At 37.6% G+C, this 72,089-nt stretch overlaps 4 protein-coding genes, 1 long non-coding RNA gene and 4 other non-coding genes across 12 annotated transcripts; 2 read left to right on the top strand and 7 right to left on the bottom strand.

Moving 5' to 3' along the window:
- Positions 1-921: 921 nt before the first annotated feature.
- On the bottom strand, positions 922-7,870 carry LOC130565411 (uncharacterized). 2 transcript variants are annotated; one of them, XR_008964374.1, is made up of 4 exons: positions 6,602-7,870; positions 6,312-6,413; positions 5,708-5,763; positions 922-5,114 (listed from the first exon to the last, which is right to left on the bottom strand). It is a non-coding gene; the product is annotated as an uncharacterized LOC130565411 (long non-coding RNA). The 2 variants fall into 2 exon arrangements; XR_008964373.1 differs by having other exon boundaries at positions 922-5,763.
- LOC130566458 (U5 spliceosomal RNA) lies at positions 6,676-6,787 on the bottom strand. Its single transcript, XR_008964470.1, has one exon. It is a non-coding gene; the product is annotated as a U5 spliceosomal RNA (small nuclear RNA).
- LOC130566455 (U5 spliceosomal RNA) lies at positions 7,236-7,351 on the bottom strand. Its single transcript, XR_008964467.1, has one exon. It is a non-coding gene; the product is annotated as a U5 spliceosomal RNA (small nuclear RNA).
- Positions 7,871-8,090: 220 nt separating the features above from the next.
- LOC130566457 (U5 spliceosomal RNA) lies at positions 8,091-8,206 on the bottom strand. Its single transcript, XR_008964469.1, has one exon. It is a non-coding gene; the product is annotated as a U5 spliceosomal RNA (small nuclear RNA).
- Positions 8,207-8,878: 672 nt separating this feature from the next.
- On the bottom strand, positions 8,879-8,994 carry LOC130566470 (U5 spliceosomal RNA). Its single transcript, XR_008964480.1, has one exon. It is a non-coding gene; the product is annotated as a U5 spliceosomal RNA (small nuclear RNA).
- A 20,510-nt stretch (positions 8,995-29,504) lies between these two features.
- Positions 29,505-32,667, bottom strand: pax1b (paired box 1b). Of its 2 annotated transcripts, none has more exons than XM_057353303.1 (5): positions 32,457-32,667; positions 31,328-31,936; positions 30,741-30,874; positions 30,268-30,469; positions 29,505-29,952 (listed from the first exon to the last, which is right to left on the bottom strand). In XM_057353303.1, exons 1-5 carry the CDS (start codon positions 32,464-32,466, stop codon positions 29,879-29,881), a joined length of 1,029 nt encoding a protein of 342 aa, XP_057209286.1. In that variant the 5' UTR covers positions 32,467-32,667; the 3' UTR covers positions 29,505-29,878. The 2 variants fall into 2 exon arrangements, with proteins under 2 accessions (XP_057209286.1, XP_057209287.1); XM_057353304.1 differs by having other exon boundaries at positions 31,328-31,927.
- Positions 32,668-36,337: 3,670 nt separating this feature from the next.
- nkx2.2b (NK2 homeobox 2b) lies at positions 36,338-37,699 on the top strand. The gene is made up of 2 exons (XM_057353753.1): positions 36,338-36,670; positions 37,130-37,699. Exons 1-2 carry the CDS (start codon positions 36,478-36,480, stop codon positions 37,654-37,656), a joined length of 720 nt encoding a protein of 239 aa, XP_057209736.1. The 5' UTR covers positions 36,338-36,477; the 3' UTR covers positions 37,657-37,699.
- Positions 37,700-45,350: 7,651 nt separating this feature from the next.
- On the top strand, positions 45,351-47,090 carry nkx2.4b (NK2 homeobox 4b). Its single transcript, XM_057352853.1, has 2 exons — positions 45,351-45,789; positions 46,274-47,090. The coding sequence occupies exons 1-2, from the start codon at positions 45,453-45,455 to the stop codon at positions 46,837-46,839; spliced, it is 903 nt and encodes a 300-aa protein (XP_057208836.1). The 5' UTR covers positions 45,351-45,452; the 3' UTR covers positions 46,840-47,090.
- Positions 47,091-47,202: 112 nt separating this feature from the next.
- Positions 47,203-66,620, bottom strand: xrn2 (5'-3' exoribonuclease 2). 2 transcript variants are annotated; one of them, XM_057352851.1, is made up of 31 exons: positions 66,409-66,620; positions 65,805-65,932; positions 65,614-65,725; positions 65,375-65,486; positions 65,178-65,236; positions 64,842-64,931; positions 64,694-64,766; positions 64,518-64,568; positions 64,221-64,378; positions 64,056-64,130; positions 63,615-63,748; positions 63,471-63,528; positions 63,011-63,118; positions 62,863-62,907; positions 61,843-61,986; positions 61,689-61,730; positions 61,409-61,503; positions 60,677-60,812; positions 59,768-59,875; positions 59,557-59,646; positions 57,545-57,617; positions 57,262-57,345; positions 57,007-57,104; positions 56,754-56,833; positions 56,571-56,627; positions 55,222-55,290; positions 55,007-55,135; positions 54,481-54,635; positions 49,797-49,857; positions 48,317-48,455; positions 47,203-48,198 (listed from the first exon to the last, which is right to left on the bottom strand). In XM_057352851.1, exons 1-31 carry the CDS (start codon positions 66,481-66,483, stop codon positions 48,133-48,135), a joined length of 2,904 nt encoding a protein of 967 aa, XP_057208834.1. In that variant the 5' UTR covers positions 66,484-66,620; the 3' UTR covers positions 47,203-48,132. The 2 variants fall into 2 exon arrangements, with proteins under 2 accessions (XP_057208834.1, XP_057208835.1); XM_057352852.1 differs by lacking the exon at positions 61,689-61,730.
- Positions 66,621-72,089: the final 5,469 nt, after the last annotated feature.

Below are 72,089 nucleotides of genomic sequence, written 5' to 3'. Positions count from 1 at the left end.
AACGTTTGGGAGTGACATTTGCAGACAACGGGTCGCTTCTTTTGATCCTGAGCTACCCTGAAGCTTCGTCCGCAGCTGCTGTGTCTGATCTAAGGCTTTCCTCGCTCGTGGACCTTTGATGCTCGGCAGGTTTTCTGTAAAGCTGCTTTGAAACAATATGTGCTGTGAAAAGCGGCGTACAAATGAAACTGAATCTGCACAACTGGTCTGTGAACGCTGTTGGAGTATCGCAAGCGTGAGGTCTCGAGTGCACACACTTTAGTATACAAGTTGTGCAACAGCACTCGGTACTGAAGGGCCGGTTAGGTTAACAATCGTTCACGTACGCATGTTTACACAAAATTACACTAGTTGACCTGAAATACTGAATAATATAAAATACTGCATAATATAAAGCTAACTTTTAATATCATATTTAATTATTTTTTTTACTTGAACTTTTTTATATTTTATGACACTATGATGCACAGTCATTAAAGTAACAATATCAAAATACAACAAAAGCACGCACATCATCTTGAAATGGGTGCTTGACCAAAACAAATCATATCAGAAAAATGTACGAAAAGTTCAAAGCTCCAAAAATATATATATTTTTTAAATAGACTTTCAAAAGAATGTGTAATCGAGCACAAAGGCTCTTCATTAGGTCATTTTGTGGAAGTCCATTTTAAAAAAGTTATTTTTTGGAGCTTTGGTGTGCCAACTTTTCATACATTTTTCTGATACAGTAATTAAAATAATCAATACTGATGTACAGTTACATAAAAATAATACGCAATAATAATTAATTAATTAAGTTGCAAAACAAAAAGCCATTATTGAGCAAGTATAGAAAAAAAGTATTGTTGATAACTCTGCTCTTATCGTTGTACAGATTCATCATGTCAGGAATGAACTGAACCGAAAAAAGTAGATTTTAAACCCAGGTAAGCAACCTGCAATTTAATGTTTTAAACAGAGATGGCGATAGAGAGGCAAAAGCAACTGATTGCAGCATAAAGTGTAGCTTTGATGAAATGAACCTCATGTGGTATTTTCATCACATTTTACACAACAATTAGTTTAACAATAATTGTCAGAACCCTTTAAAATCCCCACGAAGATCCCCATTTACGACCTCACGGTCCTTTGGAGAACTGGTTCCAATGGGACCTGAATCTACAACCTTCACCAAGAAGGCCTTTACATGTTATTCCACACAGTAAACGCCAAGGTAAGCATTCATTAGCAAAACAATGTTCAATTCTAAACTCCTATGATCCTTGGAGGCTGTAACGCACAGGGATTGAGAGTTCTTAATGGCATCCCATTTGTCATTTAAATGCATTAGACAGACAGCCATTTATTAAGTGGAGGTTATGAAATCAAGACACAGACAAAAAAACTGAAGTGGCACAAAAGAAAACCTACATTGGTTTACCCGCACACATACAGCTCACTACAGAGTGTGCGTTCTACTCGTGTTCACTCTTAAGGGGCCACAGAACCCCTGCTCTCCAGTACTTAACTGTTATTATTACTCAGAAAATGCAGAGACACAGGCGACGATGATCTCAATGATGGCAGCACATGCCCATCACAGGTACAAGGCAGATTAGCTCTCGGTGTTGAAGATTCAAGAGATCCTTGATGGGATAAACACCTTTAAAAAATGTATGTCTGACTTTGTATGATAAAACAACACACAAAATGTAAACATATGATCAGTTTATCTGAAATACAGATATCTTGCTTATATGTTGAACATCAAGTTCTCAGTCGACCGGTTCGTGTTCTAGAAACATTGGCGTTTCAACGCTTCCAGCGCAGATAAGATGCGGTCCGCTGATGCACATCTCAGCGTGTCAGAACTGAAGAGACGCACCTGTGGAACAGAATTGAAAGTGAACTTTAGATTCACACATGAATGAAGACCTTTTCAATTTGCCTGCCTCAGTTTGTCTGTCAGAAACGAGAAGCGACAGTTTGAGTAAGAGAAGGCGGTTGAAATTAAACAACTCGCACCGATGCCGTCTGACAGAAAGAAAAGGGCAGCGACTTTGATCTGATCTGATTTCAACCAGCTGAAAAACAGTCTGTGAATCAGATGGCCGTCTCATACCTGCTGAAAAATGAACGTGAATTCGTACAGAAGAAGCTCTGCGTGAGTGACCTATGTAACCGAGGGCACGATTTCAGACTTATCATCTCAGATCAACGTTCACAAAAGCAAAGTTTCTTTTAATGACTAACCTTAAATGTCTTGGTTATTCGGAGGGGAAGTGGAAAAATCTTTCACCAATTACTCATCCTCGTGTCAATTCAAACCTGTACGAGTTTCTTCTGCAGAACACACGATATTTTAAAGAACGTCGATAACCAAACTACATTGAACCCCATTGACTTCCATTGTATGGAAACAAAACCACCGAAACATTTCAGACAAAGGGTTTAGAATGACATGAGAGTAAACAAAAGCTGACAGAATTTGTATTTCTAGGTGAACTATCCCTTTAGGTCAAATTTATAGAAAAATAAATCTTTGAAACCTCGATATGACACTTCAAGTGAAATCAAGGCGACAGTTTAAATCGTCCGTGACACTAGAAGACATCTGGAGGTCATTTCTGAACATCCCATGTCCTTCCGCTGATGTTTAATGGTAGAGGAGAGATGACTCCAGTCGGCTGTGCTCATTTAAAGAGGAGCGGGCAGGAGTTCACTCTGAATGTTGTTAAATGTCACTCGCTGATCTTTCTGCACTCCAGAGTAATTCAGCTTCACCTCGGTGTTTAGCAAAAGGCTCAAGTGGACACATAAGAAACTCTCAGAGATTTACTGCTGCCATAATCCAGAGTCACTTTGAGTTGGTTCACATGTTCAAATATCAGTCAACTTTGAACTAGATGTGATATTTAACCATTTCACACGGACATGTTGATCAAGAAGCTGAAGACATACTCGACTACTTGGTAATAGGGCTGTGCAAAAATATAGATACAGAAAACTAATCGCAATATTTTTTTTAAATGATAGTGTATCGAAAGTCTAACCTCTACTATTAATGCATTTTTTAAATCATGTTTTAACATCACAGTACACACGGCCATTGTCTCAAGCATGAGCGAGCATGCCGCTCCAGCTTCCTGAGCTGTAGGTTACAATGGAAATTGTATTGGTTTTAATTGAAACTATAATCGAGCCTACTGACATGTGATGGATTCTATTGGTGGGATGTTAAAAAATACCCCAGGTGGTCCACAGCAAGTTGTATTTTCAGCTTTATTTTCTTCTTACGTTTTTTGCAATAAAATTGCAATATTTTTTGTATCTAAATTTATTGCAATATATTGTTCGTGATATGTATCATATCGCAAAGCCCTTGCCAATACACAGCCCTGCTAACATACTGTACATCACCGAATGAAAATCGTGTAAAATTGAGTTTGCAGCTTACTTGCATAAAATGAACACATTTCTGCAAATTCTGGACAAAAGACGACTGAAGATGCTAAAAGTCATTTATTTCGATTTTCTTTAGTTACAACATAATTCAACGAATGGTTGGGTCAAAAGAGGACAAACCCAACCATTGGGTTAAGTTAAGGGACAGCTCACCCAAAAATAAAAGTTCTGTCATCATTTACTCACCCTCGAGTTGTTGCAAATCTTTGTAAATGTCTTTGTTCCGATGAACACCCTAACCCTAACTAAAAAAAACAATAGTGGGTTAAAACGACCCAACATAGATTCATTTATAACCCACCCGTTGGTGTCGAGTTCGTCTCTTTGTGAAAGTAAGTGTATTGTTCTAAAAAGTAGAAAAAGGTTTAAAGAGTAAGTGACCCTAAACTTTTGAACAGCAGTGTGTGTTTAATACAGATGATCTGAGACACTTGTAATGCTAATAACTCCCAGAATGGAAAAGGGACAGAATACTTTGCATAATACTTGATCTCACAAGGCCACACAACTTCCACAAGCATGCGGGTACATCAGAACTTTACAGCTTCAAGCTGTTAACCCTTTCTGACATATATAGTATATGAACATACAAACACACACAACAGAGTCTGCTTGACTTTTCCCCTTCATTCCCTGTGAGCGCAGGAGATGGTGTGGAATATTCGATTAGCTCTGCCTCGGCTGATCGTCTTATCGTGACTGACTCTTAACTTCTATCCTATTTGCATGTTTCTTTTCACAGCGGAGTTCAGAAACGCCCTTCGGGTTTTAATTCAGCCTGCCACCTTTAACTCGCACGGTCCACATCTGCAGCTATTAGCATTTCTCTGAATATTCAAGTCAAATGTGTTTGGCAGTCTGGCGCCTCCTCAAGGTCCTGTTGGTACTGCATTGGAAAACAAATCACGCGTTTCTGTTTGGAAATAAAACAATGTACATTGCATGAATTCACAAATAAATGCTATGAAGCTTTTAAATGAAAAACATTATTGTTGCTTGAGTCAGAACATCATAGCCTTAGGTAAGTAAACTAGCACCTAGCAACACCTTAGCAACCATATAGCGAACATCAAGGCTACACAAAAAATTATTTGATTAAAATATTCAACTAGACAAAATAAAAACAATAGGTGAAAATAATTTAAAATTCCATTAAATATTCATGTTAAACAATACAAAACATTTTCGCCCCTTAAAAACTAAAGAAAATAAACATTTATAATTTATAGGAGGAAATTTACTAAACTGCCATGAAAAATATAGCTGGGCTTCCATTTCTAAAAGAAAAATATGTTGTAATTTTTTGTCTTTTGATTTTGTAATAAATTATAAGTTTCACAAGATTTACTCTGAAATTCATAAGAAAACAATATGACAAATACAACACAAGGTTCAGGCAGAACAGGATTGGGGTGAAATTAAACGCTCATATCCATTTCCGTCAAATCTCTACAAGAATACACAAAGGAAAGTGTTTTTCTCAACAAGACTTTTTGTTTTCCTTCAAGATGAAACCATGCGTGTGTTTGACGCTGGTGTGGAAAATAATAGGTGCAAAGGTCAAACCCCAATTCAAAGACTGTGAAGAACAAGAGTACTCATGTGCACTCAGAGGCAGCCGCTGTGCGCAGGTACAAACCATGTGGAATGTTTCCATGCCAACCGACCTGGGAAGCAACGTTTGAAATTTCCTGTTATCTTGATTGCAAGCGCATCGGCTTGTGGCCACTGTGTAAATCATAAACAGAAAAGGGCCTGGGCCCGGTTGCATAAAGCACCTTAAGTGTAATTTTCCCTTAAGTGTGTCCTTAAGTATACCTTAAGTTTTACTAAAGTTATTCTCCTATTGTCTTTGGTAAAGGAAAATCACCCCTTAAGTGTCATACTTAAGGGAAAAACTTAAGGTGCTTTATGCAACCGGGGCCTGGCCTCTATTTTACTATTAGAATGGGGTTTTTCAGCGGAAAACTGTCTTACTTTCTTTCACTATCGTTTAACGTTCACCTCACCCTGATTTTAATATAAACCCATGAAAAACATTTACTAACAGAAAATTAAAATACAAACTTAAACCACTTTGGTTTCGTCAAAGTACATTGTATTGAGAATATTGCATAATACCATTTATTCCATATGCTGTATGTTTTCTATATTTTCTTCCTCCAAATCTACATCTATCTATACTGATGTAAATATTTTTGCAACAGATAAAAACTGTGAAAAGTACTACAGAAATAAAATTGAACTTTATTGAACAAACCTGTATGTTTGTTTTAATGGGTCATAATTCTCACACAGCTCAGCTTTCATCCAAAACTGTCAAGCAATAAAAAAGACACCATGTCATCATAAATGCATATTATATAATATAACCTGTGCAACAGGTCCCCTTTAGATATTCTGCAGAGCAAAAAAACTGTTTGTATCAACATGAGAGTGAATAAATACAAGTGTTGTTTTCAATGAAATTTTCCTATTAGGAAAATTATTCCTGTTTTTCTATGTGACAGTTTAGGTTGTTTTGGTGACAAAAATACTGTTTATGGATAAGATAAATGTCTTAATGATATGGCTATACTGTGGTTTACTGGGTGTGAATATTAATATATTTCTGCCGTATGGCGAATCAGCACACGGGACTTAAAAAGTTTGACATTTACTCCATCTAGTGTCAGAGAGCAGAATTACACTGTATTTGGTTCCCCTTCATTAACCTTCTTTTTTAAAAAATAGTCAGTTGTAAATACAGACAAAACATTCGCTCGGATTTTTATAAAATTCAAATAAGTTACTGTACGTGAATTTCTTTTCCAGCAGGGATATTATTGACAAACATAAAGCGGACTTAATGTAAAGAAACGTACCTTTGATCGATGAGGTGATAATCCTTTTAGTAAAATGAACAAACTTCTTTTCTATCCCAGAGTAAAATGGCGACTTTAAATTTCCCGATGGTCCAAAAAACACTGAAGAGAGACAAGACACCGTCCGTAGCCAAAAGTACATTTAGTTTTTTTATTAATGCTTTTGAAAGTTTAGAGTTTGGTTGTACTTTATTTTATAACAAAGGTCGTTAACTAAACTCAAAAGATAAATAAAGTTTGCACAACGACTTAAATGGTAATTGTTATTTATGCAAAACGCACGTACTTACCCCACAACTTCTCTTAACACCATAACTACGTCATCAAGTGACATACGTTAAATCTAATTTTTGCTCCAAAAGGAAGCCCCGCCATTCAGCAGGGCGTTAAAAAAATTATACTCGTGGTGTTCCTCCCCATGGAAATATTAAGTAAAAGGCGAAAGATTTATACGATCTGAAGCGAAACATGAGCGTATTGTTGTGATGACGCCAGAGCACGAGCACGAGCAGGTCCCCGGGTGACAGAAACACGCTACATCACGAGACCAGTAACAACACGACGAAAACTCGGCTTCTGGGAAAAGCATTACAGTTACTGAATCCAAGCAAATAATATAATGTGTTAGGATTATTGATATGTTTAAAAATGTGCGTGTGACGTCATACAGTTCACGCCCATGGCGTATCTCGTGAGATTCTGTGCATTCTAACAGATCCCTCCTCCAACCCAAATCGTAACGTCCTAAAGTAAGGGCTGCGCAAACTAATTATAGCACAAAATATCAGAACCCCAGCGAAACACTTCTATTGTTATTTATAGCAAATTACACATCACAAACATAACAATCTACAACACATAACATTCAGCACGTTAATCACTTCACAGATAACATCACAAACTCTTACTTTAACCATTTAGAGAAGCCCCGCTGTGTAGCAGGGCATCGAAAAATTAGTTTATACTCATAGTGTTCCTCCCCACGGAAATCTTTAGTAAAAGGCGAAAGATTTATACGCTCTGAAAAGAAACATGAGTGTACTAATGAGATGACGACACGAGCAGTTACCCTGGTGACAGAAACACGCTTCACGAGACCGGTAACCATAGATATGCCGGTAACAACACCACGGCGGCCCTGAATAATGCACTTCCGCATCTTACTGCACCTCTTTTACAGTTTTAATATGTAAAATTCAACATCCTATGATGTACTGCTATTTTTAATCATTTTCCAGGTTTTAAACAATTTCCTATTTTTTCTTCCCGTCTCTATTGCTTTTGTGTTAAAATATAACTGTTATTTTGGTCAAGCTGCTTTGCAACGATGCAAATTGTGAAAGGCGCTTTTAAAATAATACTGAATACCAGGTTAAATCTAATATTACAGTTAACGAACTAACAGGGATAATAAAATATACCAAGGCCATTATTTTATGTCTATACTGGTTTCCTCACAGCAGTTAAACAAAACTGCAAATTCGCCACATACAAATATGTATCTAAGTTGGTGGGTATGGTTTTTTTATATTTCCGTATATGACGTCTACTTAATGTAACGAGCAACACCATGTGGTCTAATCAAGGGCCATTTAAAGATTTTATCATTACACTCTCTGAACACACAACACTACTTTCACTCCAAAAGACAATATACACATAATTGTCAAGTCTGAGCACACTATAAGAACAACAAACAAAATACAAATTATAGATACTTAATAATAATACATGAAATCTTTGTGAGATTTATTATAATCTTATTTTAACTCGTGAATAAGCCCCACCGCTTGGCAGGGCATCGAAAAATTAGTTTATACTCATAGTGTTCCTCCCCACGGAAATCTTTAGTAAAAGGCGAAAGATTTATACGAATTGAAGCGAAACATGAGTGTACTGCTGTGATGACGCCAGGAGCAGCTACCCGGGTGACAGAAACACGCTTCACGAGACCGGTAACCACACGACGGCCCTGAATACTGTCCTTCTTTAGTTTTTATTGTAAAACCAACGTACTATGATTTAATTAGGTTTAAATCATTTTCACGGTTTTATATAATGTCTTATGTTGTCGTCTACTGTTTTTTTTTACGTTAAAATATATTTTCGGTTTAGCTCCTTTGCAACAATGCAAACTGTGCTATTAAGATAGTATTCAATATTACAATATAAGTATGTTTGAGCCAAGTTAAAGCGCTAAACCGTGAAATATAATAATGAAGTTAATGAACAGAGATGAAGTATGTCAGGGCCATTATTTTACGTTTTACAGGTTTCCTCAAAGCAACTGCGGATTCGCCACTGACAAATGTTTATCTAGTTTAGCAAGTCAATAGTCATGGGTTCGTTACTTCATTTAATGTACCTAGCAGCACTATCCAATGTAATCTATTCTTAATCAAGAATGTTTTTCGTCGTATTCTGTACAACAGACTCAGGCAACAGCGTTGGATAAAAACACGTCAAGCTTAATTTAATAACAAGTAAAGTCTTAAAAACTCATTTAAGACTATATGTAATTAACACAAATCAACGACCATTGAAATCTTATATTCACTCCTTTGAGAAGCCCCACAGCAAAGCAGGGCATCGAAAAATTAGGTAATACTCATAGTGTTCCTCCCCACGGAAATCTTTAGTAAAAGGCGAAAGATTTATGCGATCTGAGGAGAAACATGAGTGATCTGATGAATGCACAGCACGAGCAGGTACCCCATTGATAGAAACACGCTTCACGAGAACGGTACGAACTACACATAGTAATAGTGAACATCATTAAACACTGAATATTGCTAAAACCTTGAATATAACAAAGTTATATACAACGCAAATAAAAAACCAACAAAAAGTTAAAAAACCGTGCGAAATGAAACTTCCCATTGCATTGTGGGTACAAGTTTTACTTCCGTATTCGTCATCAACGCCCACGCCCCTCAACGTGCTGACGCTTTGCAGGGCGTCTGCAGCTTCACAACTGACAAAGGAAAAATAAAAACAATTTAAAGAATTCTGCGAAGAAGTTTTATGACAAGTATTAACATTCACACTAATATTACGTTATACAGAGATACAATCTTTAAAACAACAAAAACGCAACACACAAGCCGCAAGGAACCGCTTTAAGCCCTTAAAATTGCATTTAAGACACAGTTATTTTGTCAGCAATTACAAAATAAATGATTCTTTAAAACTGCAGTATATTCTCGTCAAAAAATAAAGAATAGGAATATAAACATGCCATATTAATTTTAGATCACATAACACGGTTAAGCTGCTGTAGAGACAAACAGTGGCCATAGGCGGTATTGCACTCCCCAAGAATAACGTTTTTAAAAAATCAAAACCATCACATTTTACTGTTATTATTGTTAACAGCGACGCCACATAGTGAATATTATCATACAGCATCTCTTTTTTACCAAGACACCCACGTTGATTCGGCCATATTCACGAATGTACACCGTCAATTTATCGATGCACAGCACAACCACACGTGTTTAAATAAACACATTTTCATTCGATTAAAAAAACATCCAACCTAACTTACAATTATTCGTTATAAACTGAGACCTATCTTCTCTTATATATTTTAGCAGCTGTCTCTTGTTTGGCAGGAACAGAAGCTGATTTTCTCTCACCTGCAGCAGTTACAACGGCTGACCTGACGCACTTCAAAGGCCTAATGTTTGTGCACCAATAATGCCTGTAGCGGTTAGTGTGCACACTGCCTAGTGCCATTTTCTGACTTTAACTATATAATTAGATAAATAAATAAAAATAAACAAGAGGATGCAGGTTGAAACACAAAAAATATATAATAGGCATTTAACTTATAACCACACCCTTCAGGGTCCAAGCACAGATTTTTAAAACATGCACAAGACACAATCAGAAAATATTTGATGTCATACTTTTATCACCCATTATATTAATTTTACATTTTATACATTAGATTTGATCAATTTTGCGTACGACAAATGTTATACATTTGTATAGAGGAGTATATTACATTTTGAAATATAAGTTTTTGTGCAACCATGTGTATTCTGACCATCAGAATCATTTTAAACTAAAATCAGATTATCGTATAAATCATTTCCCAAGCTTTGCGTAATAATAAAATAATAGCTTTTTATTGCTTTATAGCATAATGCATATAATAGTGGGAATTTAAGATTGTAAATGCTAAAATTAAAAAACGTTCAATATTTTACACTCACAATAAAACTGTTGATGGAAATGGCCTGGCCTGTATTATTAAAATAGCAAATCTAACAGTGATGAGTGGACTATTGGCAGGTTTTGACAGAGGGTGTCATTTGATTTTGGGACTGTGACTTTTCTTTTCCTCCTTTCATGAAGGATGGGTTTAAAGAAACCGATTCCCCCCGATGACCCTGCAAAGATGAGCTGTGCTTCACTGTCCGTCCGGCTCAAGTGAGGAAAACTCGTCTCGCAGGATCAGGGCCAAAGGGTGTGTGAGGTAAGACATGGGTGGCCCGTCCACAGTCATGACTCCACTGCTAAAATCTGTTTCCATGCCGTGGTGAATGGACAATGTGGGAAGACGTGTGGAATGAAAAGAGTTTGGTGAATGCCCCAACCACATGATGTTTAAAGTCTATGCAAAGATGTTTAGATACGTTTGGCGATCAAGTGAGAAGGATGGAAAGTCTGCTATGAGAATTCAGACCCCTCAGATAACACATTAGCTAAACCTGTGTTTCTGGCCAGAAAAGAGATCCATCTGACTCATTCCCTCACTGAAACCTTTGAGAAATAGGTGCTCTGGGAATAGCGTATATCAGATTTTCTTTCTATAGCCTTGAATAGCCTTGAAGTCTTGAAGTTTAGGCAATTCATATAGCATAACACATTTAACCCCAAAATCAAAACAAACATTTTGCGCACAGCAAATAATTTCACAACATTTTCACAGTTGTATTTAATGGGAAAAACACAATGATGTAAAAAAATATTTGTTTTGTAGTTAAAAATCTGTTAGCTTTTGACCCAAACACTGTCTAGTTTTGTTGGCTTTCCGCTCGGCTCCCGGCCTGTCTGACATCACACTTCAGTCCTCCAGAGGAGTGAGTTAGCGCCAATGTGGTTGGTTCATGGTGTCCGCTGTTCCTCCGGTTCGACCACTGACCTTCCAGTGTTAAAATAACACATGTTTTTCTTTTTTAAATATACAATCTATTCATTTGTCCGTTTACTGGATGTTAAAAATAAGAATAATTTAATCTTTCACATAATGCTTGATGACACATATTTGGTTTTCCATTTGTATCAACAAGGACATAAGACATTTGTTTTAGAGCTCAGCATAACATACATGTAGCTGGAGGGATGTTGTGCCATTGAGGAGATGAACAGAGATGTCACCGGTGGCTCTCGGCCCAGCATGTGGACTCCATTTGTGTAGCACATGAGAGCGTTTGGCACAGAAGCCCTATCTCTCTCTATCCATCTGCTAAAGCCAAATTATTATATTCTCCAGACTCCAATGAACATAAATCAGCGCCGGGAACATGGACGTGTTTTCCCCGGCCGTCATAAAACCGTGATTTAAAGCAGCGGGCTGTCAAAACACAGCCACGCAGAAGTTTGGAGAGGAACGCAAGAACTTCATCTCATCTGCGCAATTTATGTCCTCTGAGGGACTCTGGACGCATGAAGATCAGACCACCAGCAGACAGAAATGCAGAAGAAACTCAAATTTGTCCTGCAGCCCAAGGCCTTGATATACCCATCAGCAGGCCAAGTGAAGATACATCACTGCTGGCGGACGGGTTTGTATTTGGAACATTTATTTCGGTTACTGCCGCCTGTGGGTTTAGCGCATAAAATTGTCGAGACCAAGAAAAAATAAATGCTTTTCTGCAGTTGGGTGAGATGAAAACATAAGTGGATCTGAGCATGTCTTTATATTTCGAATAAAATGTTAAACTCACAATAAAAAAAATCATGGATGTTTTCAATCATTTCTCTTTGGTTGTCCACATTATTAGTCAAACCTCTGAGCTATTGTGTAAACATTCTTCTTAAAATGAATACACTTTAAATGCTTGAGCATCTTTCTAAAATGATTGTTTTATGTGAATATAAAATATGGATTTGATGGTAAACAGGGGGCAGATAAAATCAAAGGAGAGGGCTTGACTCTTTTAAATGAATGTGCAACGTGAAACCGCTTCACTGAGTAGAATGTCAAATGTGGAAACAACTCTGTCTTACGAGCCCCTGAATGAATGATAGATGTGATATTTTCCCTACAAACACAAACATCTTCAGTGATTTCAGCTGTAGAGGATCCACACGGGACAAAAAAACCAGACCACCGTCACAGCCAAGTGAGGATGAATACTTTTTTCATCTATTTTTACAACTTCCAGTCAATTCCCCGGCTGATCGTTGAGCTGCACGTGAGGACAGGCTGTTCAGGCCCCACAGGCTGTAGATGACCATACCTGCAGGTGCATTACAATCACACTGACAAATGTGTTAGAGAACACTGCAAACAATATTTCTAAACGTTTGCATTCTCTCATTTTAACTTTTAATCAGCCAGTCAGTTTCTGACGAAATGCAAAATCTTCAGATTATTCCTCATAAAGAGTTTCAAAGTTGTGTATTGCTGGACTGTTGAGGATTAATGGCTGTGATGATATGGAGAAAGATCTGCTGGTTCTGGTAAAAAAAAAAAGCATTCCGGGCAAGTCTATGAGTCAAGTGACTGAAACGATTTTCCAGGAGTTTCCTCCAGACATGTAAATTGTGCATTTAGTTTAATGATGCCGTTGCTCTGAAATACAATTTATGCTTTGAACATCTGTTTGTTAGAGATTTTTACATGCACATCAACAAAAAGAGTGTGAATTTGTCACTAACACAGCATAGTAATGAAATCCTATGTTTTTTGTGTGTAAATGAGAAATGTTTCTTTATTTGACATAGGGAAAAGGTGTTATTCATTTATACATTTGAAATAAATCAAAACAAGCTTATCTTGCCCATAAAATGAGTTCGTGGTGAAGGCGCAGTAATGCTCTCAGTCAGCAGGAGGCGCTGTTGTAAAAAACATTCAATGCTTTGTGATGGCTGCAGGTCTGATGGTTTCCATGAAGTGAAGCTTACTGAGCCTAAAACTCATGATGTGTTTGACTAAAGAGATTTTGAGAAAGTCAATGTTGGCTGAGGATGACTGTTGTTTGCTGGACTCTTAAACACAAAGGTTTCAAAAAGGTTCTTGTGTGGCTTCGTAAAGCACCAACATCCTCAGAATCTTTAGTGGAAAAAGATTCTACATAAAAAGGTGAGAAAGAAACGGTTCTTTTAAGACTGTTTGATTGAAAGGTTGTTTCTCTGGCATCTCTAAGAACCCTAGCACTTTTATTTTTGGAGGTGAGAGCGCATTTTTTAATTGTCATACACGTGCATTTGAGAAACTTGTCTTTTGTTTTTGCCTGATTGCTCTTTAAAAGGACGTTCAGTCATTATGGTCTTTCTGAAAGTTCTAAAGATCTCAAATTTCAGTTTGAATGTTTTCGTTGATTATTTAGTATTTTGGCATCTAAATTTAACAACGCAAAAGAAAATTAAAGATCCTTTTATTATATTTGAATATCAGTTCTCCAAATAAATAAAATAATCCAGATGAAATAGTTCATTTAAAACATCACCTTCTCTGTCTCTCTCTCTCTGGGTGCTCTCTCCTTAAATTCAATTCTTTTATTTTTGTCAGACTCACATTATTTTTTATTTTATTCTGCATTCACTTAGCAGTTAAATGACAGTAATCCAAAATCAAAATATATCAGATCAAACATGATTTTGGCTTCTGCATTTGAAGACCTTTTGACTGCCACCCACGATTAACAGTTGCGGCTCTTGGCGTGTTTTCAGATGACTGCTGTCAGATTAAATCTAATACCAATTATATCAAAGCGTAATTACTCTCAAATCCTTTGATAAGACTGAGTGAAAACAAACAAGTGCTTTTAAACAGTTGACCTTAATTGCCTTCATTACCAACGTGTTTTGGCCGACCAGATGAATGAGAAACAAACAGCCTAAATGATTCGAAGAGTTACATAAACATTAAAGAGTCACTGGGAAGCCCCATGTGTAGTTAATCCCGCGAAAGATTAAAAAATTTAGTAAACATCAAATCCTGCTTTACTGTAAGGGTAAAGTTAGCAACATATATCATCGTATAAATTTCTCTTAAATTTGTGACCCTATAATGAAATGTTAGTAACGTCAATATAGGCGGCCTGTTAGTAACCTAAACACAGATGTCAGTACACACAACAACACGTCTTCCAACACAAATACTCCTGTATCTGGGTATGGTGAAAGGTAATATGGGTGTACTCTCAAATGAAAAAGACAAGATAAGTATGACAAAAAAGATTCTAAAGATTCACAACATCATTAAATAACGATTTGTACGCATCACAAACTCCCTGTCACATGGTCTCTCTGGTTGGAAATTGAGTTTTGGAGTGAGGGTGTTGAAATTAAATCCATTTAATCCAGCAACAGATTTACAAATTTGTCTGTTTTTGTGATTCGATTAAGCTTTCGCTTTAAGAAAACAAAGTTTAGAAATGTGAGTAATGTGATCCTGCAACTCTTTTTGGTAGAGCAGCATTGCAAATTGGCTTCAATTTCCAGAGAAAACATACTGATCTTTTACACACCTTATATTGCTTTTGATAAAAGCATGACCAAATGCTTTTTTAATATAGAAAGTAAGTCATAAAACTCTAGAGTAAATTACACTGTGAGTTCTGCTTACTCTTTAGATGAGGAAGATAATCAGTGTGTTCTCTGGTGAGACTTCCCGTCCAGCGGTCATTCCTGCGCTATCGTCATCACAGATCAGAAATATTCAAGGAAACTCATTCTTCCCCTTGGTTTGACTCACAGTCATTTTCTCATCTGTCCGTGTGAGGCGTAGCTCAAATGATGTGTTTTGATCAGTGTGCATCAGCGCTTCTTCAACCGTCTGTGGCTACAGGAAAATCACGTCAGCTCGGCCAAACTCAATATCCAGACTTGGAGATGAAATCGTGGATTTCCTGACCCACATTTACGCTATAATGAGAACACAAGCATGCCAGAAACTTTGCTTACATTTTACTGTTCTAAGGTAAGACACACAATCATTTAAACACAAGATTTATTCACTTAGGAAGCAAAATGATACAAGATTATATATTTATTTTCTTGTTTTCACCCTTGAATGGTGTTTGGGTCTGTGGGATCCATTTTCAGTGTTTGTAAGCAAAAATGATGTCATTTTTCAACATCATTGTTTTAACCTCAGACATTTATATTTATTTAAGATCAATATAATGCAAATAAATATCTTAAATGAAGAATAATTTAATATAAGTCGGTTTAGATAAAAGCATCTGCTAAATGCCTAAATGTAATCATTTTTAGATAAACTGGATTTTTTTCACCCATGTAATTAATTTTTTCTATATTTAATTTTTACAAAAACAGACAACAACAACAAATAGCACTTTTTTATACATGTGATTTAACAAAGGTAAATTGCAATAAAGCAACATCTGCAAAAAATTTGACAACTTTTCATTGATTTAAAAACCAAATGCTGTGCTGCTACACCTAAAAAGATAACCAAAAGATGAAGACCATACAATGGTTAAGAATAAACCTCACAAAATTCAGTTTCGTTAGTGAATATCTCGTTACATTCTGAAAACTTTAGTTTGACTTATGCATCTCACATGGTAAGACCAGCTTTACTGGTGACCAGCATGTCTCCTGTTCATGATGCTGGTGACCCTCTTAACCAGCACCAAACAATCTTCACTTATCAGTCAGCATTGCTGGTCCAGCCAGTAGGTGGGGTTGTCTTCTTTAAAAACAATCAATAACCACATGTACTCAGAAACAGCAGTTACATGTAGTTTAGCTACCCCCCCACTGCTGTTTTGACCATTTAAGACGTGCGGCGCCTTCCCGGTCGGCCTGCCACCCTAATTTCCCCGTAATCGTGTGCCGCCATTTCACCAAACCAACAACATCAAAGTGAAACTCCAGCAGTCCTGATAAGTGCATAATTTAATGGTTGAGACTCGTTCTTTAATGGGTGGAGGGCTGGGAGATGCTATCACCTCTTTCCAACAATTTCATCAGAGCAATTACAACAAATTTTCAATCTGTAATTTGCTTTCATCTGTAACCGAATCGATTGTCTGAGGTTTGTAAAATGTCCGAGTTAAAAAGGGAATTTCTGTTTCGAGTCACAATATTTATTTTAGTTTGCTGTTGGTTTTGTGTTTGCTTGTCGACATTTTTGCTGCAGTAAAAATTGCTGCTTGCTTGTGAGATTAGTAAAACTGATCATTAACGCTGAAGCTTCTTCAATTAGACCTTGCTGTTTTTCACACTTTTGTAAGTCGCATTGGATAAAACCATACTGTATACAAAATTGTTTAAATTTGCATAATGAAATTTAGAGTTTGAGTTGGTTCTTTGATTTAAAAAGAGAAAAAAAATACCTGGTCCCTCACAAACACACACAGCAGGTCTTTTCTGGAATGCCTTTGTATGAAATGAGAAAAATTCATTTGAGTTAAATAAACTCTTCAGTTCTACCCTGAAGTCAACCACATCCAGATGTTAATCTTCCACATGCATGATGTTGTTTAAGCGACGGTGTTGCTCCACAGGTTTATCACCCAACAGCCCTCAGCTCTTCTCAGATTATCTCTCTGCTCAGCTTTGCTTACAAACACGACTCAACCGATGTGGGTTCATCCTCACCTCACTCGCTGTAGCATGTACATCACTGAAATCCAGCCATGCATGCTTGAGTTATAATGTAGAAGTCAAAGAAAGATGTGATTTTTGTTCACTACTAATGGTCGGATGAGTGTTTCTACTCAAAAAGTTGTCTGCATCTTCTGCATCATCATTTCCTCAAATTATTTTAAAACCGTGTATTTCTTTGTTTTACTGAACACAGACATTTGGAAAATGTTTGAAACTGAATATTTTTGGAGCATGATTGACTACCGTAGGAAGAAAAACTATGTACTCTTAAAAAGAAACATGCTTGCACGATGCCATAGAAATGGTTCCATTAAGAACCTTTAACATCCAAAGAACCTTTCTGTTTTACAAAAGGTTCTTTGTGGTGAAAAAAATATCCTTCAGATTATGAAAAGGTAAGAAGGAACGAAGACATTTGGAACAACATCAGAGTATGATGTCAGAATGTTCCATTTTGGGTGAACTATGGATGACAGAAGTGTGTTTTTCCCGAAGAAACAATAACCTGGAAAGAACCCCACAGACATGTGTGTGTTTGAGGTGAAAGATTATGTGAGAAAGAGGGTGTTTTTTGGTACAGAAACACTAGATTAAAAAACAAAAGATTTTTCTTTTTGCTTTCAAACACTTAAATAAAATAGGCATGATGTATATGCGAACATTTGTGTGAACTTTGAAAAAAGATCATTTTAAAACAATGAACACATTCACATAGATCATGTTTCGAGACATGCCCAGTCTATTTGTCCCATCATGGGCTTCTTGGTCAAATTGAGTCAGGACATTTTCTCTGTTCTCTGTTCACATTAAAGGTGTGCTCATGAGATGATGTCGAGAGACACTTGAAATCTAAACAATGATATCATTGCCTTTTCAACCTAAAGCCAAAGCATTATGTGTCAATTCTGCAGTGTGAATTCAATTCTTGAGTTCATCCCAAACGTTGACATCCTGAATAAGATATTAAAGGGAAAGTTCACTCAAAAATGAACATTCACATCAACCTACATGACTTTCTTTCTTCTGCAAAACACTAAAGAAGATATTTTGAAGAATGTTGCCAACCAAACAACACGGAACCCCACTGACTTCCATTGTATGATCACAAAACTGACACATTTCTCAAAATATCTGCTTTTGTGTTCAGCTGAAGAAAGAGTCACATACAGGTTTAAACGACATGAGGGTAAATAAACGATGACAGAATTGTTATTCATGTGTGAACTGTCCCTTTAAGAAATGTATTTCACATTCACAGTCTAACCGTGTCTCTAGTGTGTGATTCACAGTCACGTGTGCTTTCAGAATCCATTAGCTTGAACCATTAGAAGTCACATTAAATATCTCATTGAGATCATTAAATGTTCATGGTTCTCTTTGATAAAGGATCCGTTTATGGTTTCTCTCGGAGACATTTTTGGAAAAATCACAAATCACTGGTTTCTACTAATGGAAGTCCTGTCTGCCTGAACGCAGTATAGATTCTGTGTTGAACAACGTGCACTTGCAGTTTTTCTCCGGGAACCTTTACAAACAGAAATATGATTTGGTTATTTAGCTTTAGGAGAATGCCCCGCCATCCAAACGTTAACAAGTGACACTTGTGTGACCCGAGAACACAGTTTAATGACTCTCTCCGGACCCCGTTTCCGACCTGCAGGGGTGGGTGGTCCGTGGTATAATATCCCCAACGCTGAACCTCAAATGTGTGCTGTGTGCCCATTAAAATGGAAAAAACAACACAATGCCTCATTGAAAACCCTTGAAATGACTAAAACATTCGTTCCTATGGGCTGGCTTATTGGTTAGACTAACAATTAAACAGCGAGGTCAAACTTTGACTTTCTGTCATCTTGTGTTCTTCAAACATTCTTAAATATTTGCACGTGCTCAGATTCGAACAGAATACCACGCACTAAAACATTTCAGTCCTCGCATTGCCAACTGTACTCCCGTCTACCAGAGATGCTGTAAAAATACACAAATCACACAGTCGCTCCATAATATTTACAGGACGTCCTGTTTTCAGAAGGTTAAAGTCCAGAGATATCTCCACTGTGTTGCTTTACACATATCTATAGAATAACCTAGGTTGTATATTTTCTAAAAGTGTTTATTCATTGAAATGTTGCTGCCACAATAGCATATATATTTAAAGGTACAGTGACTCTTTCCAATCTAAGCTGTTTTGCAAGTTCTCTGTAAAATATTTCACACCTCTCCAACTCAAAGGTATAATTTTATACATTTTCAATTGAAAAAGTCTTGAAAACTGATGCCAAATGAAAAATATCAGTTACTAGTAAATTTGAGCTGAAGTCAGATTTTCTAATAGTTTTCAATGGCTTTCAATCTCCCTGAACTTAAGTTTAACATAAAACAAAACTTAAAGGGACAGTTCACCCAAAAATGAAAATTCTGTCATCATTTACCCACCCTCAGGTTGTTCCAGACCTGTATAAATTTATTTGTTCTGCTAAACACAAAGGAAAATATTTGGAAGAATGTCAGTAACCAAAGAGATCTCATTTCCCCTTTACTCCCATAGTAGGGAAATTAAATACTATGGGAGTCAACGGGGATGAGATCTGTTTGGTTACTGACATTCTTCCAAATATCTTCCAAATATCTCACTTTTGGGTGAACTGTCCCTTTAAGAATATGTCAATGACACTTATTTCACCTACAATTGATCAGGAACCTAACCGCTAACAACACAGTTTTAAATCCAAAAGTACTTTTCTCAATGTATTTTTAAGATAATTATGTACTATTAAAATGTCGGATTGTATAATTTGAATATTACAAATAAATCTATAGCATCTGTTTTCATTATTTTGCCATTATCTCAACTCTAACACTACAAAACCGTTTTAAACATATTAAAGTTTTGTTCCGAATCTATTCTTTATTTTCTCAGTATTTGTGTTACACATCATTAACTGATAGTCAACATGTTCTTGTCATTGATAGTCTTGTGATATTTGGTAACTCGGCCGTCTGAACCAATTAGCACAAGCGTTGTAGATAGACCATGAAGTTTAGATCCTTTATCCTGAACGAGAGCCCATGATGAAAGACTCTTATCACCGACATGGAACAAATGAAAAGGTGAGACCTCCGATCATTTTAACTGCACATTTGTTTATTGTAAGCTAATGAATGTGACTCTTTTTACCGCCGTCAAGGAATTTTTATTCCCTTTGAGAGCTTTTGATCCGTCAAGGAGAGTTTTGTGTCAGTGTTATTAAGTAACACTTATTTCAACTTTAAGTGTCATGCAAAATCACAAAAACTATGCATGCACATGCGTGTGTGTGTACAGTCTATTACTCAGAGAAGTGATACAGACTAAAATAACAGAATCTAGCGGTCCTTATATCTAGATTAGTCTCATTGAGAGCAGGCATTACAGACAGACCGCCTGCACGTGTATCCCAGCATGCATCTCTCTTGCCCTTTCTCCTTTTCTTTTGTATCACATCACCTCTCCACATTTTCAATACTATCTGCATCAGAAGGGCATCTACAGAACCACCCAGAAGGACTGAAAAACATCCTCGTGTACCGCAGGTCCTGAATGAGCCCTCATTTCATCTCTCTCACAGCCGTGTGTACACAAAAACACATTTACATTTGCTCGGAGATGATAACTACAGGCTTCACGTGAGATGATTTTACTCCGTTTCAAACTATTTGAAGAGGGAATGAAAAACTTGACATTAAAACTTTAAAACAAGATGTTTATGTCTACTAATAGTGCATTTAATAACTCCCCGTGTAAAGGAATAAAACGAGATCTCAAATCAAATCTCAGATGCAATGAGAATAAAAATGACTTCATGTGTCTTCTTTTTGAGTTTTTGAAGAGATCTTGTTACATGATTTTTGCATGACAACAATATAGTTTTTTTATATTTTTCTTTTTCGATATTTGATATTTTCTTTCTACGTTTTTCTTTTTATACGAGTTTTTAAATGCCATTTCAATTCCTGTCAACTTGTTTCGTTATTGTTTTGGCAATGCAAAGTGCCATTTACGTTGTTGTAAAAAAATAGTTTTAATGTGTTTTGGCCAATGAAAATGTCATTTAAATTGAACTTTATCAACATCATCACAAATTGTGCTTCGATTTACCAATATAGCAAAATCTCCATAATGAAACGTTTAAGGTTTCAATGTGAACTCATACATTTCTCATCAGATTTTTCCAACACCCAACAATCTGTGTGTCAGTTTGTAAATCTAGTATACTGAGTACGAAGACAAGTGTATACTTCAACGTATACGATCAACTTCTCCTCGAGCGGTCAGGAATAACTGTAGGTGTCTTTGGACTTGCTGTTGTCACTATACGTTCTCATTCTCACCCACCTCCTGATCTCTAATCTCCGGAGACCTTTGGAGAAGCGAACCCTCAGAGCATCAACAGACACAATAATCCCAAAGTATTTAGTTAAGGGATTAAGAGCAAAGCTTTTAAAGCTCCTCTGAGAATGAGGAGTGTCTCAGACAAACTCACTCGTCTGTCGACACGGAAGCTTCAGGTTTCACGAGAGAGACCGTCGCCCCTATGAGCCCCTTAACCCTGGCGTACATGCTGTTAACATTGAACTCAACCTCTCCGACACACATTCATGCTGCTGGATCTGAAATCTGCACGTTTAAACTAAACTAAAAAAAAACAATGATATGATCGTGTAAAACAATGAAGGCTACGCTATGGAAAATCTGGAGAAATCTTAAGCGCCAGAAGGTGCCGTTTCAGCACCGATGGATGCAGATTAAACCAGCAGCAGCAGTTTGTTCAGTCTGCAAAAACGCTGAGACTTCAGGCTAATAGAGCTGTTTAGAGAGTAAGTACTGTGGGTCTTTGATAATTGTTCACAGTCTCTGCCGAGCTGGTGATAAACTGAACTGGAAACGGAGGAAAGGGTGCTCGCTGTGTGGCACGGCAGGGTAAAATCAGCTTCTAATTCTCTAAGGCTGGTTACTTACACTATCAGCAATCAGTCACTGCCATCAGCGCAGCCGTTCAGAGGTGCTGATAAGGTAAAAATGAACAAACACAGGGGTGTCGTGAACTGGTTTTTTTTTAAAGGGGAAGCAGTTTCTGTCCTGCTTCTTGGTTATAAGACATGACTGAGGAAAAAGAGTTGGACTTTTTTTAGTTTTTATGTTGATTTTAAGTACTTTGACTAAACCAAAGAACAAATCAAAATCGCAGAATATAATTAAAAATACATGCTCCCACCAAAAATCACGTACATCTCTGTCTGGACACGGACACACACCCACACGATACTCACTCATGCATTACGCACACACACACACCTCTGTGGGGACAGTCCATAATGTCCGTAATGTTTTTATACTGTGCAAACTGTATATTTTATCCCCTACCCCTAAACCTAAAGATCATAGAAAACTTTTTGCATTTTTAGATTTAAAAAAAATATTGTTCTGTACAATTTATAAGCTTTTTTGCACATGGGGACCTCAATTTTGGTCCCCACAGTGACACGAGTCCCCATGAGTTGGTGTGCATTCAGGTTTAGGTCCCCACTGGGATATACAAACAAGGCCAAACACACTTTTTCCTCTCTCTCTCTCTCTCTCTCTCTCTGGACGGACGCACGCACGCCCACGCGCACACACTCTCTTTGCAGAGACAGTGAAACACACACACTCTCTCTGGACAGACAGACAGACACACACACACACACACACACACACTTTGCTTGGACAGTGAAATGCACACACTCTCTCTGGACAGACATACATACAGACAGACAGACAGACAGACAGACACAGACACACACACACACACACACACACACACACGCTTTGGTTGACTATCCCCGTGGGGACAGTCCATAGGTGTAATGTTTTTTATACTGTACAAACTGTATATTCTGTATATGTATATACTTTTTGCATTTTTAGATTTGTAAAAAATATTGTTCTGTACAATTTATTCGCTTTTTTGCCCGTGGGGAGCTCAGTTTTGGTCCCCACGGTGACACGAGTCCCCATGTGTTGGTGTGTATTCAGGTTTAGGTCCCCACCGGGATATACAAACATGAACACACACACACACATACACCTATATGTGGGCTGAGATACTCCGTGGTTCACAGCTAGTAAATTGAGATGGAATTTCCCGACTGCCGTCAAGACTTGAATCTTCTCTCCTCTGTAAGAGCGAGAGAATGAGATAGAGATCAGCATGTGTGCGTGCAGCTTTTCCTTAAAAAGACTCCTTTGACTGTCAGACACATTCACTCAATGTTTTCATCAACAATCGACACAATGACATCAATGAAAAGCATCTCAATACCTCGCTGTGCTTTTCTTGGGTTTTGTTAAATGTGCAGACACTCAGATTAAAGACAGTCGTGTCGCTGCAGTGGAAAAACAAGTCCGACCGTCAAAACCAGCTTGTTACAAATGAAACACTCACGAGGTCAGAAGAGAGTCTGTGGAAACATCACGCGAAACCGGAGTCACGTGACAACCTCGGTGCGACGTTAGGCTTGTTCGAGTTGACCCATACTAGCCTGACTCTGGCGAGATCAGCCAGTTGCAGGCGGGGGAGGAGTGAAAAACGGCCGTCAGGTCGGACACTTCGTGCTTCCCGTGAGGAGCTGAACCTACAGCAGACCACGTGATATTCATTTCTTTATCACGGATTAAGTGCATATGATAGGAATACCTATTTTTTGCATTAAGATTAGTACAATAAACATAAAATGTGATATAAAAATTTGTGAGTGTAATCGTAACCGAGTGTGTCAGAAATTTAAACAAGCAACGCATTAGTGATGGGTCGTTCTTGAACGATTCGTTCATTTTGAACGAATCTTTAATGTGACTCGAGAAGAACGAGTCGTCGTAGGGAGTGATTCGTTCAGCCGCGCATGCGCATTGCGCAACATTCTATGGGTCCTGTACTGGAATTCAAGAAGAACGAACGATTCAAACCCGAAGACTCGAGAGGTGAACTAATCAATTCTCTTTCCGGCTCAGACCTCATTGGTTTATCTTACGACGCTGTCACGTGATGAACGAAGGAGTCAAACCCGAAGACTCGAGAGGTGAACTAATCAATTCTCTTTCCGGCTCAGACTGCATTGGTTTAGCTTACGACGCTGTCACGTGATGAACGAAGGAGTCAAACCCGAGGACTTGTCAGATAAGAGGTGTGGTGAGCTAATCATAGACTAAAGACCCAGGTAAACAATGAATTAATCTTTTCTGTTTCTTATAGCATTATAGTTTTGTATTGTTTGTAATGTGATCAACGTTTGCATAATGAACGAAATGAACGATATGACTCGAAAAAAGATTCGTTCATTTTGCTGAACGAGACTCAAAGATCCGAGTCAGTAAAATGATCCGAACTTCCCATCACTACAACGCATACACGTGAACATTCTGGCCAATGAGAATAAAGTGTGTCGTCATCAAGGCTTTCGCAGCCGATTTTGAGCAACTGCAGCGCCTGACCTCAAGTACATCTCGTTTTGCTCTCGCGGTACTTTAACGGCACGTGTGATCTTAAAAGTCGGACAAATTGTCTAATTAGAATGCATTGCTGTTGCGGCGCCGCATGAAGTCGAACAAGCCTATTATTACATTTCCATCATGTAAATGTTAGGTACAAAAAACAGATTCATGCAATAACATGTAATTGGGTTGAGTCAACTTAATGGACATATTTATGTTTATGCTTGTCAAACTCAAATTGAAATGTTTGACTGAAAAAAATAACTTCCTGCTAAATCTGCTCCCCGTAGGCCTATTTAGAGACAAGAGAGACCAAAGTTGGTTTTGATGTCTTCATGTAAAATGGCTTTAAAACGGGTGTGCAATACAGTGTACAACAACCACACTTTTAGAACAAAAAAGATAATAAATTAGCCAATTCACAACATTGTCAATATGCCAAATAAACATTTGCTATGACTTGTTTAGAACTTTAAAAACGGATTTAACCAAACAGGATAAAATGCTGCAGAAATCAAAATCTGCGAGCTACAATATTTTTTTACAGTTTTTAAACTGACACATTCACAATTCTCAACAAATAATAGATCCTGATCCTGAGCAATACTGTTCTAAAAATTATCGATATTGTTCAAGTGGTATCATCCGTTTACATCTGGAGCTTCTTTTGTTAATCACATTTAAATGAAACTTGTAGATGAGACTATTTATACATTTTGGCCCGGTTTCACAGACAAGGCTTATTAAGACTTTTATAAAAATGCCTTAGAAAAAAAAACTTAGAAAAAAACATTACTGGTTTGCATCTTGAGACGAAACAATGGCACTGACATATTTAAACTATGTCAGAGCAAGTTATTTTCAGTTAAGACAGGTCAAACATTCATTGTAGTCTTGACAAACATGACAAATATCTTAAACCGGGCATAAATGTTAGACTCATTACCTCTGTAAAACGTAACAGTGAAATTCACTAAGTGTGTATGGTGTAATTATTAACACTGCTTTTTAACACATCATGTGTCAATTTAACACATTTTGTGTTAAATAAATGAAAGGGTCAACACAAGTTGAGTTAAAAGTAACACAACATTTTATTGTGTTGTCCTTAACGAAACACAAAATGTGTTGTTTTTAACACAACTGCTGTTAGAGTGTAAATAAGATTATTTTACTTAATTTAAAAGTTCACTTAATAAATAAAATGTTTTGTTAACTTAGTAGTAGAATATAATGTGGAACTATCTGAAAAAGATTTTAGAATTGATATATTGATTTAACTTCATTGATTACAGTAATTCATTTTATCAAGTAGCTATACTTTATTTAACAATGAATAAAAGCATTTAACAAGCAAATAAATTTACTTTTTGTCAAGAGAAGGTTATCAATAGTTACCGCTGAAAATTTAAAATTCGTGTGTGAGACTTTTATCAATATTGCAAGTAAAAAGTATCTCACAATTTAAAAGACAAAAATATACATCAAACATTATTTATCTAATTTATAGGCCTATATTAATATGGGAAACGAGAAAAAACAGCAACATATCTCAAAAAGTCAGATTGTATAAGAAGGAAAACTAATTCGTTCATTGCATGCATGCAGCTGTTTAAGGAGACTGAGTAGCAGTGCATTATGGGATACAGTGAAGTCACTTGTGAGGTTTCTTGCGAGTGCATTCGTAAAGCATGTCTCAGAAGATATTCTGAGCCTGGATCAGAACCTCAGGCTTCCACAACAGCATAAGAGACTGTTAAAACAGAACCTGTTTAGAAGACACGAGCCAAAAGCAAACGACAGATATAGATAATCTCTCACACGCAGTGGTCAAGTGCTCGACAAACAGAGAAATCCTAAACTGCAGCAGACACACAAGGATCATTTCCCATGAAGCTCAAAAAGAGAATGAATTCTGTAACAAAAATAAATTACATGTACACTTTGAATTAATTTTACGCAAAGAATACTTGAGCATATTTTCAAGTACTACATTTTTACTGTTTCAATAACAGCCTACTCGACTTTTTAGTTTGCAAATGATACCTTACTTGAAGGGGTTAACACTACATTATTCAAAGACGTACATAATGTGTATATTTATTTAGCACACTGAATAAACTTCTTTTCGTAAGTGCTTGATTCATAAGTCATTTAGAGTCACTTTGGCAACTCGATTCTTTTGAACAGTTCGATTCAACTAAATGATTCAGATGTCATTCGGTACACACGGATTCTTCAAACTTATCTCTGGTGACCCACAGTTGTCACGTAAGGATGCCTTATATAGAAATATGATTTTTTCTGAATTTTGGCTGAGATAGAACACAAGCAACATTCACAAACCTCTGTCGCGGGGCGGCTGCGGAACCTTAACATGATGTTTACATGCAGGTTTGAACTGTGTATTAAGGTGTGTTGAATGTAGTGAAAGCAGCAGCGTCTGCGCAGACGTCAGGTTGTGGTTTCACGCTCTGACTGCAGTGCATCTCTCGGCGCCTGCTGCTGTCTGCGCTGCAGCCTGACAGAGAGCCGTGATCTCTGCGCCTCTAATCGTGTTTGACTTCAATGAGATTAATGATGTTCCAAGGTGTGGAAAATAATCCCAACAATCCTGGCAAAAGTCAAAACTTCTTCTTTACAACAAAGCGTGTATATTACAATAGCCCATAATTAACACCAGGCTTTGACAAATCTCTCTTGATGAGACGCTGTGTGTTTTTTTAGCATTACTGAAGAACCAGAGGGTGAGGATGCCGTGCTGAAACAAGATGTTAACAAATGTGAATCGTGCATGCATTCCGTTCCGTTACCATCTTCGTTTGACTGGAAATTCGTAAAATAACACAAATATCAATTGAATTGTTTTTGTTTTTGAAAACTTTGCATACAGTTGGCATCTGAATGTATAAGACTACTAGTGAAAAATGCTTCTATTTTTGGCTTTTTGTTATTTAAGACTTTTTTAATTACAAATGATATACTGTTTGCAAAATAACATTTAACAAAATAACATTTCAAGTCTGATTGTTTTAGTATTTGGTTCATTCACTATGCGCTTTATGCACCTGCTATAACATCATACCTTTGGATCCCAGCATATGTCATCTTTATTTTACATCAGAACTATTCTTTGTTGTATATTTTTCAAATACCCGAAACTTTCATTTTCTTCTTTTTATTATCATTATTTTAATTATTACTATGTATCACATTTTTGGATGTCACATGGATGTCATTAACATCAGTTTTCAGGAGATGCATGTTTATTTTACTTTTTTAAAACGTAAAACTTTCTACTTGAAGAATTTTTCCAATTAGTTTTATTGATATTTTGAAGTTTTCGTTTTTTCGTTTTCAAGTTTCTTTTTTTAGCAATTGTACTTGTGTCGGTTTTTAATAAATTAATTAATTAAAATAGGTTTAATTTATTTCATTTTAGTTCTAGTTTAGTTTCTATTAACTTCCAGTTATCATTTTAGTAACAACCTTAACTTGTTTCAATTTAACGCAACATTATTTTTTTCAGTTTGTGTTGTTTTTTCAAATAATATTAAGGCTAATGTTTCATTTAATTACAATTAACAGCAATGTTTTAAGTTTTTTTGTTAACGTCTGCCTGCATACTGAATGAATTGAAAAATCCCCTATTGACAATGCGGTGTAAACAGATCTTGTTCACACATTAGTTCATGAGAATGTGAAGCACTTTGATGTGGCAGGTGAATGAGCTGTGCATTATTGATGGCTCAGGTCTGACTTTATCTCAACACACAGCGCTACAGCGCACCCTCATTCACACAGAGCTGTTAGCAACTGGACCGTGTTACCTCTCACATTACTGGACATGCCTGGACTAACACACAGCTAAAGCTTTGAGTAAATAACACAGAAGAGTATAGAAGTCAGAACAGATAAGAGAGGCAGAATCGCAGAACAAGAACGTTTGTCTGCACTTATAATGAATCCAAAGAAAATAGTTTTCTGGGTGTGCCTGGTTTTATTTGACATTTCCTCTAACCAAAATATTTATCAGCATGACATGTGGTGCTTACAGATGTAAGTATACAGTTGTGCCTACCTGTACCCAACATTTCTCCGGAAAACTTTGCAATTACGCAGCAGTTGCACAAGAGCGCATGGTGACTCTGTGTTTGTAATAAAAAGCTTTTTCATTAGAAACATCTGCCAGCTGTGTTGAGTTCACTTTAATCTGTCAGGTCAAGAATTACCTCTAAGAGATGTTTGATTTTCAATACAATACAAAAATGTGTCACTATAGAAAATATATATCAGTATAATAATAGTAATAATAATAATCATCATCATTGGAATAATAATTGTTCTAAATTAATTACATTAAAGAACATACGCAACAAGAGAAATATTCAGAATTTCAGTATTTTCATACTAAATGTTATATATAGGCTTATATTAATTTCCAATTTTATCCTTTCTCAACTATGATTTATCAACTGTCCTTTACGTGCAAAAAATAAATGATTTACAAAATAATTTTGAGGATCCTCAAAAAATGTGGATTCGATAAATAAATAGTTTTATAGTTTGTTGTTTATAGTTTTCTGTCTTTCATTGATTATTTCAGCTTGTTCGGTTTTTCTTCTTTTATTGTTGTGTTTTATTCTATTTTATTTTTTATTTGCACGATATTTTGCACGATTTTTATTTAACGATAAAGACACATTAACGCATCTCACATCGATCTTATGCGAGATTTTTGCTATTAACCAAAGGTAAACATATATGAAATTAAGGGTATAAATGTGTTTTACTTGTATTAATAAAACCTTCGCATGTGTCATTTGTCAAATCTTCACGTAAACTTTAGAAAACACACATAAATGCTAAAAAAACTGTTCGATTTTGACATGTTTTTATTCAACAGAAATTAAAATTATTAAAATAGATGAGTGGGCTATATTGCTCAACTGGGCTTTTCAATATACAGACAATGACATGTTCATTTTGTTTCATTTTCGAATCAGCAATATAACTTTAGAAAAACATTTCCAGAGAAACTGCCGTCCATTTATAACAACAGTTTGACATTATTTGCACAAAACAAACAAAACTAAAATCTCCTGCAAATATTGCAGAAATTCTCTGTGGTGATCCCACAGCTTCCCACTCCTCCGTAAAGGTGTACTCGTGGTAACTTACTGACGATGAAGCTGAATGATGGATGGATGGATGGATGTTGTCTGTGTTATTGCGGCTCTTATGTGGGAAGCGCGAGCCCGTGAACGCCGCTCGGATCCTCGTGGTGATGTTTGCTCATCGGACTCTTTCTGTCTACAGGAGCCAAAATAGAGGAGTGTTTAGGGAACAAATAAGCCCTAATGGAGCCCTTCAACAGTTTGTAAACTTCCTTAGCAATGACAGTGTGACCTGTTACACCTATTAATGGTTCCAGAACATTTTACATCTACAGAACCTTTATTGCACAAACGAATTCTTTGTAGAGGAAAACTTCGTTGTAAACGTAATATGTGTAAATGTATTGAAAATTTAAAAATACTAATATCAACGTTTAGCTTTAGATACAAGATTCTGTCACTATTGCACATTTAAGTTTCTTTGGTCAGACGTAGTTTGGTGGGATCTTACCGTCTCGGCTCGAGTGTCTGAAGGATAGGGCTGTGTGCAGGTTCTGGCTCTGGATCATGGCTCCGGGGTTCTGATGGGCGAGGCTCGTGTTTTGAGACTGCCAGTGATGGCCGTAATTGGCGGCGTGTCCGCCGTAAACGCCGAATTGATTGGTGGCGGAGTAAGCGCACGCGGGAACATATCCGGATAAATTAGATGAACCCTAAAATCCAATGTTATAAATTATTATTTTACTTGACATGCGTCTTTGCACCAACAAGAACGACTACAGAATAATAAAATTATATAAAATGCAATCAAATTGTTTTGAAAGAATATTACTATAAAAGTAGACTTTATATATATTGTGCCCAAATAATTTCGAATAATAATAAGTTTTAACGTATGTTTTAAATTATTGCTTATGTTAGATAACCATGCATATACATGAAATATAGGAATGTATTTGAATTAAATAAATAACTAAAATTCACCTGGGTGTATTTAATGTCAGTATCTATAGCTGTTTTATCGATCCCGTTGACTCCATGAACGGAGGGATACGAAGGCCTGTTGACACCGGTCCAGTCCTCCATTTTCGGCTGATAACTCTCTGTTCCAGCAATGGCTGTAACAATAACATATGTTGAATTTATAATAATCGTATTGCTTAAATAAAATCAATTTAAATAGTTGTAAACAAATGCACCTGAGCCTACAGTTCCAAAGCGCAATGCAACATTAATAAAATAATTCTAAATTTCAACAGTTTTTCTTTATTTTGGTTCATTTTGGTCATATTCTCTTTAGGCCAATATGAATAACTGTAAAGGAAAATATCTAAAATATTAAAATATTATAGTCAATTGTATAAGCATAAAATATTTAAATATGTAATGCTTATAGAGCGATTATTTGCAAGTATTTAATATAAAAAAATATAAAAAAAATATTCTTTAAGGTAAACGTCAAACAAAAGCTGAACTATATTCTGATAGAAATTTAAAGAATAGCATGAAGAAATAAAAAACGAAACAGTCAAGTCAGGATGTGTTTGTGTGAATTTACAGGTGATTGATACCTGCAGGGTCCATGAAAGCCCGTATTCCTAATATGTTACTGACGGTGTGGATGGAGGGCCAGGCCCGGGACAGACTGACAGCAGAAGGACTGGTCAGTTTAGAGCCGGTGGGTGACATGGGGTTCGGGTAGGAATATGGATACACAGGATTATAAGAGATCTGAGGTGGAGACGGTTTGCTGTCATACTGGCTCGGCTGAGACAGATTCCCAATCTTGTTCCTTAAAATGCGACTGATGGAGCTCACTGATGGCACATTATATTTGTCACACACTTCATCGGCGAGCAGTCTGTCGCGTATTTCCCAGGCAAATATTCCAGGATCGCCCTGTTTATAATCCCGTATACTCTTCACAACGTTCGGGGTCGTGACTCGAGGTTTACTCCCACCGATAGCACCGGGTAAAATGGAGCCCGTTTCGTTGTATCTGGCCAGAATTTTGCTCACACAGCCATGAGAGACCCGCAGTTGGCGACTGATGTCGCAAGGCCTGATACCGAGCTGCGCCAGTTCCACAATCCGGATCCGGATCGCGTTGGGCAGAGGGCGACCGTTCACAAACACACCACCGAGCTGGTTCACCTCTCCGTACGTCTGATCTGAAAAACCTTCATATTAAACGCATATCTTTACTATACAGCCTTTATCGTGGCATTGCACTCTATAATGTTTTCTGTGCAGTACTTTAAGTTCAGCAAAAATCTTTTTGACAGAGCTCTTACCATTCTTATTTACTTCTACAAATATATTTTTCAAATCAGCATATTGATTTCTATACACGTTCCGTAAAACACAAGAAATGTTAGCTACAACAATTACCTTTTTATTTAGTAAGTAGCCTTTGTTGTTTCTCTCTTAAACCTTTATAGTGAACATTGTACTTTTACGCATGGTAATAAAGTAATGGTATATGAAAACAAAATACAAAATATAAAGTATTTGAAATGCTTTTAAATCCAAAAAGAACAAATTCAACGCTTAAACTGTGTATAATTTATTATTGTTATATTATTATTACTATTATTATGTGAAGTGGTCATAGAATTTCCATTGAATGGAAATTCTGCATTTTTTTATTTTCGTACCTCTGAGACTTTGACTCTGCTTAAAGGTAAATGAGATACTCACCCATTTGCATTGTGACTGTGATATAGTGGTTCCTGTCCTTTAACTCTAAACACTTCTGCTGTTATCCCTTGAACCATTTGTGAGGTTTTCCAGTGTCTCCCGTTACGGATTGCTCTCTTCTTCTTCTAACACTCTTTTAATGCAGAGCGAGTTTTACACAGATCCGCTCTGAAAGGAACTCAGCAGACTGCTGCTTGCGCTCAATTTGACGCGTCACGAGCGTCAATCTCACTAGACAGTATGACTCCACCTCTGATCTACCTCAGTACGCATGTGTGCTCCCAAAAAAGGACTTCATGCAAAAGCCCAAACTTTGAAAAACAATTTAAGTGATATAATTATTTAAAAAGTTGAGAAAATACTGTAACAAACTTTAAGAAAACAAAGTTTCTGTATGTCAAATTGTGATGTACCTGTCAGACAACAAAACACAATTAAATAAATTATTCCAATTATTCAATAAAAAATCTATGACTTTATTAGGTGGTGTGCTTTTAAATTATACAATTTTAAATGATAAGTCTTAATGCATAATAATCAATGTTAATTTAATAACGTGTTGTGAAAAGTTTATAAATGTTAAGGTTCATTAAATGTGACAAACGTAATTGAAAATACACATTAAAACGAATGCACACTTTATAGGTTGGTAAAGTACGACATCTTCTGGTTGATTTAAGCATTACAAGCACCAAAAAGATTTGATTTCTGTTGAAGGGCTGTAATGTTATGGACTAAAATATGATAAATATTGTTATAAAATTTTAATTTATAAAATCTGCTTAAATATCCTAATTTAACTAAGCATAGTCCTGGTTTAAGATAAGCCCTGTCTGAGAAACCGGGCCCACATTTCTTAAAGTCACCATGAAATCAAATAGGAAAATTCTAAGTGTTTTAGTGTTGCAGTGATTATAATAAATGATTTATCTGTTCACACAGTTATTTTTTCAAAATTCATTTGCACTTGTAATCTTTAATCAAAAACATTAAGCTCCTCTCCCCCTCTCAACAACAACTCTATGACGTCAGCAACAAAAAAGAGGCAGGACTACACTCACTGTCCAATGGCCAGGCATTTTTAGCCCTCCCCTCCAGGCCCAAATTACAACAAACCAATAAAAATGGAAAAGGGAAAATAAAGCCCCGCCCTACTTTTTTTTTTCAAATTTCAGAAGCCGTTTCACTCGGATATACGTCACGATACGGAAAAGAGGTCAATCGCAACTTCCGTTTCATGGTGACTTTAACATAGAAACCACACAGTAAACTAAAGCCCATATGTCGAAACTAGCAAAACTTCTTTCATATTTAGCAAATCTGCGTTTGAGAAAATAAATTGTTTTGCAAACTTGAAAATTGAAATAGACAATTAATTTCACTAACCATATCAAACTAAATTCACTGAAAAATAAAACTAAAGGAAATACTAAACACCATAATGGTGATTTACACAAAATTCAATTTAAATACAGCCTAAACATTAAATATTTCTAAACAATAAGCATTTACACATCATCTAAACAGTCAAGTACAAGAGATTATAGCCACCCACCACATAAAGGTCAGTAGAGCTCCGCCCTGGTAACTTTAAACAAACTTCAAGGAAGCTAAATCAATTTACAGGGTCTAATAGTTTCCACATAATGGTCGACGATCAATGACCGGACTCCTGAACTAGAGAGCTGATTAATACACACAACAACCTTTCCCTTTTCAAGTGTTTATAGTTCAGGCTGAACACACCTAATGCAAAACTAAACCCACATAATTAAATCGATTAGTGAAGCGATTGTCTCCCTTAACAGCAGGCAGGGGTTTCAGGACAGAGCTGAGAAACACTGCACCTCCCAAACTGCACCACAAGAGGGAGCTAAAGAGAGGCAACGAAAAAGTAAGCGTATTAGCATGCGCTAGATGGCTCTCTTACCTAAAACAACGGTAACACGTGCTCTAAGTGTACGAGACCGAATGTTTGTCGTGTTTTGCCAGTTTTCTGTTTAAAGTTTTCCAGTTTTTTATAAAAGCCTGTGCACACAGTTTGCGCATTGCACCCAAGGACATGCGCAACACAACTGCCTGGGGTTTTTACTGAAGTTCATCCGAAGCGTTGAGAATGTTGACGCACAATGGAACACCCTGCAATTCCAGTAGGATTTAATGGTGTTCTGTTGGTTCCATACATCAGCCATTGGGAAATTACCCTTAGGAAAATACACTTAGTTAACTGCAAATATTGGTTTAACTATCACTACTGTGAGAGCATGCAATTTGAGGTTTGTACAAATAAACAAAAAACAAACAAAAAATGTTGTCTTATAAGTTTTATGAATGAACTAAATTGATTCATGATAAGTATGAAACTTTAAAATACTTCGCTATAAAATTAATGTCTGCTGTGTTATTTATAGGCTACACGTGAATGAAGAAATCGTTCATTGAGATCAGCTGAATGCCATGACAACAGGAGCAAACTGGCTTTTATTTCGTTAGTTTGGTGTATTGTGTGAGGGCGTCAATCAGCCATTATTTCTGCGCCCCCAAATAAATGCAAAACCTCATCGAGCACAAAAACTTCCAGCACGAGCCTTTCATTGCGCTATTGTCCAGAGCTTAGCTGTTGGTTTGTGTTTGCACAGTTCGACCACCCATGGCGCATGCGGGACATTCACATCACATACTGTCGCACACACTGGACAAACTGCATTTTGTGTCCCCCAAGCCTCACCCTACTCCTAAACCTTCTAAAATCTCACATTTCCAAACAAACATCATTTAGTTTGATTATTGATTATATACTGTTTTCCTCATGGGGACCAAAAAATGTCCCCATGCACAAAGTCAAACTTACTCATCTTGTGGACATTTGGTACCCACTCCAATGACCAATTATTTCAAATCATACGACTGGAAAACTACCCTGTTATAACTGTGTGTCATATAAAACACACACAAAATATAACGCATACAAAACATTGTAAAATAGAACTATTTGGGATGTGCGTTGTTTTGAAAACACAGGAGTTATCATGAAAACATGAAAACATCAATCCAAGAACAACATTATATGGCAATAAAATAAAATAGGCACATTTTCTATCGAATAAAATAATAATCCAAAAATAAATGTCCAAAATTGGAAATAAATATTTTGTAAAGTGTTTTTTGCCAATCGTTGCGCACATGTATAGCAATTATAAAAAGATTACGATAATCCTGCAATAGATGGAGAGTTAATATGCTTTTTTGACGTAAACAAACGCTTTGGATTGTGTTGATGATAAACCAAACATTTACACTGAAGGATGACGCATTATTTTGCAGTGTTTCAGTCATCAATATCAAATATCAGATGGCATCATCAACGAAAAGCTTTTAAGCACAAGTATAATGACCTACATCATCTGACATGAATTCTGAAGGAGGTCAGTAACAGGATTTCGCTCTTGTTCTCAAACATCGGTCGGTGATTGTTAGGTGAATTTGGTACTTGACTAAAGCTTTAAGCAAAATATTGACCCAGAAGGTTTCCATAATTTGGCCACTTGGCCATTTTTAAACAATCCCATTTCAACACAGACAGTCCATGATTTTTCCAAACAATCACCTCGAATGTAAAACGTGTCAGCCGTTTTTAAAAAAGATAATTATAACGAAGAGTTTCCATTTGTGCCACGGGCGCTTCTGATATGTAAATTGATGGTGGGGTGGTCTCGCCCCCCTTTACTTGTTTTAGTCGTGTCACCTCATCCCACTCATCCATTCGTGATGCTCCAGTGATAGAGGCTGAACTCACTATATTTCACACCCGCAGAAGGTCTTCAAGCACTTGACTCCAGAGATCCGCCCTGCAGGTCCAATACTCTCACCTTATATGGACCAGACTAATGGATCGGTTCGGTCACGCACTATAGCAACCGGGGAGCATCTGTGATCTGAGTCTGCATCAGATGTGCTGTCAATCTATCTGACGCATCTTCCTTTTTTAATTCACCCAAAAACTCCTCATTTCGTTTGAAAAATGTCAAAGGGACTGTCGGGTTTCTCTGTCCGTGATATTTTGGATCTGCAGGAGACGAACGATGAAGAATCAGTGACTGATGACACTGAAGATGAGGCGGACGAAGAACATCGTCAGAATGAATGTGGAAACCAGCAGGCATCCATCGGAGACGCGCTTTGGATCCAGTCTAAATGTGGTCACCAATATTCATGTGAGATAAAATTGTGCATATTTCTCCAATATTTAAACAACATGATTTTACATTCATAATCGAATTACTTTGACGAAATACTAGAACAATACACTAAACCAGATTAAAGTTGGTTTCAGTTCAGTCGTCATGCATGCTTTGGCAAAAATGACGGAACAGCACAAAATTTTGCTCAGCTACAAATTAACACCACATGACTATTTTGAGTTGAGAAAAATAAAGGTACTAAAAGGTTTTTGGTTTTGGTCGTTTTTGGTTCCCTAAATAACCTTTCAGTCAAAGATTCCTAAAATAACTTTCTTTCTTAACTCATAGCCTAAAACCTTTTACCACCTTTTGCGCAACAGAGTTCTTTGGATGTTAAACGTTTTTATGAAACCATAAGGTCCGACAAAAAACCTTTTAGGAAACTTAAATTTTATAGTACGTTATTATATATGATTTAATGATTTTCAGCAGCATCTCCAGAGTGTTCAACGCCAGAAGTACCCACGGATGAGTGTCATGATGCGCACGGGGAAGGTTCGGACAACTGTGCCGAGAAAAGACGCAAACGAAGAATTTTATTCTCAAAAGCACAAACGTTCGAGTTGGAAAGACGCTTTAGGCAACAGAGATATTTATCAGCCCCCGAGAGAGAACATCTCGCCAAAGTTTTGCGTTTGACTCCAACACAAGTGAAGATTTGGTTCCAGAATCATCGGTATAAAGTGAAAAGAGCCCGGGCGGAGAAAGGACTGGACCCGGGTTATCTGGCGTCTCCACGGCGCGTGTCTGTTCCCGTTCTGATGAGGGACGGCAGACCGTGTCATCTATTTCATTTACCGGACATGTTGGCTTCTGGTCCGGCATGTGGACCATTTTCGGCTTTTAGTATGAAACAATTTCCTGAGATACACTACAGTAATAATCATTTACGCGCAAACTTCATGACGCACCTGACAGCTGTCAATCATCCGTCGCACCTGCAACCGTGGACGTGGTGAGCTTGACGAAACCTGCAATATTTTACGTGGCTTAAAAGGACACATCCACTTCTTTTAAGATTGCTAGCTGTATTTATAAGTCCACAAATGTTTTTTTTTCACATTGTTTTGATCTGTTAGTTTCATTTTATGCATCATACATTTTTATAAAGTCATTAAAGTACGTTAACTTCTCGTGATTTTATTATTAAATAGTTTGAGTATTTTCATTATTTTTTTCTTAACTGGTATATTGTTCAGACTAACATGTAATAAATATGATCAGATTATCTTTTGTCAGTCGTCACAAAATTGTTTATATTTTGTTAATGCGCATAAGGAAAAGTTCGTCAAAAGTTTGATGACGTTTTTTAAAAATTATACATGTTTTTTCTTAAGTTTATAATAGCAAAAATTATTTTTCAAAATTTTAACTTCTTATGTCACAGGAAACCTTCTACATTATTACAACATAAAAGTAGTTTGCTATGTTTTTTAAGCCATCTATAATACCTGAACCTCACAGAAAACGTATGCATTTCATAAAATAGAAAATAACTAAATAATTAAAATATATAATTTAGTATGATTTATACCAAAAATTTCCCCACGACACTCGGTGCTTCACGATGCCATAGAACAATATTTGGCTGAATGGTTCCATAAAGAACCTTTCTGTTTCACTAAAGATTCTCCGTAGAACAAAAAGATTACTTGGATTATATATTTGTGGAATTAAAAATAGTTGATCTACGGCATTGCTGTGAAGAACAAGGTTCTTGTAGCAACGACACTCTCAAAAGTGGGGACATTTGGTCATACCACACCGGCTACCCTTGCCAAACACACAGCACTCCCTTCATTGACCACATGGGGGCAGCATTGTACTAAAATTACGAAGACTGGTGACTTCAAGTGGAAGTAAATCTAAAAGTTAAACTCTTACAAACCTAAAGCCCCAAACTTTCCAAATTTACTATTTTGCGGGAATAAGTTAGAAACAATAGAGAAACCCGCCTTCTGATAAATGTTTTTTTTTTCTGGAATAAATTGTATTTTTTTTAAATCAGCCCATTTATAGACTTTAAAGCAGAACGTGATTGATTTAATAAATACATTCATAATCTCTGTTCCTCGTCCAGTAATGGCAGCAGGTCCAAACGTCTTTCAGTATTCATGTCACATTAATGCAGACCTGTCAAACCTGACATATATGACATAATCTTTATGAAGATGAACAGCAATGTTTGTGTATTACCCTAAGCGATAATCCTTTACAACTCATACAAGAGATTACTTCATATATAATAACCTCTCTAAACAACTCAGTTTACACTGGAAACAAGTGACCCCCGCATGTTTATAAGTGATTCAGATTAAAATAACAGTCCATTTATCTCTAGGCCAATATAAACCCTCATCATATCATCTCCACACGTGTCACCACTGAATATCGTCAGACATTATAATTCCACAGGGTTTCTGAAAGTTACGGCTCACCTGGACAACAGCCATTTCTCTTGGAAAGGTTTCTTGCTTCCCATTCACGCTGAGAATCCTGTGTCGGAAATGACGTCACATGGGCTTGGACACATCTAACGTTTTATTGTAATTTAAATTTAAATGTATTTTAAATCAAATTAAATAGAGAAAGTCCTGGCTGTTGAACGACACATAATGCATCTGAAAATGTTTATGTCTGATTAAACATAAAACCTGTTGAAAGATAATATGAAACATGAAATATGAGAAGAGTTTGGTTCCAAAATGAGTAAATCGTGTTTTTTATAATGTTATCATATTTTTATTGTGTTTTAATGTGTTAGTTAGCTGTATTTTTTAAGTTATTATGGCTTGAATCAAAACAAACCAATTGCAGTTTGATCGATATTAATTGAAATGGACAGTAAAAAACATGATTTTTGAAAAAAGTAAAAACGGAATTATCTCATTTTGGATCCAAACTCTTCATATATATCACATTTTATTAAGCTCTTATAATCACGAAATTACTTCTTTGTTTTTCAATTAATAAATAAAAATGCTAATACATTTTTTCATAAACGTTTACATGAGCATATTGTTTCTTTACTTCATCAACAACAGAAAAAAAATCTGACAGGTTCATATAATTTTATGTAAAATGAGACTGCATATCTTCTTTTGGCCTGGAGGTGGCGACATGCCAGAGCAACAGATGACCTCCACAACCGTGCGACCCTTTTACCACCAACAAGCCCCCCCCAAACACACACACACACACACACACACACACACACGCACGCACGCACGCACGCACGCACGCACGCACACACAGACACACACACACACACACACACAGGCTTTGGTTGACTATCCCCGTGGGGACAGTCCATAGGCGTAATGTTTTCATACTGTACAAACTGTATATTCTATCCCCTATCCCTAACCCTAAACCTAAAGATCATAGAACACTTTTTGCATTTTCAGATGTGTAAAAAATATTGTTCTGTACAATTTATTAGCTTTTTTGCCCGTGGGGACCTCAATTTTGGTCCCCACGGTGACACGAGTCCCCATGAGTTGGTGTGTATTCAGGTTTAGGTCCCCACCGGGATATACAAACATGAACACACACACACACACACACGCACACACACACACACACACACACACACACAATCGAACTGATTTTATCAAGTGAAAGATATTCTCGGAGCAACATACTTTTGTGACCCTCGAGCAACATTTTTATATAAAAAGCCATACCCAAACCCCATAACCTATCCTTTAAAACAGAGAGAGCTTTGTCTTTGTAATCATGCAAACACATTCTCAAAAAAGGACCCAACTTTATGGTTTAATAACGTTATTTATAAATGACATGTATATATATTTGTATGTTTTCACATTAAACTGAGACATCCCATGAGTCCGTGAAGCGCATTTCTGACTCAGTGAGGGCAGCACAAGAGATGTTCTCATTTTGCTGATGCGGAACTTTACTTTCAGACGAGACTGCGTGTGCTGAACCTGAACATCTCTAGGCAAACTCAGATGCCATTTATGTGGATGTACCTGAACGCACTGAAGTTTTTTCAAGTGCTCTTCGAGTGTAGACAAACATCCACACAAAACATTTGCTCAGTTCAGCAAATGTGACGGAAGAAACATGCATCAGTCCTGTTCAAGTTTAGCCACTGACCTCATTTTTAAATGATTCACGACACAATGCCAATAAAATGGACATTTTCACGATCATTGATTTTGTGTGGTTAATTATAATCACAATATAAACAATTATAATATAACTTATAATCGATCTGTCCATTCATGTCTGTCTGTCTATTTACAGATGGTTTTGACAGTGTGAGGTGGGTAAGCTGGGTAAGTCGCCAGGTGGTCTGAACTGTGTTTTAAAAGTGTGCAGAGTGGCTCGCTCAGCTGCTTCAGGCTTTTCTCATTTAAACGGAGAGAGAGAGAGAGAGAGAGAGAGAGAGAGAGAGTGAGAGAGAGAGAGAGAGAGAGAGAGAGAGAGAGAGAGAGAGAGAGAGAGAGAGAGAGAGAGAGAGAGAGAGAGAGATTTGCTGCTTTAGGTAAAAGAGACGAGAAAGGACAAAGAGAGAGAGAAAGAGAGAGAGAAGGTGGGTAGGAAAAACTCATCTGAAGAGGGGGAGGAGATTAGAGGTCACATCTGAATTCAACAGAGAACATGGCTGGAAAACCCTGTGTTTTGTTTCGGATATATTAGGTTTAACAAGTGTTGCGTAATTGTTAAATATAGGAATGGTTTTAATCAATTATTTTTTTAATTTAAAGGACACTTCGTTAGTAAAGTTTTAGATCAAAACTCATCAAAACTCCAGATCGGTTTAGTGTCCTTGTTTTATGATGTTAAAGACCTAATTCTTTGCAAGGCGCAGTTATTGTGTAAATGATTTTCTGTCAAACTGCTTTCAGTATTGTGAAAAGCGCTATATAAAAACATGCTAAATTGTGATGTGAATGAATTGTACTTTTTATCCCATTTTACTTTTGTCTAGAATACAGTCGTTTGAAAAAACCTACATTACAATCACAAGATAACAAAATAAACGCTTGAATAATAAGTGATAGCATTATTGTTGATTATATATAGTAATGTATAATCTAAATTTAAAGATGTTAGCTGCTTCACATGGTGTGCATTCATGTAATTCATTATTTAACCATGCAACAACACCTGAAGTAATAAATAAAATAACATTATTTTGCTAATCGTTTGGTAACATCCTGCACCTTCCCACTTGTGTAACAAGATTTCATGAAATAGCTAAAAAATTAAAGGTTATAGGTTAGTTAAAAAGTAAGGTTATCCAGTAAACTGAGCATGTTTTATATTTAAATTTGATTTATACTTGATTAGTCTATGCCCGAATATACTGTTTTGTGGATTGGTCTGTTTGATGTCTTCTCAAACAAAAGACCTTATTTGACTGTGTTTTGGACAGTATAACAAAAGTGTCTTTGGAGTGTTTGTGTTTTAATTGCAAGTTACTGTGGATAAAACACGTGCACAGTTGATATTAATGAGCTGCAGCTTCCATTCAAGCAAAGAAATATATTTATTTAAGCATCGATCTTGAACTGTTAATGTACAAAGTAAATTTCAATAGACCTTTATTACTTCAAAAAGGCAATACATATAAAGTCAGAGTTTCACAAAAACATCTATGAAAATACTTAAACAACACCATCAACAACATAAATAGATTAAGTAGGGCCTACCGTTACTGAAAAAGTTGGAATATGTCGCATTTTCAGTTCAAAACTCACGATCGGTCATTAAATGTGTAATTGTCATACATAAATAAATCTTTTGTAAATATGTGACATTGACAATTAGCAACAGTCCAGTTAATTTATTTCTCGAAAGAAGTGAGAATAAATAAATATGTTTTTAAATAAGAACTTTGGACTCACCCATAACTAATTTAAAACGATTAGTTTTAATATAATATAATCTATGATACAACTATGGTAATTGTCTTGTATTGTCAGGGTTTTTATGTTCTCTTTATTTATTTAAATTAATTCATAATAAGCTAATAAAAAGATCATTTTCCAAGAATTTTCCAAGAATTCAAATTTTCATATTTTAAAATACGCCTTCGCCATGTTCTCCATCTTTACCAAAATAATCAGATATCAAATAGCTCCACGATTAAACGTAGTCTCGTCCAATCATGTCATAAACCTTATCCATTTTATTATTATATTTTGCGTTTTTATTAAAAATCAGATCATGTTTAGATCAACGCGCCTTAACTAAAGCGCCTCGAGGCGCACCGATCTCTTCATCAATCTCGAATAGAAACAAATGAGAAACATTCACACAGTTACAAAGGCTAAGTAATTTCATTGTTCGTTCAGATCTTACCTCATTTGAAACCACTGCAGGGAATTCTTCAAATGATATTTAACACATTTTTACGCATTCCCATTACGCATAATAGGCAACCCTAAACACTAGCTACATCTCTTTCCACACAGCCAAAGGTTTTCGGGCTAACTATTAGCATCATTTCAGTCCTTCAATAACATTAATTGCGGGAGACGAGAGAAGAAAAGGCTGTTTAAGTGCTCTGTCACTTGCGCTGGACCTTTCACCTCATCACAGACTGAAATGCGTCCTCGAGTGCGCCACGGTGCCACATGCACACCTGGAGATTCACCATCCAAAGGCCTTTGGCGGGGAAAAAGGAAATAAAACAATGACATTTTCTTTGTTGTCCCGTTTCTATTTGGACTTCGTATTTCCACAAATATCAAACAGCAGTTTTGCAGTTTAGCCAAATGGAAAACAGGAATAGTGTTCAGGTATTGTATGATAACAAATGTCATGGTTTGACATAGATATGACAACAATAACATAAAAAATCATACTACAACTTCAACAACAGTCATTTCTAAATTGGACATTTTAATGGTGTGAATAGCATTTTAATTTTTGTTTCGCATGCTGCTTTGTTTCTTTGGTTCGGTCTGCCAAGGGAAAAAATCCAATTCAATTTCTTCTTTTACATCAAAATGCGTTAGGCCTATATCAGTCCCCATCCTGCGTGTGTTTGCGCATTTAAAACTTCAGATAAGCCCTTTCATTCATTTACATGCACTTTTTAGCGAGCTGCGCGCCATGTGCCCCCCGACCTTTCCAAATCTTATCCCGTGTCTGTATTTGAAAAAAAATGCAGCAGTTTCAAGACTTTTAGGCCAGTTCAGTGAACATGTATTGGCCGGGTTCTTATTTTTTCTTATCTCGTTTGCCAAACAAGCCAGTCGTGAAAAAAATGTATTATATTGATTCATGCATATATATTTTTAAATGACAACATGAAGCAGAGAATCTTCATTACTTCTTGTTGTTTCAATATTTAACCCTCAGTCCCACTCCATATTGACATAAACGTCTGCCTATATACCTATCAGATACGACCTCACGGAACTCCAAACGAAATTGAGGTCGAATTGAATTGAAAATAAACAAACCTACGACATAGCCTAGTGCAAAACATAAATGCATCGCTGCTGTAACAATACTTTGTTTCATGAACATTTTGTAAGAAGTGTAATCCAAACCATTTTTATTTAAGTTTAAAACTAATATAGGCTACTTACCAATTACATTAAACACTTTTCTCAGCTTTCATTTCAGTGCATTTGACTCCTCAGAGATCCAGTGTTATAAATGCAGCAATTCTATATTCCCAACATTCAGAATTTAAAAATATTTCCTTTTCGTCGTATATAAATGGGCTTTTTAAACAAAGTTTCTGGCCGCGGAATGTGGAGCTGGAGGCGCACCTCTGCGTTTTGTGGTTTTTGGCCATGCCCTCTGACTTCATATTCTACAGGGTTTGAGGGTTCTTTCATTTGCATATACCGAAATATCTTACAATTCTAGCAAAGAACTTTAAATAGAACATCTTTTAAATTTCAGACGAATAAATGAGTGTAAACGATTTCTTAATAAACAAAAGTTTTTAATGCTTGCTCCAAGAGTTTGTAAAGCTATTCAATAAAACTTGGCTACAAAGGGAACACGTTGGAAATTCAATGATATGAGAACAATAATAATTTTACATAAAGCATCGTTTATTTTAAGAAAAAAATATTAAGAGTAACTTGCTTTTTGTGTGTGTAAAAAAGATTTTTACGTTTCTATTAATGGTTTATTCTTTAGTTGAGTATCCGTTCCATGTGTTCAAAGAGAACAGTGGAATATAGTTCATTTTCGTGGTTTGGTGTTGTAATTTCTAATATTTGATTCTTCTGATTTTAGCACAAAGTATATCACACATTGTGTGACCTATTCAGTGTACTATTGTGGCACTAAGTCTTAAATTGTGCACTCAAGTTTGTATAAAGAGGAATCTGAGTTGTTTGGATGAGAATTATTAAACAAGACATTCGGATAGGGAGCAGCACTTATCATAATGTAGAAGCTTAGATAGATGGATGTAAAAAGCTGACTCCACTTTGAAGCTCAAAATGATACAAATTCATAAGCACAAGCGTTCCGATGGCATTCTTTGGTTATCTTTTGGTTCGTGCGTATTTTCTTCAATTACTCTACTGGGATGTCAATGGCTCGCTTGGCACGTCGCTCCGCCCCTCGTGTTTGTCGTAAACCTACAGTCAGTCAAGAATAAGGCAGAAATAAGAGCGTCCAGATTCGCCTCTCTCTCGTCAGGAACTCAGAGAGCGCTCTTACGCACCTTCGACATTTGGCGTCTGGCGGTTGCGCGCACATCCACGGGCTTGTGGCAGCTTCAACAAACTCAGTTGCGAGCTGAACCATGTCATTGAGCCCCAAACATTCAACTCCTTTCTCAGTGACCGATATTTTGAGCCCGATCGAGGAGACCTTTAAGAAGTTTGCAGCCATGGAGAGCACCGCGAGCCTGGCGTCTCCTCTCTACAGACAGACTCAGGTGTCTCAAGCAAACCTGCAGCAGCACAACATGAGCCATAACGCCTATCACATGCCTCACTCTCAGTACACGGCAATGGGAGGCTACTGCAACGGTACTATTGGCACTATGGGAGACCTGCCTTCGTACCAGGAGAGCGTAAGGAACGGTGCAACGGCGACGGCGTGGTACGGCTCGAACCCGGAGCCAAGATATCCAACAAGTGAGTAAAACCTGACAAATGATTTTTGTTTTTAATATTATTTTTTAATATTTGAATTTAAATAAAACTATAGTCGCTGTTGCTTATAACTTGAGAAAGATGGCACTTTACATGATGACAAGACGTTATGTTGTTCAGATTTTGGTCATAAAATGTATATATTTTTCTCCTTATCTATTTTTTTAATTTTAAGTAACAATTAAATACAAATGATCTATTTACATACTGCAAGGGGAAATGTCATGTTACTAACATAATTGTGAGCTGCTTGAAACCTGTATTATTACAAGTTTCAAACGGTGGAATATATAAAATTGTTGGGTGAATAATAAGAGTAGGCCTACAATAAGTAGTGAATTATTTTTTTGCATACGTGCTATTTGGCCTCACACTGTTCAAGGATGCATACCAAATTTGACTAAATTATAATAATTCCATAACGCATCAAGATCATCAAAAGTAATTTGCGTTCTCTTTTCTGAAGTTTCCAGATTTATGGGCCACTCGGCAGGCATGAACATGGGAACAATACCGGGCATGGATGTGACTAAATCTATGGTGACTTTGCACGCCGCGCCCCGAAGGAAACGGCGCGTCCTCTTCTCCCAAGCGCAGGTGTACGAACTGGAGCGGCGATTTAAGCAGCAGAAATATCTGTCTGCTCCGGAGAGGGAACATTTGGCCAGCATGATTCACCTGACACCGACCCAGGTGAAGATCTGGTTCCAGAACCACAGGTACAAAATGAAACGCCAGGCGAAGGACAAAGCTTCCCAGCAGCCGGACAGCGGGAACCTTTGCGCGCAACAGTCGCCGAGGCGCGTCGCGGTGCCCGTGTTGGTTAAAGACGGTAAACCGTGTCAGAACGGTTCCAATACGCCGACGCCGGTCCACCAGCAAGTCCACGAGACTTTAGCTTCACCCGAGGACCTGGAAGAAATGTCCCCGAGTCCTCCTCTCATGAACGGCCTCTCTCAGACTGACGCTGCGCTCATGGAGTACACCAGCAACATGGTGAGCTCCAACCTGCTGTACGGCCGAACATGGTGATATTGCTGAACTTCACGCTTGATTTCTACAAAGACACTGTTTTTTTTAATCGTTTTGAAACAGCACTCGTCTGATGCAAGGGTCTTGCCCTCATGTGATTATCTGGATTGTGACTTAATCATTATTGAATGAAAATCTTCATACGGATGAGTACTGAAGACTAGACTAGTGTGATGCGAATAATCAAACATCAGTTCTGTTGCTTTGTATAATGCGAGCTGTAGATGAACAAATGTTGTGTATAAATATCTAACACTGGACGAAGAATGTTTTCTTGAAGTCTTTTGCAAGTTTAAACGGAAAAATTATGAATGCTACAAATATACGAGATATGCAGCTCATGCGAATTTGACAATAAACCAATTTAAGTGGAAAAGCTTTTTTTATTTCTCACAAGTTGGACACAGAGTAAAGCAAAATTATGTTGAGCGACAGGCCAAATACAAAAGCATATTAAGATAAAAAAAATCAACGAATAAGAGGGTAGAACATTTAAAAACACAGTGGTTGGGCAAAACATGATTTTGTAAGTTTTCTTATTATAATTCCCTTGTATTCGATTTAAATGTAACATCAAACATTTCTGGCAATTTTGTGACACCCAAATTCTCAACATTTTAACAAACAACAACAAATATTTTTCTTGGCATGATTTATTGCACAAATTAATTTTTTAAACGTGCATTTTTCGTTTGTTTCCTGGGTTATTCTTATGGTTAAAAATAATATAAAGAATGTAAGCGTGGATTGACCTTTATTTTTTCGTTGCTCAATTACACCTTATTTTACTCCAATCGAATGAAATAATTGCACCCAAAATAGAATCCACGCGTAATTGCTTGGACTGCAGCTTTAACGTTAAAGCGGATTCTCTCTCCTACATTCCATTCGACTCCATTATTGCCTGATCTAAATTAATTCAAGACTCATTTTAAATCAGACTCAAAATGTCGATCTGCATCTATAATTGACACCGAGTACGCAATGAATATTCAACTCAACATTAAAATACTAAAAGTGACCTGGCAGGCCACAGCTATGAATTACGAGTTTATAAATAGATCTAATGATTTGAACATCGGATCTGAATGAGTTTCTCACAGTAAAGACATCAAACAAAGGCAAGTCTTGCATCTTGTGGGTTTTACGTAGATTTTACAGGCATATTCTTAAAAATCGGTACATAAGAACAATTTATGTCAGTAAAACAAGATAAACTTTACAAATCATGAGCCCAAAAAAGACAATGTTCCTTTAATAAAAAAAAAGCCTCAGAAGCGCTTCCAGGGGAGGTTAAGGGTTCCAGTCGTAACGTCTGGATGGTGGAGGTAATGAGTAACCCTGTCCAGAATTACCCCCCTAAAACACAAAAAAGCATCCGTGAGCCACACATATTTTCCTCCAAATCCAAAAAACACAACGCTCACAAAATAAGAATCACACGTTGCTGGAACAAAAAGTGTGAAGGTTGTCAGACCTGCTGTGGTCCACCTCTCATGCTGCCCTGTTGATTGTGGGGGGGCCTCCAGCCTCCCTGGCCCCTCTGTTGGTTCTGTTGGTATGCAGCGGGCTGAGACTGCACGGACCGATTCCATCCATGAGCACCCTGCTGATTCCTGTGAGATCAGATCAGATCAGAGCAAACATTACGCACAAACACGCTTTAGACGTATCAGCTTCAGGAACTTCTTGGGATGTCACCTACGTTTAAAACGTGAGGTGGACCTTTAGTCCCAACAGGATTGTGCACTAGACAGTTTCCAAATAAATAAACAGTGAAAGTACATAAACAAAAAACTTTCTCAACACATTTGAATTGCACCATTACATTAAAAGTGACGGAAAAGCATGACCGGATATTATTTAAAAGATGAGCACAATAATAAAGACACATCTGAAAAATCAATTAAATAGAAAGTTCACCCAAAAAAGGTACATTAGGAATTCATGCACTTTTTTAAACCTTTCTTTTTTCTGCAGAACACCCAAAATATATTTTGAATAACGTTGGTAACCAAATAACATTGGCCCCCATTGACATTTCTCAAAATATCTCTTTTTGTGTTCCACTTAAAAAAACATTTTACAAAAAACAAAACATTTTAAACAACTGTGTTTTTATTTTTTGGGGCAAACTATCCCCTTTAACCATAAAAATGTCCAAAATATAACTATATAATTTAATAACTTTCTACATGACGACATCTTGTTTCATGCACCCCGATGGATCATATGAAACGAGACTCAAATTAAGACGACAAAGCAGCAAGATTTCTTTTTCAGGAACAAAAGCAGTTAGTTCCACCGTTTGTGCAGGAGTTTCACGCCCTCGTCACGTGCTTGCCTATGTAGCCGCAGGTCACCATCCTCACATCTGTGGGTTTATAAAGACGAGAGCGTCGGACAGATCAGCATCCCTCATTACTGAAACAGGTCACAATCTTCCTGAGGAATCCGTAATCCTTCTGGTTCCTTGTGCGTTTCATTCAGCCGCTCCTGATCGGTTAAAGAAACTAGGCTCTAATAACTACTGACCTAAGGTGACACAGGGCCACAATGGGCTCCCGGGCCTGAAAACTTGAACCAAAAGAAGCTGATTAGTCTCTGAAGTGGTCTGGAGCCAGAATCAATGGCGGGTCTGTGCGGCCCCCGGTGGCCCCTGTACACAAGAAAAACTGAAGCCCAACAGCATTAGTGCTGCCTCATTAAGCCCTGCAGAACTCTTTAAGAGAACATTTGTTTGGTTTGCACACAAACTCAATCCAGTCCGGCCCCCACATGAAGAACATCAGAAACATGTGTCCGAATCCGGACGGAGAGGAAGAGAGGTGACGTGGTCTTTTATCGACTGGACATTCCTTATTATCGTTCACGTGTCCCTGTATGCGTGTTTCAGACATTTACAGCGTAATATTGACAATCTACACACCAATAGGACCGAACACGCTCAGTCTTACCAGGAATATTGTGATGGGTTTGCTGCTCTTGGTGGTTGACTCATCCCGGACTGACTGGAATCTAAAGAAAGTGAAAAAGACAAATGAGTTACAGGTCGACAGTGTTTTGTTTTATATCGGATTAAGATTGTAAAACGCATTCCAAACCGTAAGATTTTACTGTTCAACACGCGACTCGTTCCATGTTTGTGCTAGAGACGTGAATTATGAGGAGACACACATTTCCGATATTTTTACTGGGTGGAAAATAAAACTAAAACAGCCGAGACTTAAATATCCAAAACAACACAGAGGACCGTTTTCACTTTGGCCCTAGCAACAACGCTAGAACACCTTAGCAACCAGACAAGGATGCTCTGGTTACGTCACAAAACATCATGGAAATAGAATCTAGAACACTAGAATCTATAAATCTAAAATGAGGTTTTTTTTCTCCATCCAAGTGGTAGTTTCATTTTTTATCCATCAATTCATTAAAGAAGCGTTTTGCGTGACAAATGGTCTCCAAAATAAACTAAACGCAATTCATTGACCCAATTTGTATCTGCGTCTCACTGTAGGGAACGCAGGTTTGTGAGATGAACTGAATTGTGTTGTTCAGTAATATGAACGGGATTTAGAGCTGAGAGGGAATGGAAGGGGGGATGTCAAAAGTGGCACATTTGCATTTCTTGCCGTGCTAAATGAAACAAGCATTCATCAGCCGGCGCTGTGGCGAGCTCAAGTGCTCTAGGTTCCAGCGCTGCAGGTCCTTCACAAAGACAGACTTTAAAAAAGTAGCGAGCAGCTTCTTTCCAATCCACCGTTGCCAAGGTGATCACCAGCTGCAGGGCCCGAGCTGTTTGTTTTGTAGGGGCTGGAGCAGAGAAGAGGGGGACAAAGACCAGAACTTCGGCCGAAAAGAAAAAAGCTGTCGTTTACAAATGTGGGCTTGAAGGTGAAGACATTACGAGAAGAAAAAGAACGATTCGGCATTTGGGAGCCGATGGGATTTCGCCGCTTTGAAAGAAACGTTTCGGGTTCAAAATGCGTGACAGACGCAATTATCACAGAAAACAATTTGGAAACATTTCCCCAATGTGTAAAATCATACAAACTCGAGCTCGCAATAGGACTACACAATACTGCGAATCACAGACAATGCTTTAAGATCCTGAAATGGAAATTATAATCAACATACATTGCACATTCTTTCTGGGAATAAAAGCATCACTTCAACTTCTGAAAGTGTACAGCCATGTTTAAGGGCAAAGTTGCATTGTTGCAAACCATTGCAATACACATACTGCAATATGCACATTTGTGATGTTACAATCATTTTGACATTGGACAGACTTGATTATCACTGAAAATCGTTTTGTACAATGAAAAATCTATCAAAACTTGCATTTGCAATACGGCTGCACGATATTGAAGAAAACGTGCAATAACGTGTTAAACAACGCGATATGATAACACTTTAAATTTGTCAAATAAATTGAAAGATTTAAATGCATTTGCAAACTTTCTTCTAAGAAAAATAAGCATCACAACAATTTCTGAAAATAACAGCCATGTTTTACTATCCGAGCACATAAAAAATCCAATCTGTTGCGATACGCACATTGGTCATATTTGGATATTTTATTATATAGTGCAATCTTAGTTTAAAAGTGTATGTATGGCAAGTGCACGCGAAAGAGGCTAAAAGAAACAAGCTTTTATTTCTGTTGCATCACGCAATAAAATTTGCATTGTCCTTTGGCATCTCTAAAAAGAAACTGGGCTGAAAAGGTAAACAAATACACACATCATCATATACACGGGTCATGAAAGAAGGCTTCGCAACATGTCATTTTTGTGTGTATATTGTGTGTATTTTAATGCCTTGCTCCATAGACCTCCATCAAATTATTTTCCGCTGTAACCGTCATTACGCAACAGATGCTGTCAGATACAGCAGACATTTAATTCTGCACCCAATAAACACCTCAGTGTGTGATCTAATGACCGGAGAGAGAAAGAACGGCCGGACCACCCACTTACACACCCATTATCAGTCTCTAATTCATCCCTGCTCATCTCACATCCCGCCAAACCAAAGAAGAAATTACAGCCAATTCATTCACCTCTTAATAAACACCGGCCACTGTCCACACACTGAATGTTGGGACGTTAAAGCCAGTTGACACAAAGCCCAAATAGGATTACGCATTAAAACACAACAGCAAATGCCATTCTCATTATCTTAACGCAGGGATTACGTCCTCGCCGAGCACTGACGCACACACAGATGGACCCGGAACTCTGTAATGAGTCTGTAATGGACCTCTACAACACAGCTTATCAATATCCAAAGAATGAAGACCGTAGGACTGTAATATACCAGTAGGTCCTTTACCGCCAGCTGTTTTGATTAGAGTTAACAAAAGAGTTCAGCGCGTCTCTGGAGCTCCGCATTGATCTCGCACCGCAGGAGGCAAAGAGAGAGAAACGGTGAGCTGGAGAAAGTTAATGAGGATTTGACACCCCGCCGACCACAGACACCACTGATGACAGAGGGCACAAGTTACCATTATATACCATAAACAACCTCTGGACTAAAGAAAAAGCTGTTTAAAAAACGGCAACCGCATCAGTCAATACTCGACGTATTGTCAACGTAAAACATGAAACGAGAAAACCTGTGCAGTGTTAACTCTTTCTAGAATGAAAGTGTCCAAAAAACATCAAAACAGTAGAAATTTATTCAAATTACGAACTTTTAGGAATTAGCCAACAATTCGCTTAAAAAACAAATTTGACGTGCGATTCATCAGCAAATCGAAAGACTTGGGAAAACATACTAAAGTTAACACATTGAAAATCTCCCAACCTGATCTCACTGGACAACGTAAATATTTTGAGGCAGTGATTTCGTACGAAACTGTACGACGTGAATTGTAGAGAAAAGAGTGTTACGTACGATTGTTAAAAAAACCCAAACACAAGCATGAAGGTCCACCCCAAACCAGAAGCATCGCTAGTGCGAAAGTTCAAACAAGAATGTTAAAATGAGATCGAAGAATTTTTCAAATTAGCCATCAAGCAATTCATTAAAACAAAAAATATAAACGACATTTCATGCCAAATAAGAGTTGGCTGGTTCAGCAGTGTGTTTTTGGGAAACATAGTGAAAATTTTAATCTTTGACTCACAAAAACATCTGGCTTTCAACATCATCGATCTTTTATAAACGAAAAGTACTAAAGACAATGTTAAATTGGTCCATCCGCTCATAGTGGCTCAATTGAATTTTTTGAAGCGACGACAATACTTTGTGCGAAAAACAAACCAAAATAACGACTTTGACAAGACAGAGGAGAATATATCGATTAGTCTATGGTGAGCGTTCACGAGAGCACTTTGACGCATGCGCATTCGGTTTGTACAGTTGGGCAAAAAAGTGCAAGTCTTCCTCAATATCGAAATCATCAGACATTTTGCGAAGATCAGCTTATAAACAGCGTGCGTCTGCATGTAAACACAGTTGTGCTTCCGGGTTGTAAGTCACAACGCCGGCGTCTGCCCCCACCGAATGCGCATGCGTCGAAGTGTGAACGCGCACCCTAGACTGACAAGACAGAGGAGAATATATCCATTAAAGTCGTTCTTTTGGTTTGTTTTTCACACAAAGTATTCTCGTCGCTTCAAATAAATTCAGTTAAGCCATTGTGAGCAGATCGACCAATTTAACGATGTCTTTAGTACTTTTCTGAACCTTGACAACAACTATAACCATGATGTCTATGAGGAGGCCTGGAAATCTCTCGGATGTCCCTAAAATATCTTTATTTGTGTTCCTAAGACGACGGGAGGTCTTAAAACTTGTTGAACGTCATGTGGGTGAGTAAAAAATAACACAATTTTGATTTTGAGATGAACTTTTCCTTTAACTCAGTAAACCACCAGAAGCGAAACAAGCAGAATTATTACCATCTTAAGGAAACTGATCATTTTAGCCCTTTACACAACCGTGAGGCTAAAAAATGCAAATGAAACCTCAGACATTACATTGAAATTGGTGAATTGCCGTTTCGAAAACTCCTGAATATTTTCTTTGATTGCCTCATTCAAAGAAACAGTAGGCCCGTTCGGGACGGTTAGTGGGCTGTACGTTTAATTGGAGGCTTCAGCATCGGGCCGCGGCACACGGGCCAGTGAAGAGCCGCTGTGATCAACGCCAACCCCGAACCTCCATTTGCATCAAGTGGCTGCAGGGCGGCTCCACTCGCCCACAGATGAGATTATTCATCAACTTGCAAATTGGCACATCAAAGTGAGCGTGGAGAGCAGCACGGAGGAGAACGCACGTCTGTGGACAGATGCTCGATTTACTGACTCCGATCTCTCAGTCACCAAACTACTGAAGTGAACCGAGAGATGGGCCTAGACCAACACCGTAGAGAGAGGCTTTTACTGTTATTACTTGAAAGAATATTAAAAAAGAGCCATTTAAAAGCAAGAATAACTGATAACCGAACTGACAACTCAGAAAAGCAAGCGCAAAAATATCGATTCACTGTCCAGTATTTAGAGATCAACCTTATTGCCATCTCCTCATCAAGTCGCACGATTATTCATGTCCACACAAATGGTGACGTACTGAATTTTTTAATATGTAATAAAAACCCCAAAACATGTCTGTGAAAAGTGTAAAACTCACATTGGGAGGAATAATTGCCTCTCTGTGATGAACCGTAGTTTCCTTGATAGTTTCTGGGGGGCGGGGCATTGCTGTACTGTCTGCCCCCATGATGACCCCCGCGAGGTGGACCGGATCCAAACAGACCGGGTCCTTGATTTCTGCCCACATGGTGACTGGAAATAAAAAATAAGACAAACTTAAGCAACCGCATTAAACACTTTAAAACAGTCAGCAGTCGTTTTTTGTTCGGTTAACTTATTTTAACTTCGGTTAAGTGCTTTTTTAGTCTACCAACACCTGTCTGCTCCATACAATCAAAGCCGATAACAGCTTTCATTAGGAAATTAGGTCTTTGGGGGGCATTAAACTGCATATAACTCCTTTCCTGAACACCGTGCATAATTTCTCTCTTATCATTCACCAGATGTTTAATCAGCCGCTTTTGCACTAATTTAACGTTTCCTTCAACATTCTACGCTTCACCAACAATAAAATGCAAATATTCAGCCTGATTGTATTAGAAAAAGAAGAACTCGAAGCTTACTTCAGCTTTCTGAAACCCGATTGGTCCAGGTGGGCTTGCTGGCGGTTCGGGTTAAAGCCGAGTTGAGGTCTCCATGGACCGCGGTTACTCTGTTCCCAGTCTCCTGGTTTCAAAACCTTGTTAGGCATCCTGAAATAAAAAGCACAAATTCAATGAAAAACTAGAATGATATGTTTGTCCGGTATAATGTCTGTGATATAAGATGCAGTTCTTACTTTGCACCTGGCAACACAACAGCCCTGAAGACATAACTCGCTTCATACTGCGGATCCTTGAATTTGATCCTAACAAACAGACAGCGCAGGTATTAAACATTAGTAAACAAACTTAAAGAACGATGCTTAGTTATTCAGCGCAGAGCGGCTTGTGTTCTGTATGCAGGAAAGCGGTACAATAGAATTCTCTATCTTTCATTTCTAAAAGCTATTTACATTACATCTCAGAAGGCCAAACAGCACGAGAAACCAGAAAATATAAGCAGAACATGGTCGAGGTTTCAAGGTCCGAGACTAGAAACGTACAGTTTCACTTCTTGGAAATGGTCCGTCTCTACAACCAAGATATGATAAAATAATAAAAAAGAAAATATTGACTGAAACTATACGCTTGTCAAATATAAATGAGTCATAGACTGTTAATAACATACAATTACAGTTTTATATAGTTATTTGACTATTGTTAATCTGATCATACCTTAACACCACCAAGTCAAAATCTACCAACATTTTGTGAACTAATTTTATTTAAAAAAATATCTGATCCATCATTAGAGCTGTAGCTATCGATTATTTTAGTAATCGAGTATTCTACCAATTATTCCATTGATTATCGGATAATAAGTACATTTCTCTATTAAAGCGCAATACTGAATATACAAGAGAAAATAACACATGTCTCTTAAAATGAACAACTAATTTGTTTCATTTTTAGAAAAATTTACATTTTTATTGTCGAAATTGCACACATTAATATCTGTGAAAACTAAACCCATTTAGTACATTCCATTGCCGTGTTACATTCACAATGCAATATAATACAAATATTATAGAAAGAAACATAAAAATAGAAATAATAATTTCAAAGGTAAACAACTAACTTCAGCTCATGCGTGATGCATTTAGTTTACCTAAATTAGTTTTAATTTTCAAAGTTCTGTTTTTTATTTTTAACTATTAAAGAGTAATATATTTGTCCACATAAAACTACTGTAGTTAATCTTAGCAGGTCGTCGGAAGACGCTTATTTTTTAGTGTGTGTTTGATAGCTTCACTCAGTAAAATGTCCTGAAATAAACTCTCAGAGCAAACTTAATAAATTGAACTCCTAAAAGTTCGGTTTAAAGATAAGGAACGTACCAAGCACAATGTTCTAGACATGTCTAGAGTTTAGCGGGCTGTGTGCGTCAGTAATAACGGTCCGTGGGGAAACGCAGTGCTCCGTGTGTACTGTAGTCAAATGGATTGAACAAAGCTTTTTGCCTCTATGATTTTTTGTATTCAAGTTGCTCAATTAATCGTTCCAGCCCTATCCGTCACATCAGAAAAGTTTTAAGAGTGACTCTTACCCAATGGCAGAGTTGCTGGTGTTGTCTCTCAACATCGGGATGGGCGACTGCACCGGTCTAAAGAAAAACCACAGAACAGATGCCGTGTTAAGCTTTAGTCTCGAGTGTCTCCGCAGACACGACAAAGGTAACGGCAAGACACAAAACCGCATCAAGACACAGAGATGAATGTTGTCTCCTTACTTATCTGGTAGAATAGGGTCGTCATCTAGATTTAATATACCTTGGATTCCATGGCAAAGTTCTGCAGGGATCTCAGTGACCTTGAGGAAAGAGACGATTGGAAAAGTTTGGATCTCTCAAACCGTTTTCACATAAGAGCTTTAGGTGCTCTACAACTGAGCTACAGAAACACCACGACGCGATACGTGTTTTGTCTTTTGTGTTTGTCTGTGCGTTAATAGTTTTACAGAAGAAGAGATAAATCAGTCTGTACCTCATGAGATTCTGCAAGGTACAGTTCCCGAATGAAGTCACACAGTGGGTGGGATTTGCCCACAAACACCACGTCACTTCCCAAACTGTTCCGCCGATCTGAAACAACCAGCAGACGTCATGTCACAACACAGCAACTCACTTCAAACCGCAAACACACGACGAGACCGATCGCACCACCAAACGAATGTTCGCCAGAAAACTCTAATATTCAGCAATATGTGTTCATTGGCGATCAAAGTAGGTCTCCTCTTACTTTCTTCTTCAGTCAGATCTGGATAAACGTCATCCAACGCTGCTCGCAACCTCCGCTCATCTACAAACGGCAACAAGGCGACACCTGAAAAGACAACAAGAGCAAATTATCCCTCAAAAAGTTGTATAAAGAGGAATGGAGCCGTTTTACATTTACATTTAGCAGGCGCTTTTATCCAAAGTGACTTACAAATGAGGTAAACAATGGAAGCAATTGGAAAGGAAAGAAAGAGTAGAAAAGAAAAAGTCAGAAGTGTTTTAAGAATGTAACGTTGACTGGTTACCCTGCCAGGCGTACTTCTTTCCATTCAGATCGATGGCAAAGTCATCAGGGTAGAAGTCAATGATAGAAGATTCCTGTAACAGACAAAAGACCACCATCAGAAGAGAAAAACTGAAGTGACTTGAAATCTGTAGCTTGGTTTAATACATTGACGTAACTTCCTCTGAAACAGGAAATTAGGGCGGGACATAACGAGTTGCTCCAGCCAACTGCAAGGAGTTGAGGACACACAAGGGCCGTTTCTCTATGTTCTTCAGCGGCCTTGTGTCCTCGTGTTCTCGCTCTACGTCATCTATAAACATCAAAGTCCGGTTCCAATGATCAAGAACACAAGAACGCATGAAAGTACCGGATGTGTTCTCGATATCAAGGATGCATCGCCTACGGAATCCGCTTGAAGTCCAAGATGTCACTGCGGCGTGTCCATCCAAGTTCGTTCTCCCGAGGTTGCCTCGCAAAGACCGTTCTTTGTGTTCTTGGAATTGAGAAACGGGCAAGATTCTCTAGATACTAGAGAGGTTTCAGTTTGAATATTTTATACAAAAATTGGATGTAGGCATGGGCCAGTATGAGATTGACGATATGATAACCTGAAACCAAAATATGACGCTTTAACTGTGTGAGGGTGTTACAATTACAGCTTTAAAATGTGTTCGTTGAAATGTCTGTGTAAAGAAAAAGGCTTTTTCCCATTGAACTGGGCGATAAAACGATATGTATCGACGATGCACCTTTATCAATAACGATAGAAAAAACGTTCGCTCCAAAATTAACGTGTATAGACATGAAGTTTTGTGGCATGCGCATTCACTGGATCAACAGTCTGCGTATGCAATCTGCAAGTCTGAATTACTCGTGCTGCGCGGACACGTCCACGCATCGCGACACACATTCACATGCACTGTTTAACAGCGAATACATCTCTTTCACAGACATGGCAGTTATTCATCATCACAACTATTATTTGCATGCATTTTTAAGTTGTGCCCGTTTAAACTTTCAAGCGATTTGACTCGCAGACGTTTCTTCTGACATATGAGCCCGACGCGCATGCACACAGACACAGCACAGCTATAGAACAAAGTTCTCTTTTGCGTCTTATTAGCTATTTAGCTGTAAAATGCACACAAGATTATGCCAAAAACAAACAAGGTTCACATAATCAGTGGCTTATGTTGTACTAGCTCTTTAAGTGACAGTAACCTAAAATATTATATTAATAAGTTATAATAAGTCTACTTATTACCAAAACACAACAGAAATTCTGTTAAAAATTGGGAAAGTGTGATTAATATAGCAGTCAAATTCAAACCACATTGTCTACTTGTCTTAATAAAGGCTATTAAAATGTATCAATAATATAATATAATATAATAACAATAATCGATATTGATGATACTTTTTTCAGCTGTATTGCCCAGTCCAATTTGAGCATGATCTATTTTATTTTTAAGCAAGAAAAATTTTTAGTGGTTCTAAAACCGTGACTCGTTCAAACCGCAGTATACCTTGAAACCGGTATTCGGTCCAAGGCCTAATTGGATGAGAAGCTGGAGGGCAGAATGATGTCAAAAATCGCCGATAACGTGAAAAGAGTTTGGAACACTTACAGATTCAAAATGTGAATTTTGTCAATGTTTTGGATCACATTAGTTCAAAGAAACTTCACCTTTGATTTTATGGGTACTTTAAGTACGTCTAACAAATACAAAAAACTGCCAAGTGCACCAATTCATTATGGCCCGGTTTCACAGACGAGGCTTAAAGCTAGTCCCAGACTAAAATGAATGCGTGACCTGTCTTAACTCAATACAACTTGCCCAGAAATATCTTAAAATATGTCAGTCCCATTGTTTTGTCTCAAAATGCACACAAGTAATGTATTCTTCGAAGGCATTTTTAAAAAGCGACAAATATCTTAATTCAATTTAGGCTTAGTCCTTGCTTAAGCTAAGCCGTGTCTGTGTAAACAGGCCTAAATGAATTACAAATGTAATAACAGCGGTTACGCACAGGGTCTGTCATCAGGGCTCTCCATGATGTCGGCAAGAAGTTTCCACTGGCCGCAGGAAAAACTCCCATCAGCTGCTCCAAAGGCTTGAACTACGGAGGAAGAAATAAGAGCAAACAGCCGTGATAAATCACCAGTCAACATATCAACAAGTGTATTATTACTATCTATTAACAGAGCAGAGGTAGCGTCCCCCAGCGTTTGTTAAATTACCGGCTTGGTGTCTTTCTCGAAGTCTGAGAACATTCCCTTGATGTCTTTGAAGTCAGAGGCGAATGGGGCGTAATGAAAGGGAAAATACCACTTCCAGGACGCACATCCCTGCGAGATTAAAAACACAAGAGTCACATTCAGAGCATCCGTCATGCCTCACAAACATCGATTACAGAAAGACCAAGTCATTTTGGAGACGTCCATTAGCCGTCACACTTACACATTTAATGTGACATTTACTACGCAGTATTTACACTCCGGATGACAGAGAGATCAGACCGTTTAGGTTGCTTTAAAAAAACCCTAAAGAGAGATTTGACTTGGGAGATCTCTGAACTCTAGAACATAAACAATCTTTAAATGGAAAACAATTGTCGCACACATCAAGTCTCTACATCTGTCAAAGTTGCAACAGAAACAACACTCGTGTGGGTAAATAAACAGCCACGTTGAGATCTGACACCCGCACGCACTTCACAACAATGCCCCTCCATCTATCATTCCAGCGCGCTTGTGTGTCAATCCGTGAATATGAGGCAGAAGGCAAGAAACACGCCTGACGCAGCAGAGAGAATCAGTCCCATCCCCGCGGGACGCTCTTATCTGCCGAGCGCGCGGCGAGATCGCAGGCTGTGCATACAGAAAGCTGCAATTACTGCAGACAAATCCCTCTACACTGATCTCTAATCAGCCCGAGATCTACTGAAGAGAACACGACTCTAATGACTGAATCTAAAGCGGAAGATCAAGACCTGCATTACGGCGGCAAACAGAACACAAAGCTGTCGGAAATGATTTACGATAAAGAGATTATGCAGGGTCGCTTGCTTTCATCAGAACGGGGAATGATGTTCACACTCGCGCCCTCCAAACGCAAAAGTCAGTCAAAGGTGTGTACATGTGACTCACCTGATAATAATACCTGAGCACCCAGCACAGGCCCTCAACGTACGACATCACCACTTTCTTCCGAAACTCGTCATCAGTCTCGTCCACGTCGAATTTCGTTTTGTAATAACGCTGTTTCCAACCATCCTCCCATAACCTGCGAAACACATTTATGTTAGTCTTGTCCTGAATACATTAAACAGAAACAAGGCTCACGTCTATGCACATGCACGCCTTTGAGAAGTGCCCCGTGTGACTCCAGCTCCGTTAAGAGGCGAAGAGAAACTTATTCTCCACCTTAGGACGTTTCGACGCGCTTTAGAAATTCTGCTCACATAATCGTGGACGAGAAGCATCTGTGCGGTGTAACCTCTACAGCGTCTCATCAGGGACGCACGGGAAACCTCCACGAATACCAATTGAACCCAATCGATTCAGACGGCATTAGAAAAAGTTTGTCTTGTTAATTGCAAGAGGACGCATGAATCAGGAAGCAGTCTTATAGTCACAGAACGCGTGTCTAGATAAAAGCAACATAAAAAGCATTCTACTCCACTGCTGGTGGATCGTCATGAAAGCTTTTTAAAACTTTTTTTTTTTAAAAGATGTTTTTTGGTGCTGGTTGTGACTTCAACTTGACCAAAGTGAAGTTGGTGCATTTGATTTGGTTGCGTTATGTGTGTGCTGCTACAACACGACAACAGACGACAAAAAGCTTTGTCGTGCAGTCCTGTAGCATGAGCTTGTCTTCACCTGACGTTATCTTCGGGTTCCGGTTCCTCGTCACTGTCCTCGGCTTTTCGCTTCACACCACGACTGTTCACGTCATCGCTGGGTCCGGCAGAGGTCTGCAATACACAATACAGTTTTTAATTAAAAAAAAAAAGCCAAATGATTTTAATATTGAACATTTTCCTCGTTCTTTTATTACAAAGACTTTCGTTAATGGGTTTTGAAAACACAAAATGGCCAAATAGCATGAGACTATGTTAGTTCTCCTGCAAGCAAATGCAGAACAAAGCAAACTACATGCCTTTCCATTTCTCATCATGGCCCTCAAAGACTGCGCTGCTTCCTGGAAAGCACACAAACACAGCTGACGGTTTAAACCAAGTGGAAAAAAAAACCCAGCAAGAAACTGGAGGACTGAGAAATATGACACTATAGAACTGAAGACGCTACTGCACCTGGTTGCGGTTGTCTCTGTTCCCCTGCATCCTCATCTCATACGCTGACTGTCGGGCGTTCTGCACCGGCATCGATCTGCCTCGGCCACCCAGAGCCTGAGGTGCGAACTGACCGTAGGGAACAAACGCTGGACCCTGACCCCCCTGAGAAGAGATTACAGATTTAACACCAAAAACATGCCGCTTGTTCACTTTCACAGGATTCAGACACATCTTGTTTTATACATTTTTTAAAACACTACCGTTTTACAAATGGTGATATGTGTTTTATTAGAGTAGGTTTAGGATTCTTGTGATTCTTGCACATGACATCTTTCAAACAGATGTTTTACAACTGATTTTACAAACAAAAACATTTTATTTTTGAGACAGGCCACACTGTCCAATTTAGTGATTTGATTAAAAAATCCTTTTAAGTCTCTGTGCAGCAGTTTTTGTTTAATAAATATGAATCGTACACATTGCTCTTTATTACTAGATTTTATATAGAACTAGATTATTACATTTTTTTTAATTTATTTCCACCTCTCAGACAACATGAAGATGTCGCTTTGTTTAACCTCACGAGAAAATAACGTGCATATGAAATTTAACTAATTATACATTGTTATAAAACAATTAAATGTTCATAATTTTGTGGATTGTCTTTTATTCACAACATAATTCTCCAAGTTACATGTGCGTCATTCTATCATTATTATTTGTATGCTTTTTACTATTACTATTATTGTGAAAATATTACTAAGTGAGTGTGTGACCTAAACTGTTGAATGGCAAAATATGCATACATCAGACAGAAACAAAGCTACTGATATACCCTCCAGCATTATTAATCACGAGTTAGAAATGCATTACGTCTGTGCGGGGTGAAGATACGAACTATTCAACTGCTGTCGACTGAATAACACGACCTTGTGCAAAGCATCAACTCGCAGTAAAGGATGAGCTGTGTTAACATTTCATTGTAAAAGCTCTCAATGTTGTTTCCTGTAAAAGATTGTACAGAAAAAAAGAACATACTTTCATCCGTTTCTTCTTCTCCTTCATTCTCCGTTTAAACCCCTCCTATAGAAAATAAATACAACGTGAGCCCCCAGCACTCCATTATTGTACATTTTCATATATGATCGTGAGCAATAAAGGCCCTTCACATAACACACGGCCTGACCTCATCTTCTTTACGCTTTTTAAAGATGTTGTCCTCAGCCACCCCGACGGCCTGCATAATGAGCTCAACCCGCTCCAGGTTCACGAAGCCGTTCTCTGTTAGGTAGCCCTGTAAAGAGTTAAAAACAGACTGTAAAAATGGCCTTTTTTGCATTCCATAATGCGATTGTCATGATGTTAAAAAGAAAACCATTGAATCCTTGGATTTTGAGAAAAGAATGTGGTCAGAGAGGTCAAGGTTCGGCTGGTTAAAATGGCCTGGTCAGCCCCTGCTGGTAAGTGTCTGTAACTACATCATTAAGGGGCAAAAAGAATATTTTGCCACTGACAACTCCTCCAACATTGGCAAGCAAATATACATACGCGAAACATTTGACGTGTTCTCAAATTTACAGCGGCTTCAGACGGATTCATTATGACATACAAACACACAGCATGAATATGCAGGCACAAGTATTCACCCCAGTTTTGTGCACAACGTCTTTGTAGATGCCAACCAGTCGATCGATGGCGCCCTCTCTGTGTAGAGACAGACACAAGACAGTCAGAATGGAGAGCAGAACGCACAGAAACGACAGGAGAATGAGTGCGGTCCGTGCGCGTGCCTGATCTCAAGAGACGGTAAGTGGGGCAGGAAGTCATTTCCTACAAAGAAGCACATGAACACCCAGTCGTCGACACTCCGCTCGAAATCGTAGGGGAATGGAAGGCTGGCCATTGTCAACTCCCTCTCCAGATACTGCAGAGAAACAGCACATATTATACATCAGACAAAGTGAATTTTATGTTGAGGGCTCTATTGAGGATTGAAACTTTGTATCCAAGTCTTTTTTAGAATCCAAAAGGTGACATTAATAATATACATCGTTAGATTGATCACATCATCTCTTGTTAAACTTGTAACAAACAACACGTTCATAGAAGATTACTTTGCATTATTATATATTATATACAGTATCTAGCAACCAGAAAGATAAAGTACGATACAGCAGGTCAGGATACACAAACAACAGATAAACGAACACACAAGATTTAACAGAAAATACCTCTCGTAACACAGACAGACGGATGAAGATGAACTCCTGCTCAGATACTGGAATTGTGTCGGCAAATTCATCATGCTGAGAGAGAAAACACAAGATTGGGTCACAGACTGCAGAGGCCGAGCTTCGGGTGGATGGAAAGGATGAGAGGGTGCGTGTCGCTCTTACCTCGCCCTGTTTCTCTCGGGCCAGACCCTGACAGTCTTTAATCTCGTGGCCCATCTGGCCACACAGGGCACAGGGTCTGGGTTTATTGGGTTTAAATTCCTCTCTTATAATGGTGAAGTTGGGCTCATGGGTCGCCAAACCCAACATGATCAAATCAGCTGGAGAGCAATAAAGGATCGTTTATTACTACTTTAAGATGTGCTTCATAAATTTCAGATTTTTTATTTAAGTGTCTGTGCCCAAACTAATACGATGCATGATGCTTTTTTGGTTTGCCTACAACATTTTAAAAGTTACCATCAGCTCCACAGAGACAGTGATGCGTGTTTGGGTCGTGGTTCGGCTGAGCTGAAAGAGATCAAAACACCACACACATGAGTTTTTCTGGAACATTTTAAAACAGACTCTAATAAGACAATCGAATCGGTATAAAGGACACGATTTCTAAACAACAAGAGTTTGCACAAGTTTACCTCTCTGTCTTCTGATGAAATCCATAATCTTGTGTTCTCCTTCGCCGGGTACACTGGCATCTGACAAAAACACCTACAGGAAAGATCCGTTTTCATTTTACTGTGCAACAGAAGTTTAACAGCTGAACCGAGGACTTGTATGACCTACCGTGATATTACTCCATCCAGGGTCATTGGTCAGTCTGTCTGCAACGTAATATCTCAAACACTTGGCCAAATTATCCATAAACTCTGTGCCCTGTGAACAAAACAGAGAAAAATCTTGATGTTAAAAACCATTGCTTGATTTAGAAACAGACGGTGTGCATCGTGCATTAAAAGGACTGTCAGCAGATTTTACAGCTGATGTTAAAGACAGAAATAATACATCATTAACCATGTTGAAATACAACTACTGATAATTTACATCAGGTTGGGGATTGTTGTGAGCACTGAATAAGCAGCTCTCAGAAGACATAAAGCTAGACATATTAGACACACTTACTGGAGTGATGCAGTTACTGTCAAAACGCTCTTTTATCTCATCAGGTGGCAGGTAACCTCCTAAAAACAGAGAGGAAAAAACGATGCAACTGAGAAGATGAACATTTCAGATAGCTTCAACCATTAAAGATGCCGTTAAAAGGAAAGTTTTAAATCAGAAACTAATTTTCCGTTGTTTAACCGAAGGTCCCCTCTCACCTCTCTGAATAACTTCCTCTCGCATTTTCTCTTTTTCTTCCACGAGCTCCACACCTTCTTTAGACGCCCGGAAACGTCTTGATCGCTGCTGGTTCATTTTGGCACGAGGAGCCTGGAAATATTAAGCGTTACAGACCAGAAACACGGTCACTCAGTGTCAACTTTAGTTTGCATGCTTTAAGCGTGCACTGATATTTTTAGTTTAAATGTTTAGACGTTAAAGATGTTACAATACATACCACACCATCGATTGCCATGTATAGAACTCGTCTAGGTCGAACGATGTTAAACAACCTGTCGATGTATTCGAAAATGGCAACCATCATTTCATCCTCGTTTTTTGGTGCTGGCCTGCAGGACGGGAAACATTTTTTTAATTGAATGTCATTTCATTTTTATATCATTAATGAAGATCATTAGAGGGACTCACTTGTCTTCCGGGTGTGTGCACGGGTGAATGATTCCATTCATGTCTAGATACAAGTTGTCAAGCTCCACTTCATTTGGGTTGGGTTTGCTGGTATCCACAGGAATTTTAATTCCATTGTACTCTTTAGCCTGAAAACGACAAATAAGACGACAGGTCATTTGGGAGAGAAAAATTCTGGAGCTTCTACAAAGAGAATCCAGCATCATCACAATCAGAAAATGATTTTTTTATGAAGCACGTCTTTGCATCATATTTGCAGAAAATCGTTTATCATGTGAATAATCATAACTTGCTAGGAAATGCTAGTTAACAGCTCGTTTAGGGCTCCACATGAATGCTGTTTACTAGATGAATGCAGTTCTCAAGAGGTTTAAGACAAAGCCACACAGCTACTCATTTACATAATGCATTGGTACAATTCAATTTACCTCAAACAAACAAACGAACAGTGAAAAAAAGAGAAAGATAAAAAACGACCGTATATTATCTTCTGAGAGAAAACAGAGCTAAAGTGAAGCTGGTTTTAATGAAATTAATAAACGTATAAATGTATTAACGGTGAAATCAATTAAAAGCAAATTTGCTGAGGAAATAAGCGTCTCACCTTCTCCTCGAGACAGTGAACTATTATTGACGGATATTTCCGACTCAACCAGCGGAAAAACGCGGGGACTCCCATCTCCCGTAAAATATCACACTTTCAAAGCAAAAACCAACTTTAAAAACGATTAAAAACAGCGAAACACGCAGAAAGTTGACTCAGGCTAAGCAAATGGCACGCAGACGCTCGTGTATGATACCAAACAGCTTGCCACTTCCGGGTCGTCCGGAAATTACGTAGCAGCGCCGCGATAGCTGACGGGAACATTATTTTTGGCGAATGTATTGAATCTGTACTCTTGCTTGAAATGTATGATTACTAAACTTTTTTATTTACCCTTGGCGATAATAAAATAAAACATTATATTTGGTGCCGTAAACGGTTGTGGTTAGAAGGGATACAGCTACGCACGGACGTGATGCAAAATATCCCCATAAATTACAATAAATTACATTAGCTAAAACCTATCCCAAACCTAAACCTAAAACCTTACAATAAAAAAAAAGTAATTAACTGTTGTCAGCGAGACCAAAATTATGCGGTATTGAAGTGCGCATGCCCAGTGGAGGTAGCTGTATCCCTTCTACCCATAACCGCCGTAAACATGAACAGTACAATGAGAAATAACAAAGGAAATAATCATTTTAAGTAAATTATAAAGAAAAGAAAAGAATACTTATACTTACTGCCAGAAAACAGTAAATAATAATATAAAAGGAAAAGGCAACTTTATGTTTGTTTGTAATGTTATTAATCTCTAATATTACGCCTATTTATTTGTGCAGTTGGGCTTAAAACTTGACGAAGTTATTTAGAGTCAGACCATTTTATTTAATAAACGATAAAAATAACTATAATATATGCAATTCAGGAGAACTGCATTCTGGATTATAAATAAAAAATAATTTGCAATAAAAAACAACAACAATGTTGTCAACACTATACCAAATATATACATTTTACACTTAATTTTCTCAAGTTTTATAATTTATTGTCAGACCATTTGAGTGTTATTATATAAATAGAATTATTTGGCATTGGCAAATACAAGTTTATTTATTAATTCCTCTACACATGGTGAGATTTCTGCACCTCTTTTCCCTTTCAAATGAGTGCCATATGGCAATATATGGAGATAAGTATTCAGCTGATTGCCTCAAGAGCTGTTTAAGTCATGATGGAAATGCAGTTGTGCTTCTCTTCAGCTCAAGGCATACATGAAACCAGAGGCATATTCATTAACAGAACCTCTTGTCAGATGTCCGTGGACACAGGCACCTAATCCACAGACATTTATGCGAGATGAAGATGCCTCAATACAACTCATTTACTCCGATGCAGAAATCTGCAATCTTTTGAAGTCATAAAGTGCCTATATGATCAAATCAAAATGATAATATTCTCAACGTTTACAAATTGATGCAAAAGAAAGTCTTTATCCTACCCTATAGAGGAAAGAGGTTCTCTAGTATTCAAATGGGTTGTGTTATATGATGTTACAAGTAAGAGCTGAAGATGTCATGTTTCTTTTTAATCTTCATATATATATTGACCATAACTCATTTTGCACTTTGCTCGATAAGCCAATCAGAAAACAGACAGCTAGTCTAAAGTCGAATTTAAAGATATATGATATGAAGCTGACCGGCATGTCAGGTACAGTAAAGAATATTACCAGCCAATAGCCTATGTTATTAGTTCTAATTATTTATTTTGTAAGTAGCTCTACAATGCACGTACACAAATGGGCAAACATACAAAAAGTGCATTCTTGATTTAATTCTCTGTTTATCTAAACATGATTTAATAGACATTATTGACTTAAACACATGTGGCACGTCTGTTAATGCTGCATTGTAGTTGGTTTTCTTAGGCTACTAAAGGAAAATATTACACAATTAATTTGTCAATCATGCTAGCTAAATTCATAGACACAAAAACTACTTGCTCCAAACCTGTATTCAAAATTGACTATCAATATATGGACACTATCAAAAGCTATCTTAAAACAAATTAAATATTTTATTTGTATGACTCATTTTGTTTATAATCGTCTTTATTTGGCCTAAATGTTTTAAAATTGCGTTTAGCCCTATAGGTAATAAAAACAAACATTTTAACCACCAAAAAAAATTGTTACGTTACCAGCATACCATTCTGCACCAATGTCGTTGTCTGACTGCCCCCGTGTGGAGGAAGACGAGACTGCAGATGGAAGGCAGATGATTTGTACCGTACAATACATTTGAAAACGATACTTTAGATGTACACAGGTCTAAAGAAAGTGTTTAAGTTTAATCATATAGAAAAATAATAAGAGAAACTTGGGTTATATTTATGGTGCAACAGTGTAAATGTGTGGTTACATTAATTAATTAAGAGCTCTTTATGCAGAAACACATATGATTATATGAACACATAGGGAAACAATGTAGGAAGATTTGTCTGAGTGTAAAAAGGAGTTCCTTGCTCAAAACCTCCTGAAACCATCAAACCAAGAGAAACCAGTATGGCTCTTAGTTTTTCAGGATTAAACTGCTTTAGGCATTTTATTTGCATTTACATGTTTAAAGTCAGTTCTCATTGTGTTTATAGAACAACTCAAAAATAGTGCAGATTTTGTATTGTCTTTATGTACAGATGAGCTGTTGTGTCTATAGGAGACAAACTGCTGCAGCCATTTAATATAGAGCCGCTTTATTTCAACATTTTATGACTCGTATACATTAGACCTACATATAACAATTATTTCTTACTTTTCCTTTAGATTGTTGGATGAAAGTTATCCAGCTTTTGTAAGATTTACACTCATTTCAGTAACAACAAATCCAAATCTGTTTACTCAGATTCATAAACAATTTAAAGATTTAGGATTCTAGCCACCAAATTTGAGCTTGTAAGCAGTAAGAATAACATCATTTGCATTAAACTCGCCCAAAACACAGAGATGTGCCTGAATATTCATCCAATATCCTCTTGTCCCTCTTTTGTACATGTACAAGTTAGAATGCAAACACATGAAAAGCTGAGTCTTAATTCACACGCTACAATGGATCAATTTATGCACCCGAGGCTGAGAGCAGGCATTGAACCGTGGGTCTTTTTCAGAGTGCCTTAGAAACGAGACCCACTCAAGATGGTTTTGTTTAGCGAAGATAATGAAAAGCAATCCAACACATCAACAACTGACATTCATATGCAACCACAATTAGCATTGTTATCCTCTAGCAGTGTTCTTCATTAGCATATCCGCAGATGCGTTAAAATAAACAAGTGCAATAAAGGTCTTATTGACACTGATAACAGCATCATCATCATTATCATCATTACATAAGAATATAAATCTGCATGCTTCGTTTCTTTCGCAGAGGAATGGATTTCTATTATAAAACCACTTTGTAACCTTTTGTCCAAATCAAATCTTTTCCAACAAAACTGCATCTTCGGGGCTGACCTGAATTCAGCGCATCTGCTAACGCAATAAAAACATATGTAAAAGAGACATTTTGACTTAATTGGGGAATTATTTGGATAGAAGAGGTCAGTTTGACCAACACCAATTAAAACATTCTGCTGAAACTTCAGTGAGACATGAGAGAGAAAAAACATGTTTTTAAATCATCATGATGAATGTAATAGGTTTGAGTACAGACAGACACAGTAAATGGTCTGAATACGAGATAATTGCTTTTGATTCCAGCCTTCAGTATTTATGTCTAAAATGGGGCCTTTGCATTTTGGGATGGCGAATTACCTCAGTTTTGATCCACAACAAAGGTCCATTAAAACCAGTTTATCAAAAATATGATGTGCACCATCATCACTCAAGAAGTATGAACCAATTTATGCACGGCCAATTAAACCTTACTTTATCTTTTAGCAAACAGTAAATTTGAAAGGCTGACAAATAACCAAATTATAGTGACGATTCTAGAGCGTTGAAATGTGCTAAAATTTCAAAACATATTTATGCCATCTTACAATAATAGGGGTAATAGACAAAACTGAGACAGCTCTGATAGTTCTATAGGATAGTTTCATATAACAGATAACAGAACAACGCCAAAACAAAGACTTCCCAGGAGGGGGCAAAAACAGAAAACAAAAACAATTGAATGAATGGCTTCTCTAGAAGGCAAGGCAAGGCAAGGCAGCTCTTAACAACTAGAGAAATCGAAGGAACTAACCAGCACAGGACAGCAAACACAAGGGCATTAAATAGTGAATATTAACGAGGGATAATGACAATGGGCAGGTGTGGGGAATGAAACACTAACGGGAAGATAGACGTGGAAACGAGGGGGCGGGGCCAAGAGACGTGACAGGAGAGCACATGGCACTAAGCAACCAAACAATGGCCATGTGCTTCCACACAGAACACAACAATCACAAAAGACATGGAGTCTCACGACCCTGTCCACAAAACTAGAAAAGACCTGAAAGGACAGGATCATGACATCATTAAAAAAAATCTGACTGTTGCGTTTGACCAATCATAATCCAAATCCAGAAAGCTTTCTTACAAATATATTTGTTTTAATATCGTGCATATTTCAAATATATTGATTTGAAATATTGAAATTTTGTAAATGTTGTACGTTGCTAACATGCACGACTGCCTTGGATTTCTGCGGGCAATGTACTGTATTGTGCGCACAATTCAAATTGATTTCTATAGTGTTTTCACAATTTTGCTTTGTTGCAATGCAGCTTTGCAGTAAATAAGACAAACAGAAAAAAGACAGGACAAACCTGATTAAAAATAATACAATTAGGAAAATTAAAATCCTTTATTTAAAGTGGATTATTTTACAAACAAGGATTTCAGAAGAATTTTAAAGATGTTAGAAACTCAGCGGCATTATCATCAAAACTAAAGTCAAAACATGCAATTCTGTTTTATTTGTAATGTGTGGAGTACACCGTATATATGGAAGCAAACCGAGAAATGGGTGCAGCAGTGAAACCAGGATCTTTCTCTTTTGGCTTAATTGAAAAGAGTGCGTTTGTAACGTGGCTCTAAAATGCTCTCGGTGCAGGCAGGACGCTTTAATTGGGCTAAATTGATGAGAATTGAAAGCACTCAGTTAAAAGCAAGACACCACATTGGCAGGCGGCCTGTTGTGCCCGCTGACACAAAAGAACAAGGGCCCTTACCTGCACATTAGCATAGAGATGCCAGGGGTGAGGATCCGCCATGCTCGCTTTTAATAATAAACACATTTCCCCGTTAGCCTCCAGCACAAGAGGGAGTCAAACATTCTCAGAGAGCGTTTGTCATGCATCTATAGGATACTTTAGCTCATTTTACACACTCCACTCATAATACTGAGCTAAAACAGTTCCAGTCAGAGTCTGTTGTACTGTAGGTAAAAGCTCAACGCACGTTCATGCGAGATTTCATTTCGAGCAAATAAAAATAGACAGTTCAAATAGACATACAATGAACACTATGGAGGTAAAACTATTTGTGAACAGCACAGATCAGGATTTTAATCTTTTGCTAATCTGGTTTGAGACATTTTGAAGATCTTTTATGACCCCACCAGAGAAGATGTACGTGAGATGTCTTTTTCATCTCATTTCTGATTATGCACAGACCTCTGCTAGGGCAGGGGCTGAAGGACCAAAAAAGGGCACTTAAAAAAGTACTATTACTGCAACATATACATTAACAAGTGTGT

Source organism: Triplophysa rosa, linkage group LG15 (assembly GCF_024868665.1).
Source record: "Triplophysa rosa linkage group LG15, Trosa_1v2, whole genome shotgun sequence".
NCBI classification, from domain to species: Eukaryota; Metazoa; Chordata; class Actinopteri; order Cypriniformes; family Nemacheilidae; genus Triplophysa; species Triplophysa rosa.
The sequence above is the reverse complement of the archived record's forward strand: the minus strand, read 5'-3'. Positions and strand labels throughout refer to the sequence as shown.

Excerpts from the sequence above, each read along its gene's own strand:
- nkx2.4b (XM_057352853.1), top strand. The coding sequence starts at position 45,453 with ATGTCATTGAGCCCCAAACATTCAACTCCTTTCTCAGTGACCGATATT. Across the intron at positions 45,790-46,273 it reads GGAGCCAAGATATCCAACAA|TTTCCAGATTTATGGGCCAC; the intron begins GTGAGTAAAACC and ends TCTTTTCTGAAG.
- pax1b (XM_057353303.1), bottom strand. Across the intron at positions 30,875-31,327 it reads GGCTTTCATGGACCCTGCAG|CCATTGCTGGAACAGAGAGT; the intron begins GTATCAATCACC and ends TTATTGTTACAG. Across the intron at positions 29,953-30,267 it reads CAGACACTCGAGCCGAGACG|ACAGAAAGAGTCCGATGAGC; the intron begins GTAAGATCCCAC and ends TGGCTCCTGTAG.
- nkx2.2b (XM_057353753.1), top strand. The coding sequence starts at position 36,478 with ATGTCAAAGGGACTGTCGGGTTTCTCTGTCCGTGATATTTTGGATCTG. Across the intron at positions 36,671-37,129 it reads ATGTGGTCACCAATATTCAT|CATCTCCAGAGTGTTCAACG; the intron begins GTGAGATAAAAT and ends GATTTTCAGCAG.
- xrn2 (XM_057352851.1), bottom strand. The coding sequence starts at position 66,483 with ATGGGAGTCCCCGCGTTTTTCCGCTGGTTGAGTCGGAAATATCCGTCA. Across the intron at positions 61,731-61,842 it reads ACAGAGACAACCGCAACCAG|GAAGCAGCGCAGTCTTTGAG; the intron begins GTGCAGTAGCGT and ends TGTGCTTTCCAG. Across the intron at positions 55,136-55,221 it reads GTTGTGTTGCCAGGTGCAAA|GATGCCTAACAAGGTTTTGA; the intron begins GTAAGAACTGCA and ends TTTTTATTTCAG.